General features: G+C 38.7%; 4 protein-coding genes and 5 pseudogenes across 4 annotated transcripts in view; 4 read left to right on the top strand and 5 right to left on the bottom strand.

The window, feature by feature from the left end:
• Nucleotides 1-7,485: 7,485 nt before the first annotated feature.
• On the bottom strand, nt 7,486-8,654 carry LOC149097573 (uncharacterized; annotated as a pseudogene).
• Nucleotides 8,655-8,810: 156 nt separating this feature from the next.
• LOC149097572 (uncharacterized) lies at nt 8,811-10,182 on the top strand (annotated as a pseudogene).
• A 23,988-nt stretch (nt 10,183-34,170) lies between these two features.
• On the top strand, nt 34,171-37,225 carry LOC149097571 (melanocyte-stimulating hormone receptor-like; annotated as a pseudogene).
• On the top strand, nt 36,418-38,514 carry LOC149097570 (melanocortin receptor 3-like; annotated as a pseudogene).
• Nucleotides 38,515-44,878: 6,364 nt separating this feature from the next.
• LOC149097569 (octopamine receptor beta-1R-like) lies at nt 44,879-47,829 on the top strand. Its single transcript, XM_089279027.1, has one exon. It carries the CDS (start codon nt 45,114-45,116, stop codon nt 46,023-46,025), a length of 912 nt encoding a protein of 303 aa, XP_089135153.1. The 5' UTR covers nt 44,879-45,113; the 3' UTR covers nt 46,026-47,829.
• Nucleotides 47,830-58,194: 10,365 nt separating this feature from the next.
• LOC149097568 (beta-2 adrenergic receptor-like) lies at nt 58,195-59,354 on the bottom strand. The gene has a single exon (XM_089279037.1). The coding sequence runs from the start codon at nt 59,343-59,345 to the stop codon at nt 58,422-58,424; it is 924 nt and encodes a 307-aa protein (XP_089135163.1). The 5' UTR covers nt 59,346-59,354; the 3' UTR covers nt 58,195-58,421.
• Nucleotides 59,355-60,023: 669 nt separating this feature from the next.
• LOC149097567 (uncharacterized) lies at nt 60,024-60,866 on the bottom strand. The gene has a single exon (XM_089280408.1). It carries the CDS (start codon nt 60,864-60,866, stop codon nt 60,024-60,026), a length of 843 nt encoding a protein of 280 aa, XP_089136534.1.
• Nucleotides 60,867-65,336: 4,470 nt separating this feature from the next.
• LOC149097566 (melanocortin receptor 4-like) lies at nt 65,337-66,281 on the bottom strand (annotated as a pseudogene).
• A 5,175-nt stretch (nt 66,282-71,456) lies between these two features.
• LOC110067700 (octopamine receptor beta-1R-like) overlaps nt 71,457-72,089 on the bottom strand; it is a 2,581-nt gene continuing 1,948 nt past the window's right edge. Inside the window, exon 1 of the mRNA XM_020775062.2 lies at nt 71,457-72,089. This exon is cut by the window's right edge and continues 1,948 nt beyond it. The gene's annotated coding sequence lies outside the window, so the exon portion shown is untranslated.

Here is a 72,089-nt window from a genome sequence, read left to right as displayed (position 1 = left end):
TCCACTGACATTTTCATGAATCAACTATTTGCTATGATCCAGACCTTAATGTGCTTGAACTCTAATTAACAATTACATTATGAGCTCGAGATTTCTACGAGTTGATAGTTGATGAGGCCGTAGGCCGAATCAAATATCGCCTCTTAGTCAAATCTACTAGCGTTCTATCACGAATGCCGTTCTCTGATTGGCTACGCTTCTCACTAGCTACGTTGTGATCGATAGATAATGAGTGGCGTAGTAGTGTGCTCTTGTTAACAAATTGACGGCCACTTCTTTCGAAGTGTCTGCGAGGAGGATTTCGATAAGAGATTTTTTGAAATCTCGAGCTCGTAATCTAATTGTTAAATAGAAATCGAGGGCGAGTAATCTAATTATTTTAGTAGATTTCTAACTGAAATTTCTTTCAAGTAACGGTTCTAATTATTTCTGGTCTTAGTGTTAAACTTCACGCTTTAGGGAATTCGTGCGGACTGAATTAATTGTCAGTTTGACATTTGCAGTTGAGTACGCGCGCTTATCAGTTTCTTTCAAACATTTCGACCTTTTTTAATTCAAGAAACCGCACGTAAATGCCCTCCTTTTAGTCTTCTCAGGAATTTTGTTTATCCATTTGTTTCTGAATGCTCTTTGAAAACTTCGTAGAATCGAGGAAACGTTGCAATGTTGTCGACGACACCAAGCTACTGCACACTAATGCATGATAGTGTGTAGTGGCTCAGCCAATCAGATTACAGCATTTTCATTAGTATAGTAGTAGAATTCTACTAAAGAATCTTAGGGTATGACTTGAACCAGAGTATTGGACTAATTTGTGACCCTTCTCTAGACCGTAATTTATAGGCCTGGTTCATGCCTTAATTTTCGTGAGTAAAAATTGTCCCCACCCCCTTCAAACAAAGTGTAACGTTATACACGTTTATATGGAAACGTTTCATTGCATCTCACTAATTAGCAAGTGTACAAACGCATTTTCCGGATTCTGATGTAATGCCTCTGATCCTGAACTGCATCCCTTTCAATTTCTTACGAATTATTTAAATACTTAGCCACCTACTAATAGCAAAAACGAAGTTACTGTCATATAGTTGTATACTGTTATATATACTGTTTCATATACATAATGGTGAACAGAGCGTTGTCAGGAAAAGAGTTAAACTAATTAGTAGATTTTTTTTTTTTATTAGAATACACGTGATAATAAACCTTGCATTTGGCTTGACTGATTTTTTTCTGACTGATCATGGCCTGCAGTGGGCCAGCTAAAACCACTAACCCAACATGAGTTATTCGTGAGCAAGAGTTATGTTTCTCTTGTCTCAAAACTTTTGACACAGAGGCAATCTCGTTCCCAAAGTCTTCGTTCCCCTCGACCAGCGGTCGGAAAACGAGAGCTCTGGAAGCAACCATTTTGAAATAACCGAATTCTGCCCATCCTTTTTTACTGCGCAGTCTGCATCTATGGCGCAGGCCTGAAATGGTTGCTCCCAGAGCTCTCATTTTCCGATCGCTGGTCAAGGGGATGACCAAGACTCTGGGAACGAAATTGACACAGAGGCTAAATACCTATCATTGTTACTTATTTCGCCAGGTCCTATTTACTCGAAAGTGGAATCGAGTAGGTGAATTTCGCGAGTCTGAAAAATTATCCATTTGTTATAAAAAAAAGTCGTCAGTGTTAATAGCTAACTACAATCCCGGCCAAAAGTAGTTGGGACACTTGAGCTGTATCACGTATCCCCCTTCCCCCCGAATCAATGTTGGAAAATATCGCGTTTTCTCCAACGAAAAAGGGAAAAATCACCTGACTATCAACATTGAAAGTGGGGGGAGGGGAGAACTTGCTTCGTGTCCCAAGTCTTTTGTCTGGGATTGTCTGAAAGAAGAATTTAAAGAATGTCACACCACTCGCTCTAACAAAGCTTGGAGAAGAGGGGAGTTGTAACGTCTCGCGGGTACAGCTAACGAGCGCTACTAAAAAGAAACAACATACAATGACAAGTTTTACCTGGTCGGGCACTAAGAAACGTAAAGTCATCTTTCTAAATGACCTTCTACGGTAGGCGATTGGTAAGTCCGTGGCATGACCTTCTGTTGCCTCTTGAGGGGCAAACGGCCCACTTGCTTGCCCGTAAAATGCAACTTTGCACAAGATGTTGTGTTTAAAAAGGATGTTTCTATTTCCTGCACTGAAAAATACGACCTTGTCTACGTCTTTAGAGAGGTGGTTGATTGGCGCGAAACAGAAATGATGCAAATTCGGTTGAAACAGTAGCTGCCGGGCAAGTGGATATTTTCGCCTTGTTCTCGCCGTTTCGCGGAGTTAATCTGTGGACAGCAATAAAGCGTTGCTGCTACCTAAACGCGGTTAAATTATGCATGTCTTTCTTCGTTTTCCCCTCTAATACCGGAACGCGTATAAAGCGAGGTGTGTTTTCGGCTTCAGAAGTGCCACCGGGTTAACCGCCGCGATTAACCCTTACGGTTAACCATTCTGGTAACACTTTTTGGTTCCAAACTGCTACGTGTCATTCGAATCATACCTTTTTCCGCTTTATAGGAATTACAAAAAACCATTTAACATTGTCTGGGATCAAGAACTAGCAACAGAGAGCTTTCCGAGAAGGTTTATATGGTTAACCGTTCAATTGAAATAAAAAGGGTAGTTACGTAGTTAACTTATTATCTGCGGCAAACGGTTAACCATATTTCAAGTGTCAAACTCGACTATTTTGCCACCAAATTGCTTCCATCCTGCATTTCAAATAATGTGAAGTGAGAAATTTTTTAACCTTCTGCCAATTGGGAAGAACAGGGAAGGTTAGGTTGCAAAACGCTGACTTTCAAATGGTTAACCGTTGTGGTTAACCGTTGTGGTTATTCGTGCGCGTTCATAAAACACATGGAACCCGGAAGCTGTCGTGTCGCGTGTAATGGTGATATATATGATTACTCTACACCGATAAGCATTTCATTGGGTTTAAGTCAATTTATTTAACACTATTCCGTTAAACAACACAAAGATCTGCTACTTTGCGAATTGATAATCCTGGAAAATGTCTTAAGTAATAGACACGAACTCTAACCTTCCCTTAAATGCCATTTTGCTTGAAGCAAGTCCCAAATTTCGTTTTGCTACAGGCGGTTACGGGTTATATTCCACGAATATCTGCACCGAACCTTAATCTAGATTAACGTAAAAAAGTTCTGTCCAATTTCCAGAAACAAAGTGTACGTCATTCAGCCGAAATCAAATTCTAAAATATCGTGACGCCATGACGATCGCTGGCGTTACCTTTATTGGAAAATTCCTCGGATATCTCTTTCAGACAATCCCGGCCAAAAGTAGTTGGGACACTTGAGCTGTATCACGTATCCCCCTTCCCCCCGAATCAATGTTGGAAAATATCGCGTTTTCTCCAACAAAAAAGGGAAAAATCACCTGACTATCAACATTGAAAGTGGGGGGAGGGGAGAACTTGCTTCGTGTCCCAAGTCTTTTGTCTGGGATTGTCTGAAAGAAGAATTTAAAGAATGTCACACCACTCGCTCTAACAAAGCTTGGAGAAGAGGGGAGTTGTAACGTCTCGCGGGTACAGCTAACGAGCGCTACTAAAAAGAAACAACATACAATGACAAGTTTTACCTGGTCGGGCACTAAGAAACGTAAAGTCATCTTTCTAAATGACCTTCTACGGTAGGCGATTGGTAAGTCCGTGGCATGACCTTCTGTTGCCTCTTGAGGGGCAAACGGCCCACTTGCTTGCCCGTAAAATGCAACTTTGCACAAGATGTTGTGTTTAAAAAGGATGTTTCTATTTCCTGCACTGAAAAATACGACCTTGTCTACGTCTTTAGAGAGGTGGTTGATTGGCGCGAAACAGAAATGATGCAAATTCGGTTGAAACAGTAGCTGCCGGGCAAGTGGGTATTTTCGCCTTGTTCTCGCCGTTTCGCGGAGTTAATCTGTGGACAGCAATAAAGCGTTGCTGCTACCTAAACGCGGTTAAATTATGCATGTCTTTCTTCGTTTTCCCCTCTAATACCGGAACGCGTATAAAGCGAGGTGTGTTTTCGGCTTCAGAAGTGCCACCGGGTTAACCGCCGCGATTAACCCTTACGGTTAACCATTCTGGTAACACTTTTTGGTTCCAAACTGCTACGTGTCATTCGAATCATACCTTTTTCCGCTTTATAGGAATTACAAAAAACCATTTAACATTGTCTGGGATCAAGAACTAGCAACAGAGAGCTTTCCGAGAAGGTTTATATGGTTAACCGTTCAATTGAAATAAAAAGGGTAGTTACGTAGTTAACTTATTATCTGCGGCAAACGGTTAACCATATTTCAAGTGTCAAACTCGACTATTTTGCCACCAAATTGCTTCCATCCTGCATTTCAAATAATGTGAAGTGAGAAATTTTTTAACCTTCTGCCAATTGGGAAGAACAGGGAAGGTTAGGTTGCAAAACGCTGACTTTCAAATGGTTAACCGTTGTGGTTAACCGTTGTGGTTATTCGTGCGCGTTCATAAAACACATGGAACCCGGAAGCTGTCGTGTCGCGTGTAATGGTGATATATATGATTACTCTACACCGATAAGCATTTCATTGGGTTTAAGTCAATTTATTTAACACTATTCCGTTAAACAACACAAAGATCTGCTACTTTGCGAATTGATAATCCTGGAAAATGTCTTAAGTAATAGACACGAACTCTAACCTTCCCTTAAATGCCATTTTGCTTGAAGCAAGTCCCAAAATTCGTTTTGCTACAGGCGGTTACGGGTTATATTCCACGAATATCTGCACCGAACCTTAATCTAGATTAACGTAAAAAAGTTCTGTCCAATTTCCAGAAACAAAGTGTACGTCATTCAGCCGAAATCAAATTCTAAAATATCGTGACGCCATGACGATCGCTGGCGTTACCTTTATTGGAAAATTCCTCGGATATCTCTTTCAGACAATCCCGGCCAAAAGTAGTTGGGACACTTGAGCTGTATCACGTATCCCCCTTCCCCCCGAATCAATGTTGGAAAATATCGCGTTTTCTCCAACAAAAAAGGGAAAAATCACCTGACTATCAACATTGAAAGTGGGGGGAGGGGAGAACTTGCTTCGTGTCCCAAGTCTTTTGTCTGGGATTGTCTGAAAGAAGAATTTAAAGAATGTCACACCACTCGCTCTAACAAAGCTTGGAGAAGAGGGGAGTTGTAACGTCTCGCGGGTACAGCTAACGAGCGCTACTAAAAAGAAACAACATACAATGACAAGTTTTACCTGGTCGGGCACTAAGAAACGTAAAGTCATCTTTCTAAATGACCTTCTACGGTAGGCGATTGGTAAGTCCGTGGCATGACCTTCTGTTGCCTCTTGAGGGGCAAACGGCCCACTTGCTTGCCCGTAAAATGCAACTTTGCACAAGATGTTGTGTTTAAAAAGGATGTTTCTATTTCCTGCACTGAAAAATACGACCTTGTCTACGTCTTTAGAGAGGTGGTTGATTGGCGCGAAACAGAAATGATGCAAATTCGGTTGAAACAGTAGCTGCCGGGCAAGTGGGTATTTTCGCCTTGTTCTCGCCGTTTCGCGGAGTTAATCTGTGGACAGCAATAAAGCGTTGCTGCTACCTAAACGCGGTTAAATTATGCATGTCTTTCTTCGTTTTCCCCTCTAATACCGGAACGCGTATAAAGCGAGGTGTGTTTTCGGCTTCAGAAGTGCCACCGGGTTAACCGCCGCGATTAACCCTTACGGTTAACCATTCTGGTAACACTTTTTGGTTCCAAACTGCTACGTGTCATTCGAATCATACCTTTTTCCGCTTTATAGGAATTACAAAAAACCATTTAACATTGTCTGGGATCAAGAACTAGCAACAGAGAGCTTTCCGAGAAGGTTTATATGGTTAACCGTTCAATTGAAATAAAAAGGGTAGTTACGTAGTTAACTTATTATCTGCGGCAAACGGTTAACCATATTTCAAGTGTCAAACTCGACTATTTTGCCACCAAATTGCTTCCATCCTGCATTTCAAATAATGTGAAGTGAGAAATTTTTTAACCTTCTGCCAATTGGGAAGAACAGGGAAGGTTAGGTTGCAAAACGCTGACTTTCAAATGGTTAACCGTTGTGGTTAACCGTTGTGGTTATTCGTGCGCGTTCATAAAACACATGGAACCCGGAAGCTGTCGTGTCGCGTGTAATGGTGATATATATGATTACTCTACACCGATAAGCATTTCATTGGGTTTAAGTCAATTTATTTAACACTATTCCGTTAAACAACACAAAGATCTGCTACTTTGCGAATTGATAATCCTGGAAAATGTCTTAAGTAATAGACACGAACTCTAACCTTCCCTTAAATGCCATTTTGCTTGAAGCAAGTCCCAAATTTCGTTTTGCTACAGGCGGTTACGGGTTATATTCCACGAATATCTGCACCGAACCTTAATCTAGATTAACGTAAAAAAGTTCTGTCCAATTTCCAGAAACAAAGTGTACGTCATTCAGCCGAAATCAAATTCTAAAATATCGTGACGCCATGACGATCGCTGGCGTTACCTTTATTGGAAAATTCCTCGGATATCTCTTTCAGACAATCCCGGCCAAAAGTAGTTGGGACACTTGAGCTGTATCACGTATCCCCCTTCCCCCCGAATCAATGTTGGAAAATATCGCGTTTTCTCCAACAAAAAAGGGAAAAATCACCTGACTATCAACATTGAAAGTGGGGGGAGGGGAGAACTTGCTTCGTGTCCCAAGTCTTTTGTCTGGGATTGTAGATATTTTTGAAAATTTCAACAAATGGCAATCCGTATTAGCAAACGGGTACTCAGAATCGTAGGCAATCGCGAAAACCGCTCAAATTTAACCCAGCGAAAGGAAGAAACAGCACTGAAGGTGTCAACATTATAGATAAATAATAAATCCTTCTAAAAAAAATGGAATTCAATTGGAAATCATCTTCAATAACCAATAACCAAAAACGCAATTTTTTACCCGCCATTACCGTGAAAGCTTTTGTCACTTTAACTGAAGCCAGAGGACTTCACATTTGTGATATGCAATCCAATTGTGTTTGGTTTTGCTGGTAGTGTGTTAAAAGTTGAATTTAAAACTCACAATTTGGAATGATACTACTTTTCTTTGGATCTGAATTTCTAAGTTAGCACCCTACGGACATTATATGACCAAGAAAATTACTTCATTGTGATTGGCTAAGAGCTGGCTAATTTGTCGTTAATTCTTAATTTGCACTGCAGTACAAATCAACGCGCGGGCGTTCGCAATTTTCTCAGTCATATAATAAATAAGTAATTGTATGAGAGCTTGAGCAATTAAGGACTTACACTACTCCTGATATTGGAAAATTCTTTCAAATCGCACTCGCCTAAAGGCTTGTGCAATTTTGAGAGAATTTTCAAATATAAGGAGTAGTGTAAATCGTATGAATGCACTCGCATTCATACGATTACCTATACTAACACTAACTTCATTCTACTGGGGTAAATGTTTAAGTCGTCATCGTCCTCAATGTCTTGATCAGAGCTTGCTGGTAATGAGGCGTAGAAACGTTTTGCAGTTTCAGATAAATATTTCTGAGCTAGCTTTATACAGTCTTGCTTAACATCATCGCGAATGGGTTTCTTTTCTAGTCTCACTGGAACCAAATGTTCAGCCGCATTCAATTCCACTCCTTGCTTTTTCTTCAGAAACGAGACAATTCTCGGCTTTTCTTTCGTATCCATTGTAAACCTTATAAATGGGGTTTCCGGGTGCCAGCTTAGTTGTAAGTTCTCCTCCTGATCGGTTATTTCTCCAGAACCAAAATTGATAAACGCGATCTTCCTTACTTCGAATTTCTCGCGTTCAATGTCCTCGCTTCTAGCAACGTACTTCATTCTTAGAAAGCTTTTATAGTTCATAATCCAATCCAAATTCACCCAGTAACTTTTAACGTTATTTAAGCGGCTGTTTCGTAGTGTCGTTTCCCACTCCTGTGGAGTTTCAATTTTTTCTTTGGTGTTAAAGAATTGCTGAATACTGCCAAACCGCCTGTCACAAATTGAAAATGAGTGTCCCTCCAGTAGGAATTTAAGGTCCACTCTTAGAAACTCTCCCTTTCTAACAATATGGTCTAGGTAAAAAAAAATAAGTAGGATTCTTTAAACTGAGCCGGTGAGTTATCTGCCCACAGTATAAGGTGATGGAATTTACCGTATTTTTCCTGAAGGCTTTTCAGAAGATAGTTCAGCAGAGATATTACCTCGTTTGGACCGCTTCTTCCAATAGATTCATCATAGAAGAAACAATGAATGATGTCCTCGTTGGCACAATAGATCCCGAAAAGGTTAGTCCGTAGCTTCCTCGCGTAAAAGCCATCCTGAGAAGAAACTTTTGGTGTCCGTAAGCACTTATGGTAATCCATTTGGAGAGTTAACACCCTCGGTAACATATTTCAGGTAGGATTTATTATTTATCTTGTTGACTTGTTCAGTTGGCCTTGCACACGACAATTCGCGTGCTACGCAAAACGCATAACTGAAAGAGCCCGCACGCGACGTTGCGCACGTAATAACTTCGAGCATAAACTTTAGTGGCTTTTGTCGACGGTAAGTCCGTTCGGTCGGATATAGAGATTAGCTCAACCATATACCCGACTTGTGTGCTTAGAGGACAAAGAGCAAAGCTATTTAGCAACGCTGGTTACGCCGCAAAATTGCAGAAAAATGCTTTTAAATCTTACTTTCATGTACTTTTGCATCAGACCAAATAAAGGAAGAGAGCAAAAAAATTTTCTTTTTGATTTCTTTGGAGCAACTTTGAGAAACATTTATAGAAATTGCGGGAAACTTTTTGGGAAATCTTGAGCAACTTGTGAAAAGCCCTAGCTACGCTATACAAAACGCATAACTGTAAGAGCGCGCGCGCGACAGTGCGCGCGTAATAACTTCGGGCGTAAACGTAACTTCAGTAGCTTTTGTCGAGGTAAAGTCCGTTCGGTCGGGTATAGAGATTAGCTCAATCATATACCTGACTTGTGTGTTTAGACAGACCTTAGAGTGCCTATAGATTGATTTTTAACATGTTGCGTCCTACTCATCAAGTAAATGCAGAGCGCAGAGGCACAGACGATATTGATTTCCACCTACTTGTGTACAAATTTGATGCGGCAAAACCATGGCAACATTTTAAGGAAGGTCATCCCGTTGCAAGTTCAGTGGAAAGAGGGAGAAGAAAATTGAACTCTAACAAGTTAAAAAGGGTCTACCTGCCAAAGAAAAAAGCGTGAACAAGACGTAAAAATGGAGCTTTTAAAGACTTGTACCAGTTGGAATTCACATGCTGCGACAGTGGTTGTCTCTTAAAAGGCTTATACAATATTAGAAGCATTGCACGACAGCAAAGAAACTTGCTATACCAGAAATGTTATAATGAACAGAACTACCTTTTGTCAAAGCTCATGGAATTGAAACTGACATTCAGTGGCGTACGGAAAATTTCGTATCATGTACCATCGCTCGGAAAAGTTTGCAAGACTGCGTTCCGGAAAGTATACGGCATTTCTAAGAGCAAAATTGAAGTTTTGCTTAAAAAGATCGACCAAGACGGGTTGTTCATAGAACCAGACAAAAGGGGACAGAAGACTCCTCGGAAACTTCTACCCGAAGCGAGAGATGCTGTCATGGACGTCATATTATCTTACGAGGCTACAGAATCACACTATCGGAGAGCAAGAAGTGGGGGCAAGAAATATTTTGATTCTAACATTTTGATGCGCCAAATGTGGTCTGAATTCGTGAACACCCTAATTTAACGACAACCAGCCTAAAAAACAAAAATAGTGGACCTGTAATTAGTTTTTCAACTTTTAGAAATATATTTAACAAGGAACTGAAAGACGTTCTAAGTTTTAGAAAGTTTAGGGTTGATACTTGTCAAGAGTGTGACAAATGTAAGAACAGGCTTGACAACCTACGATCGTTGAACAATCGATCTAACAAGCAAGACGACGAAATTCGTGACCTGATAACTCGTCGGAGCCTACACCTTCGAGAAAGCGAGGTCAGATTTGCGTCCTTGAGATATGATGTCACAGTTCTAGCTGAAAAAGTGTATTGAATGTAGTGAGATAGCTCGGATGAGGAGTTTATCGGAGTTCACAAAATAAACAGGAACAAAAAAAATGTAGATTGTTGTATTGTTAAGCTTTTTCCCAAAAATAACCAGAAACTGAAAATGTTTGAAATTTATTACAAAACCGATCGGATCTCGGTGAAAAATGGGTAAGGGCTCTTTTTGACTGGATATGTCGTATACGAGCACACTGACAAGACTCAACATCTGAAGAAGTTGTCAGATGTGATACTGTCAAACAAACCGCAACTCTTTAAACAATGTGTGGCCATAAATTTACTTTGACTTTTATGCAGAATGCCCGAGGGGTAATGGGCCGGACGTCCATAAATTACTTACAAGTAATTAGTCAACAAGAATTGCAAGCTTGGTTAAGAGGGGATTTATTACGCAACTGAAAATGTTCAGAAAAATGCCACGATCACAAACTGGGGAGACATTGCAAACTTCAAACGCGCAATTCTGACCGGAAGCCGACTAGTCGCATACTCGCGCCTGATGTTAAACAAAACAGAAGGGAAAGAGAGTTGGAAACAAAATAAAAGGAGTGTCTCGTGTGATCAAAGCAAGTTCTTTCAGAAACGCCATTAACACTAACAAAAATCTTTAACAGTAATCGTGCGGGATCATCCCGGACACTGCCCGGTCCAATACTTAAAGAATATTGTGCCAGCAATGAAGCAATCTGATTGGCTGATTTGACTTCCTAGCCCTCTAAATTAACTTGGGGGTGAAATATAAACTAGCTATGTAACGCCTTCTCTTGGTATACATTGGAATATCCCACTTGTATTCACTTGGCATACATACCAAGAAAATACAAGTGACAATAGAGAAAGCGCTGCATAAGCGTTGCGTGGGAAAGGATACCCCTCATTGCCTCCCCGTTTACACCTGGTATGTAGGATAGGAATGAATGAATGGATGCTTTATTTAACGTGGATATACGCTTAGCTTGAGAGCTAGTTTTCAGGTGTTCCACCTAATAACTAATGAGAACCTAACAACTAAACAACGATAATATCACAATTCATCAGGTGAAAATCACAAATTAAATACTGATTAAAACTATTCAAAACTATTATTACAATATTACTGCCGCAGTCAAAATACTATTAAAACTAATGTCACAAATTTACTAATCCCCGAAATTTAGCGATCTAATTCTGTTCACTATTTCATTGGTGCCCACTTTAATTCTAATGTCATTTGATAGTTCATTCCATTTCTTGGCTCCAAAATATCTCAATGACTTGAGTCCATATATGGTAGTGTTAACTTTAGGTAAAGATAAAACATATTCTTGGCGCCGGAGATTGTACTTAAATGAGCGTAAATTAATAAGGTTCCTAATTGCCCGTGGTGCTTTGTTCGATATGCTATTATGTATTGTCAATAACATGTCTTGAATTCTTCGAGATTCCATGGAGAGTAGTCTTATCCTGTCCAAGAGATGCTGATAGGATGCATGTTTATCATTATAGACATATCTCAACGCCCTTTCGTTGACTTTTTCGATTTTTGTAGTGTTTCTTTTCCCGCAATGGTGCCAAACTTGGTGGCAGTAATAAAAATTAGGTAGTATGAACGAACGATATAACGATTCCTTGGTTTTAAGTGGTAAAATGTTTTTCAGTCTATTAAGGGCGTTTATTTGAGCACTCACTTAAGTAAGGCAAATACTCGATACAAGATCGTCAGATTTTAGCTTACTGTCAAGTACAACCCCCAAGAGGTTAGTCATTTCTGTGGTCCTAATATCAATATTCCCGATTTAAGGAGTAGCTGTTCTTCCGTTCTATATATATACATGGCTTATCGTTATAAGAATATTAAAAATACCAGTACAGCAGAAAAATAATGTTTTCAGTGACACGGCAGCAAAAGCAACAAAAAAGAAATACCACAATGTACAGAAAACAAAAATTAATTTTTATACCAAAAACATTCCAAAGCAAACAAAGTATGGTATTATTATCCAAAAAAACTCTGCAAACACATCCATGTCTACAATAAGGAAAAGAATAGAAGCAATGTCAATAATAACGACTAATAAATGGCTTATAGCACTAGCTAGCACAACGAAAAGGCCAAAAATACTCCAATACTTCTCATAAACACTACTATTAATCTACACTTAGCCAAGTCTTGCCATTATCTTAAATATTCCTCTTTTTTAGTGAAAGGTCATATTTTACCATGCGAAACAGCCTCTCGGTAATCGATCAAGAGCTTATTACAAGCAATTTCTGCTCTAGCCACTGATACATTGACGATAATTATCTCTTGCGAAAATTCACCAACTCTTTTCAGTGTGAAAGTCATGCCTCTGCAACCTATCATCATTCTGGGTTTGCCTCTTTCTTCACTAAAAGGTCATATTTTGCCCTGCAAAACAGCATCTCGGTAATCGATCGAGAGCTTATTACCAGCTGTTTCTGCTCTATCTTGTCAAAATTCACCGATTCTTTTCAGTGCAAAAGTCATGCCTCTGCAACCTATCATCAGTCTGGTTTTTCCTCTTTTTTCATTAAAAGGTCATATTTTAGCATGCGAAACAGCCTCTCGGTAATCGATCAAGAGCTTATTACAAGCAATTTCTGCTCTAGCCACTGATACATAGACGATATATACCTGATGTTTTGAAAACCAGGTCCGAACAGCCCAATAACAGCTGGTGCCTAATAGAGTCATGTAAGCAGTGCTTACCAAGTTCCGCACTCCACACTTCATCTAGTGCAAAAAGGAAATGACACTAGAATCTCTGGGCCACCTGTGGATGAATTCAGGCTTAACTGTCATCATATCAGATAAAAGCTCTTTGCAAGCATAACTTAATGACAGCAAACTAAAGTGCCTTGAAATCTCCCCCTCCCCCCGGGGGTCAGGTACCTCTCCGCACATATCAGTCCCTCCCCCTCACGACAATAATGGGACCTTCCGCCAAGGCAATAAACCCACTCAGCTTTGGGAAATTCCGTGCACTTTAAGGATTGTGTCACGTCGGACAGCTAAGTACATACCCAGCCGTCAGACTGACTTGAGACTATGGACACAAGTTCAAACCGACCCCACCCCCCTGGATTAAGGGCCAGGGACCCCAAAGAGGTATCCACAATTAGCGACACTCCTGTAGATGTCTCCAGACTTTCCGGTAACGGAGCCTCCCCTGGAAAATAATGTGTTACGCTAAGTAGTACGCTCGCGGAGTAAAATTAGGTATGCGTTTTTCAAAACTTCAAGGAAAAGTGCAATTTTAATGGCTCTATGTTTCCAGGTCATGCATTTTCTGTAAAACAACATGTCCTTTTGCACTCAGATTAAGTCACTGTCTAAGCCCATGTAGGGTTGACCCGCCCGTGGGCTTGGAGAGGTAAGATCAGTACATTATAGCAACCCCGTTGTGCTTACAAAATTTACCTTTGGCTTCAACTTTATAACAAACCAGTTTGATTTTGACAGTGTGGCATGTTTATGATCTACAGCCCCTACCTTCATCTAGAAAAACCAAACTCAAATTGAAAATGAAAACAAGAAAATTCAAGACTATTAATCAAGTCAAACTAGTTTGAAAAGTTTACCAACAAAAATAACTTCACAGCACAATTAACAGACCCCTTTTTCAAAACTGCAGGTAGATATATATATATATATATATATATATATATATATATATAGGCAATTGTGGAAAACGAGGACGGACAACTTCGAGCGAAAAAAAATATATATACAGTAAAAAATCTAAGAAATCTAAAAAAAGGTTTAAAAATTTAATAAAAATAAACGTTTCGGTCAAAGACCTTCATCAGTTGCAGTGCAAGTGAATAATAAATTACAATAACCTTAAATAAGTTTATAGTATAAAAAATGACATCATATTACAAAGATGATTACATAACAGGGCGTGGTAACACATGAAAACGAAAAAATTAACCAATGATAAACAATCGGTGATTACTAAGCGAGATACTATGACAATGCGGTACAAAACTCAAAAGACACAAACCAAATAAGAATAAATAATCGAATATAATACAAATAAGATTAATATCAAAAAAGTAACGCGATTCGTCGAGTCAGCCGAAAGTGTGAAGGGACCCGCGTGTAAAATATTCAATGTTCAAAAAAGGCGGTCCCAAAATCCCCAAACAAAGCCCTTGAAACTATGCCGCGGCAAGGCACAACAGGCGCCCTAAACAGGGCCCTTAAACAACAATAATGTAATAAATTCCCCGATGGGGGCCCCTGAGAAAACCTAGCGCTAACAAAGCTAACAAGATCCAAGGTCAGGGCCTTTGAACACCTGAACTAAGATAACCGCCAAATTTGCAAGTTATTTTTGCGCTAATTGTAGTTTATTCTTTTTTTCGAGTGGAATTCCTGACGTTTGTTCAAGCCAAAAGGTGCCAGAGAGAACAACTGTGCACTCCAATATGCCTCTTTAGTGATTAAAAGCTTTTCGATGTTACTTGTATTGTTTGCATTTATCTGCACTTGATCAATACACTGGAAAGAAAAGTCGTTTAAGTCGTGCGGTGTTCTGTTGAAATGCACCGCTACCTCACAAGTCTTTTTCTTGGTCAGCATAGCAGACTTGTGGTTGCGAAATCTAACTCTAAAATCTGTTGTTGTAGAGCCAATGTATTGTAAGTTACATTTCTTACACGAAGCCAAATAAATGATATTTTTTGAATCACAGGAAAGTTTCAATCGTATCTTATAGCTCTTGCCTGTTTGAAAACTTTGGAAAGAATTTGATTCAATAAAGTAGTTGCGACAGAGATCACATCTTGTTCTTTTGCATTTAAAGCAACCCTTAACCTCAACAACCTCTTCAATCTTAGTGTTAGAGCCATAACGAGATGGCGCTAACAACTCCTTAAGGTTTTTAGATCTTCGAAAAGAGGCTATGATGGAATTTGGCGGAAAAAATTCTTTTAATTTGGGGTTGGATTCCAAAGTACCTAGGTGTTTTCTGATGATGCGACCAACATCAGGTAAATTTGGATTAAATGTTGTTACAAATGAAAACAATTTCTTCTCAGCTTTGGCACGAGTTCTAAGTAAGTCAGTTCTAGATGTAGTTAAGGCTTTAGAAAATTGATCTTCCACTAGTTTTGTGGGATAACCCTGATTGACTAGATAACCCTTGTATTCAGTTGTTCTCTCGGCAAGAAATACTTGTTCAGAGCAGTTTCTCTGTAACCTAGTTGCTATGCCATAAGGGATAGCCTTAAAAACGTGTTTGGGGTGAGCACTTGATGGTGGAAGATACAAGTGGCTATCAGTTGGCTTTGAATAAACGTCTGTCTGGATGAAACCCCCGATGAGATGTAAAGTTAAATCTAGCACGTGAAGCTCGCGTTCAGAAAAAACTAATTCAAATTTAATGGTAGGATATAGGGAATTTATAAAGTCAGTAAACTCATGCAGTGCAGGAAGGCCTTGTTGCCAGAGATCAAAAACATCGTCACGGTATCGCCACCATAAAGTCGGCTTTATGGGGCCAGAAAATTTAGCTTGATAATCTATTTCCCCCATGGCAAGATCCGCGTAACTACAGGCGTTCTTTGGGCCCATGGCTGTGCCATGAATTTGTAGGAAAAAGTTTTCCTTAAAAACCGAGTGATTGCTCTTCCTTTTCTGACCCATTTGTTGCACCAACTTTCAACTACAGCCAAATGCCTATATGTAGGATCTTCCTGTAAGGATTTATAATGGAGCTGGTTATGAAGCTGGTTATGATTATCAAGCTAAATTTTCTGGCCCCATAAAGCCGACTTTATGGTGGCGATACCGTGACGATGTTTTTGATCTCTGGCAACAAGGCCTTCCTGCACTGCATGAGTTTACTGACTTTATAAATTCCCTATATCCTACCATTAAATTTGAATTAGTTTTTTCTGAACGCGAGCTTCACGTGCTAGATTTAACTTTACATCTCATCGGGGGTTTCATCCAGACAGACGTTTATTCAAAGCCAACTGATAGCCACTTGTATCTTCCACCATCAAGTGCTCACCCCAAACACGTTTTTAAGGCTATCCCTTATGGCATAGCAACTAGGTTACAGAGAAACTGCTCTGAACAAGTATTTCTTGCCGAGAGAACAACTGAATACAAGGGTTATCTAGTCAATCAGGGTTATCCCACAAAACTAGTGGAAGATCAATTTTCTAAAGCCTTAACTACATCTAGAACTGACTTACTTAGAACTCGTGCCAAAGCTGAGAAGAAATTGTTTTCATTTGTAACAACATTTAATCCAAATTTACCTGATGTTGGTTGCATCATCAGAAAACACCTAGGTACTTTGGAATCCAACCCCAAATTAAAAGAATTTTTTCCGCCAAATTCCATCATAGCCTCTTTTCGAAGATCTAAAAACCTTAAGGAGTTGTTAGCGCCATCTCGTTATGGCTCTAACACTAAGATTGAAGAGGTTGTTGAGGTTAAGGGTTGCTTTAAATGCAAAAGAACAAGATGTGATCTCTGTCGCAACTACTTTGTTGAATCAAATTCTTTCCAAAGTTTTCAAACAGGCAAGAGCTATAAGATACGATTGAAACTTTCCTGTGATTCAAAAAATATCATTTATTTGGCTTCGTGTAAGAAATGTAACTTACAATACATTGGCTCTACAACAACAGATTTTAGAGTTAGATTTCGCAACCACAAGTCTGCTATGCTGACCAAGAAAAAGACTTGTGAGGTAGCGGTGCATTTCAACAGAACACCGCACGACTTAAACGACTTTTCTTTCCAGTGTATTGATCAAGTGCAGATAAATGCAAACAATACAAGTAACATCGAAAAGCTTTTAATCACTAAAGAGGCATATTGGAGTGCACAGTTGTTCTCTCTGGCACCTTTTGGCTTGAACAAACGTCAGGAATTCCACTCGAAAAAAAGAATAAACTACAATTAGCGCAAAAATAACTTGCAAATTTGGCGGTTATCTTAGTTCAGGTGTTCAAAGGCCCTGACCTTGGATCTTGTTAGCTTTGTTAGCGCTAGGTTTTCTCAGGGGCCCCCATCGGGGAATTTATTACATTATTGTTGTTTAAGGGCCCTGTTTAGGGCGCCTGTTGTGCCTTGCCGCGGCATAGTTTCAAGGGCTTTGTTTGGGGATTTTGGGACCGCCTTTTTTGAACATTGAATATTTTACACGCGGGTCCCTTCACACTTTCGGCTGACTCGACGAATCGCGTTACTTTTTTGATATTAATCTTATTTGTATTATATTCGATTATTTATTCTTATTTGGTTTGTGTCTTTTGAGTTTTGTACCGCATTGTCATAGTATCTCGCTTAGTAATCACCGATTGTTTATCATTGGTTAATTTTTTCGTTTTCATGTGTTACCACGCCCTGTTATGTAATCATCTTTGTAATATGATGTCATTTTTTATACTATAAACTTATTTAAGGTTATTGTAATTTATTATTCACTTGCACTGCAACTGATGAAGGTCTTTGACCGAAACGTTTATTTTTATTAAATTTTTAAACCTTTTTTTAGATTTCTTAGATTTTTTACTGTATATATATTTTTTTTCGCTCGAAGTTGTCCGTCCTCGTTTTCCACAATTGCCTACAAATTTCATTACTCGAGGTTTGGACTACGAATCCTTTTGGATCCTTCTGGCGCGTGGCATCCCTGTTGGCTCGAAGCATCTTAACTTTATATATATATATATATATATATATATATATATATATATATATATATATATATATATATAAATGTGTTTTATAAGAACATTTTAAGAATAAACACGAGACAGAGATTTTGAAAAGAATATAATTTTGTTTGTTGAAAATTTGTAAATACAATATAATCCATCTACAGCTCACAGGTCCACACTTCTTACTACAAAGTTAAATAGATTCTGTCCACAGCGGCTCTTCTTATTGGATGGTATTTTATATTTATGGAAACATAAAATATATTTTGTAACGTTTCGCTAATTACACTGGAGTATGTTCACTATGTATGGTTCGTGTTAACTGTAGAAGTATTTTAGGCCTGAATCCCTAAGGGGCTAGTAGGAATTTGTAAGTTATGCAAGAGCCACTCGAAGGCATCTCTTTCAACTTTGCTTTTTAATTTTTCTGTTTATTCACTGCTGTATTTTCTTTATGATGATGTAACGCTCGCTGTATCCTGCATCAATAAACGAGATGCCCGCCCCTGATGCTGTGTTTGTGTTTATTAAGATTAGTTACAAAATATTTTATAATCGTTTCAGGGTGATTAGAGTATAAGAAAACTGTTTGTTTAGATAACCTACGAACAGGTATCGTCGGAATAAAAGGAATAAAAGAACGACATACGGATTTCAGTTGTGGGTATAAACTTTGGAGCCTGATAATAAAGCCTAATATCACACACATAACTTCCTGCAGAAATGTTATTGGCATCGAACATACGGCTACTAGTGCTGTTTTTTGTTGTTTTTTGGCTAGTTTTGCCCTTAAGAGAAAGGAAGAATTTTATACGGTTTATTTAAAAAAATGTAAATCTATACATGTGTGTAGTAAGAGGTCTGGACCTTTGGGCTGTGAGTAGAATGTCTGTACTGTATGTAGTACGAAGTGTGGACCTGTGGACGTGTAGGCCTGGGGACACATGGGCTGTGGACAAAATGTCTATAATATATTTCGTAGGAGGTGTACTGCGCTTGTAATTTACACATTCCAAAAATAATTTGTGTTAATTATGTAATTAGACAGAATTAATTTATTTCCAGCGTGATGACGTATCCTGTGCTCTACAGAAACAACCCATTAATTCCTCAAAATATGGGTTTTTCATCGCCTTGAACGTTTTGAATCCTTACTGTGCTTTTCCCGAAAGATATTTCTCGTGAGCTCTTGGATTATGTGAAGCACGCCTAGAATAAAGTCGTGTACGTTTTCGAACACTTCTATGACTTGACTATAACTCTATTGAATAATTATTGACTGATAAGGTTTAAAAGCCGTTTACTTAATGCGTCATTAAAGTTCGTCGAAATTTTTATAATAAAGCGGTCGTTGTAATTGAAACAAAATATTCATTTGGGGATTTTTTAATTCCCTGTCTTTATTTAAACCAGATGTCATACATTTCATCTGAAAAGTGAGCTTTTTTTTGCCCGACACATCTAAGGAACAGGAAATCGTTCATCATATCCTTTTGCAAATTATAATATCAATATAATGATATTAAAATATATATTTTTATTAAAGAGTAGCAGGGCATACATAATTAATATATCTCGCAGTATGTCAAGACAGCGCTTCGAACGTGTGTCATCTTACAGCAGTACATTGCAGGTTTAAAGATGAGTTCAATAGTATCAGCGTTGCAAAATTTGTTAATTATAAAACTTTTTCAGTCACAGAGCCGTTTTTGAATTATAGGCACTTAAAGCTAAAATTGAGGGTGTTTTAACAGGCCGTATTATTGCTATGGTAACCTATTACGCCATTAAGGTTACCACATATTGTTCAACAATGATTGGTCGATGACGTGATACCTATATTGCAGCATCTCTTGATAAAGAGTGGTAATACTGAAACGTGAAAGTATAATTGATAGTAAGGGCTTCAAACTGTTAACAGCCACCTTAAATTTCATCCTAATTATCATAAAGCCATCATCACAAGAGAAAATGCCTGTCAAAACCTGATATCGGACATTTCATGAGAAAAATTAGCTTTGTTCAATAAACGTTTAGCCTGACACAAAAAGAAACAGGAAATCGTTGATGTATTGGCTGTTTTCGCTCTTCTCATCACATGTAACCCTAAATTTCCGTCGATTTCGGTTTGAAATGTATTTTTGCCGATGAGTGTGCCTTCATCCACCTGCATACCTTCATCATAAATGTTACCAATCTTTAATTTTTTCGTTTATAAATTGGAATATGGTGAGTCAGGTTCCAACTGCCGAATGAGTCAAAATGGTTTTGTTAAATCAATATCTTCTCCTTCATTTCAAGCCAATCCATCAAATTATAGGTGGCGATGTGGGCTTAGTGCGCAAGCGCAATAAATTTCTAAAAAAAAAAAGAACACCAAAAGAGGAAGGCCAACGTTGTCCCATACAATAGGCCATGAAAACCTGTTCAATTGAAAGTTTATTACCGTTATGACTCGATTTCACGCCGTCCTTCTATTAAGCGCCCTTTCTCAAATAAGCGCTCCCCTCGATCGCGAGTGCCGTTTCATAAGAAGTGCCCATATTCCATTAAGTGCCCCTTCCAATAAGCGCCGCCATGGCGGCGAAATCGACATTCGATTACACGAATGCATCAAGAAGTCTGCTTTGTCATGTGAATTATCAAAGCCCCTGTTGTTACAGCTATTCATCGTCGTCATCATCATCATCCTCATTTTATTTAGTAATGCAGGTTACAAAAATGACAAAGATGTAATACAGTTGTATACGAAGGCGGATAAACACGACTCTTCAAAATTGTCTTATTACGTTCGTTGTTCGATAAACGAAACGGAACGTGAGTGAATTTATTCCTCGTTGTCTAGATCACCTGCTTGTGGCATCCAGTGTTATAATTTGCACTAGTAAAATCGTGCTTTAATAAATGTTAAATGATGGACTTACAATTGAGTTCTTTTTCATGAACAAAAGCATTACGCGCTGGATCACGTAGTGGGTTTGTCTTTCAAAAATTCTCTGATACTCCCGGGTCCCCAATTCCATTCAATGTTGTGTAGGTGTTGTGGTCTGTGCAGTCTAGGAAATAGAAAAATCAACATTGTTTTGGTGGGGGGGAGGGGGGAAATATTTCCAAGACGCACAAAATTCGAATTTTATTGTATTAGTGTCTCAACACTTTCGTAATAATCAATAATAATAATAATAATAATAACAATAATAATAATCATTATAATCATTATAATCATAATCATCATCATCATCATCATCAATCTTTATTTGTACTCACTCTTGCTAAAGAAAAAAATTACAATTTCAGTGAAAATATTAAAAGTAAAAATTTGAGTACTAGCTGCGTGGAATAACCATAGGGGCTAGCGAAGCCAGGCAGCTTCCGGACCGCTAATCACTGAAGCTTTCCTTAGTCGTGACTTGGAATATAATGTGTCTCATCTTCCAGCAGTAAATAACAGGGTTTAACGTTGAATTGAGGAATATAAAGGTCATTGAGAAATAGTAAAAAACGTTTACACCGGTAGTTAAGTCAGAGCCGGATTACAACGACAGCAAAGCAACAGAACTCCGGAAGATAACAAAGCAGAAACACTAGATACACGTAAAATACACCGACTGCTAATTTTCTCAGCCTAACAGCATTTGCTGTTTGGTCATTCTGTGCCACTTGCTGTACTTGCAGAGCTTGAATTTGATTTCTATGACGCCGTACAATACAATAAATCTTGAAATAAAGCATCGCTGAGAATAAGAGGTAAACCACCCCAAAAATGTCAGACACTATGTAAGTAGTCTTTGGGGAGATACTCAGATAAATGCTAGACAAGATATTTTATTTTTGGGAATTTCAAATTCCTTGTCTCTGCTCACAGCAGGTGTCTCGCGTTTTATTTGAAAATTAACTTGGTTTAAAAAATGTTGCCTCGCACATCCTCATTTGAAAATTAAATAAATGCGTCTTTGCAGGAGAAAATCACCTGCAAACCATTGACATGAACGTTGACGGACTTTTCGCATTATAAATTATAATTATATTACATGATATGATATATTATATGATATATTATATTACATATATAATATAATTATATCATATTATATATGTCATAACATTGTCACAGCCACTTTGACGATATTGTGCCGCAATTTGTCATCAATAAGAGGACAGACGCAAAAAAAACTGAAGTCCGTTTGTTAATTAGAAATTGAAAATCCGCGAATCTGATTTGTTCTGCAACCGTTTGCAATCGTTTGCCTGGCACATCTTCATTTGAAAATTAAGTAAATGCGTCTTTGCAGAAGAAAATCACCTGCAAACCATTGGCATGAACGTTGACGGACTTTTCATATTATAGCGGAGCTCCGGCGGCCCGAGGGGCCGCTAAGCGGAGCCCCATACTCATACAGGAAAGAAAAGGAAACCCATACACCGAATGCAAATATGGCGGATCACTCGGTCAGCGCCCGGGACGAGTTGCATGAAAGCGAGGCTAGTGAGGCTTTGATGTTTTGTTTTGACAATGCTTCCCAGAAAAGTCTTGCTTTGTCGTCGATCTGGTCTGTTTTATTTAGCTGTGGCTACGAGCTGCTGTGTTTCTGAACGCCACGAGAAGGGATATAAATTTTCCACCGTTCGCCTCTTAAGCTTAGGGAAAATAGTGGATCAATGCAATTCGTTGAGACGAAGGAAAGGAGTTCACGATGGCCGCAGGAACTAAAGTTTGTTCGCTACATTTCACATTAGAAGATCTCAGAAAAATCGTTTAAATGACGAGCTTATGTGGTGTCTGGTGGTGTTCCAACACGATTTACATGGCCAGTACCTTCGCCAAAGTAAAGAAAAGCTCCTCTTGAAAAACATCCTTTGTCTCAAAGGAAGAAGTTGACTTCGCGTACACTCGCACGGAATCGCACGAAACAAATACTACGGTGTAATAACCAAGCGAATGAACTTCAACTGCCCCCATCGTTGTATCCAGTGAATGCTTTGAGCCAAATGAAAACGACTTGGAGCTAAATGCGGTCGCTTACACATTTTCTAAGATCTTCCAGCCTGAACGAACAAACTCCAACAGTTCCTTCGGTGATAGTAAACTACTTACCTTCGTTTGTTTTCCCTGAGAGGCGACCGCGGAAACGAAAAAAAAAAAACACTTTCTCTGCTGTGGAAGATTTCAATTCCTTCTGGTGGCATTCAGGAACACAACAACTTATAGGGAGGGCGAAACAAAAACAGACCAGATCGACGACGATGCAAGACTTTTCTGTCACAACAAAACATCAAAGCCTCGCTAGCCTCGCTTGCGTGCGACTCGTCCCGGGCGCCAACCGAGCGGTCCGCCATATTTGCATTCGGTGTATGAGTTGATTTTCTCATGGTTATCATGGCTAGCGGTATTGCCCGTGGGCGCGTACGCACGACGGTGACCACGACGACGACGGAGTCGCGCAACATGGCGGTCATACTCCAAATACTGACAGAGACATGTCTTGATTTACCGTGTACTTTTTTGATATTGGACATCCATGTTATGATCAATTGACGCCTGTCAAAACAAGGTATCCGCTGACCAGTATCACGTGACCATTTCGCGGGCTCGAGGCTACAGGTAATCGAGGTCACGTGTTTTTTGAAGTTGACCGCTGAGTAAGTGCTGGTTTTTGAATGGATCGCGGACTCATGTCAGCCTAACTTGTGGAAAACAGGGCGGGATTGTTCGGAAGCCGGGTAACGCTAGCCCAGGATTAAAAGTTAACCGAATTATAACTTTTTCTTCTATGCAAATGTTTCTTGCTGCTTTGTTTTATGTATATGGTGATTATTAAAACTCAAACCAGAAGGCCAAACAATATACAGAAAACCTCACCGCAAAGTTACATGAAATCAAAATTCTACCATTTCCTGGGTGAGCTTAATCGGGCTCTGAACAACCCGGCCCAGGAGCTACGCTTTTAGGCTGGCCTAAATCTATATATTAGATTATAATTATACTATTAAATTATTAATAATATACATGAAAAAATTACTCGATTGTGATTGGCTGAGAGCAGTGCAATTCAAGTGTAACACCAGTGCAAATTACACATCGTAATTCTGGATTATGATTGGCTGAAAGACAGAAGGAAATTTTCTAAGCCAATGATATCACGTAAAATGATGATGAAAATTTTGTGCAGAAACTTTGAAAAAAGTTTTCTCGAATTAGAAAAAAATGGCTTCAAGAAAGATCTTACGGCACTTCTTCCACGCGAATTTTTTCATGTTTATATTATTAATAAGTAATGATACGATTTTTCCCGTTCAATTTGGAATTAATTTGCACTTAAATGATTAAGCTTTTATATATTCATACATTTTCTTTTCAAAATGGGTTGACTAGCACGTATGGCTCGTCAGTTCCCTTCTAGTCTTCCTCACTGCCTTGTTATGTACTAAGATTTTTTTTATTAATGTGGTTGTTACAATTATTATTATTGTTATTATTTTGTAATATCGTTTATGATTTTTTTTCTTTGTTATATAATCGCAGTGAAAATTGAATAAATGTTGTGAGTTTTTCAACTGAAAAGTTGAAATTGCACTCGCCGAAGCGGCTCGTGCAGTTTCAGCTTTTCCGTTGAAAAACTCACTCGTGCAAATTAATTCCAAATTGAACTCGAAACCGTATGATTACCTATACAAATTATAAATTAAAACACGACGAGTAAGAAATGGCTTTTTTTAAATCCTTGAGTTCACAGGAGTTTGCTGAAGGTGACGCTATAAATTTCTGAGACAGTAAAACCAACATTCTCCTATCACAGCCATACAACGTTTTACATGTTCAATGCAATGTTTATCGTGTGGCTCTAAAACAATGTTTATTGTGTGGCTCTTTTAGAACATTATTGGCCAGCTAATTCATGATACATCTACATTTAACTCAAATCTTATTCTAGCTTTCGTGGTTAGCAGGATTTCCAGAGTTAGTGCACGGCAAAGTTAAACAACATATGTGTTCATTATCATATTTTTCGAGCCAGTTTCCAAGAAAAATGTTCCCAGTCAAAACAGCCAACAGACTCAAATTCGAATGTGACGCCTTTACTCAGCTGTGACTTGAAAGGACATTTCGCAGTATGTCCATGACAGCATGTCGAATGTGTCTCATCTTCCAGTAATAAATAACAGGATTTAAAGATGAATTTAGAAATAACAAGGTGATTGAACACATGGAAAAAACCTTTACACCAGCACTTAAGTTGCAGATTGCCACAACAGGAAAACTACAGATCTGTGGAATATTGTATTGGTATCCGGAGACGAGCGCACTAACCATGAGGCCACCGTGCCTCCCAGTTACTTGAATGCATTTGCTAAATTGGTATTGTCAATTGTTATATTGTTCTTATCTTAACGTCTATTAAACCCAAAGGTGCAATATATACACTGGAAAAGTTGAAAATTTACAGAGTATGTAAATAACATGTAATTAACATGTAAATAATCAAGAGACTGTAAAGAATAATTTACATGATTTTTCCCCTTTTACATGTTTTGGTGGTTTCATGTAAAAAACATGGAAATATTTCAAGTGAAACATGTAAATGATGAAGAAAACACTGTAAATGTTTCAAAGCCAAGAGCTAAGATCATGTAAATAACAAGTAAACTGTTCCTGCAAATGCTGTAAATAGCCTGTAAATTTCTTGTGATTCAACCTGGAAACCCATAAATAACACGTAAATTTAACACAGGGAGGCTGCCAAAATACTGTAAATAGCATGTAAATAAAAAAGGTGAGGCTGTAAACAACATATAAATAGAAAAAGGGAGGCTGTAAATAACATGGAAAACGAAAACAGGAGCCTGTAAATAACGTGTAAATAAAAAAGGGAGCCTGTAAAATAACATGTAAATCGGAAAAGGGAGCCTGTAAATAACGTGTAAATTGAAAAAGGGAGCCTGTAAATAACATGGATATCAAAAAAGAGAGCCTATAAAGAACATGTAAATCGAAAAAGGGAGCCTGTAAATAACATGTAAATCGAAAAAGGGAGCCTGTAAATAACCTGTAAATCGAAAAAGGGAGCCTGTAAATAACATGGAAATCAGAAAATGGAGCCTGTAAATAACATGGAAATCGGAAAGGGGAGCCTGTAAATAACATGTAAATCGAAAAATGGAGCCTGTAAATAACCTGTAAATCGAAAGAGAGCCTGTAAATAAGCATGGAAATCGAGAAAGGGAGCCTGTAAATAACATGGAAATCGAAAAAGGGAGCCTGTAAATAACATGTAAATTGAAAAAGAGAGCCTGTTAATAATCATGGAAATCGAGAAAGGGAGCCTGTAAATAACATGGAAATCGGAGAAGAGAGCCTGTAAATAACATGCAAATCGGGAAAGGGAGCCTGTAAAAAACATGTAAATTGGAAAGAGGAGCCTGTAAATAACCTGTAAATTGAAAAAGGCAGGCTGCAAATATCCTGGAAATTGAAAAAGGGAGCCTGCAAATAACTTGTCAATTGAAAAAGGGAGCCTGTAAATAACATGTAAATCGAAAAAGGGAGCCTTGTAAATAACCTGGAAATTGAAAAAGGAAGCCTGTAAATAACATGGAAATCGAAAAAGGGAGGCAGAAACCCTGTATGATAAATAACTTGTAAATAATAACTTGAAGAAAAATGCATAGAATGTACTGTTTTATTGTAATCAAATCTGTTGACCTTAATTATAATAGTAGAAAATATGCAAATTTGTACAGAATCAGAAATTTATTGCAATCAGTACAAACTCAGTAAAATTCAAATGGTTTGTATATGCCATGAATAAGGTTTACAATGTATACATTGCAACAAATAAAACATGTTTTCTTTTCTTTCTATCCATAACAAGACGACTTAAATGTAATTTTGTGCATGGCCAAAATATTTCAAAATACCATGACTGAGCTCCTTTAACCGAATTCAAGCACTTTTCAAGAAGACTACTAAAATTCAAGACCTTTTCAAGATTGTGCGAAACCATGTCATATTCAGCTCTATTTAATTCATAAATAATAAAATGATGAACTATACTGTTGGCAGCTACAACTAGTAAAAATTTTGCAATTTAGGTGTATTACTAAATTAAAATTGTTTGCAAATAGATACCTGTCTTAAATTTATACTAAATTCACAAAGTCAAATGTAACAATGATAATACCTTTGTCATAAAATGAATGAATAAACTGTTTTTTCTTACTAAGTAGTTAATGTAGGATTAAATTAGCTTTAATAGTTATTATGAAAAATGTGGGAGGCACGATGGCCTTGTAGTTACATGTAGTGCACTCAACTCCTGATCACGCGGTCCGGGTTCAAGCCCTAGGCGGGTACATTCTGTTGTGTTGTCAGGCAACACACTTTACTCTCAGTGCCTCTCCACCCAGGTGCATAAGTGGGTATCAGCGAATTTAATGGTGGGGTAACCCTGCAATGGACTGGCATCTCATCCAGGGGGAGTAGAAATAGTCCTACTCGCTTCCTGCTACAGAAAGCTCCAGCCTGTTGGGCCACGTGGCTCGTATGCGGACTTTACCTTTACTGCATTATGAAAATTACTGCATTGTAAGTGTCAAGTATTGATCAACTCTTTTCGTAGAGTGAATTGTTCTTTTGAAATAACAGAAAATGGGAAGAAAAAACCACAAGATAGAGATTGACATTTTAAATTCATCATAAAAACATTCATACCAAAGGAATACTACATTGCATAACATAAAGCAAGGCTTCTGACATCTTTTAGGCTATGTTTACAAAGTCACAGTTTCCTTCTTTTTCCAAAACTGTATGGAATCCAAACAGTACTAACATTTTGCATCCCTGACAAAACATTCACTGTAAACAATATTCAGACTGGTGAAGATCCAAAATTTTACTTTTTTTTGTGATAAAACACTGTACTTAAAAAACAAAAAAACAAAACAAAAAACAATTCGTAGTTCCCATAACACAACATGAGTTAATAAATTATTGTTCTGGTACTACACATATGTAAACATAGCCTTTTCTTTTTACGATGAAATCTTATAGCTGCTGTATTGAACAATAAGTATCAACCTAGCAATCTAAAATATTTAAACTTAATGCTAATTCACTAACACAGATAGGTGATACTTGAAAGCATTAAAAATGTTTAAAGTGGTTGAATTTATGCCAGAAAGCTTCCAGAGCATATCAAAGTGTTGAAGGTCACCATGTTAGACTGTAATGCACCAGGGGCCCATTTCTCAAAGGTCCCAAAAAGTTTTTGCACCCAGAAAGCCATACCAAAATCTGAAATCTTATGCGTACAGAGCTGTTTTATTTGCTTATTCTCAATATGAACAGAGGTTTCCTTCACACAAGAAGTTCCAGGCATATACAGCTCTTAGTTTTAGACACAGCTCAATTAAAGATGGCTTTGTGGGCCCGAAAAGTTTCCGGGGCCTTCAAGAAATGGGCCTTGGACCCCTTATAGAGTCATAAGTACTGTAGACTTCTCAGTTGCTGCTTTTTTCCTGATCAAGCATCAATGCCAAGGAGTATGCATGTATTGACCACTCTCAATTTTACTTCATCCGACAAGTAACATAAAACATTTCGTTAAATAACATAAGTTACGTCTCTGTAAATGTATGAAACAGCAAATTCTGTGTATGATATCAATCAGCGAATTTTACACTGGAGTTATTATTTTGTTTCTTATCATTCCAATTTATACTGTAGCCTTTGAAATCGGACTGTAGCCGGTCATGTTGACCGGCCAAAGAAATTTTAGCTCAGTCACATCTCGTTTCTGACTGGTCAAGATATTTACGAAAAAATCAAGTACACATAATGTTAGACTAATTAAACCCACAAATATAATTTGTTTGTTCCAGTCACTGCTAGACCGTTTAAAAATTGGCTTAATATTTTTCTGAACGGATTTAACCCCAGTCGCTCGAATGGCATTCCTATCGATCTTGAACGCATGACAAACAGCAAGCGAGTGGTCTTTAGCCATTCGAACAGATATGTGTTGGTGTATGTTTTCGTGAGAGGTCATAATAAAAAAGAGATTAAAACTCTCAGATTTACAGTTGGGGATTTCATTGTTTATTCAAGAATGAACAACATGACCGTCTCAACATGACATGACTGGTCAACATGACCGGTGAGTGAGGTTTTTGGCCGGTCAAGTCACCATTCTGGCCAGACATTGCCCGTTGACCGGCCATTATTTTGAGCCCTGAATATTCATCGATCAAACACAGCTTACATCTACATCTGTAGCTGCTGTGAGACAAAAACTTTACACCTCTGATTGGAAGGCACTGAATGTCAGAGGATGTAGAAGAACTAAACTCAAAATCTATGGCAGTAAATATTCAACGTTCACTATCTTCTACACTGTAATATTCATGCACAATAAATCAAACTCCTAAGAAACAATGTTTAAATAATAAGTCAAGTTATTTGCAGGCACAATTTGATTGTTTCTTACATGCACTTATGCTCTATTGGTGGACAAAGGTACAGATGATGTTATAAACATTTGTTTTTGTTTCTTTGTTATGTATTACAAAGCAGATAGATTCCATGTTGTCGTGCATCTGTTCAGTAATAGATCACAGAAGACAACAAAATGTAGTAAGAACATCAGTGACACACTTGGCTAAAAAATTCACAGATTCTGTGGCACACTCTGGCAATGGCTTATGTGAATATTTCTTGTTTTTACCACATTTTGATGTTATCTGTGATCTACTCAAGGCAGGAAAAAACCCACGCCTGATTTCCTCAGCCAAGTAAATTTTGCTCTTGGGCAAGTGAAAATAGAAGTTCAGTGGCCCGGTGGGCAGATGGAATTACAATGTAGCCTCAGTAGTCTTGTGAGTCTGACTAAAAATGCCAGCTTGATAAATGATAATCTCCAGTCATTCCATTTCAAAACTTAAGACCTAAAGATTAGTTAATTATTAGGCTGAAAGCAAGAATTAGTTAGGAATCTGAGCATACCTTGCTCGCATTTGTCCTCTGATTTCCTTACTGGCCACCACATTGGCAACTAATATTTAAGTATGGGCAAGTGAAAACTAAAATTGACTGGCCCACTGGGCAAGTGACTTACAATTTTTTTTCCTGCCCTGCTACTACTGAACAGATGCATGACACATGAAACCTACATGTATTTAGTAAGAGCCCAATTTCGTACAAGTAAAATGTACAGCTGTAACAGGGCTCTAAAATGCTGTCTGGTCATCCCAGGGTAAGGCAATTGATTGAAATCGATCCATAAATTGATATAAATCAATAAATTGAAATTAATGTAAGTGTTATCAGTGTCATCAATCAATTGAAAGAAATTCATACTCACATGCTAGAGAAGTATCAAGTTATCAATTTGATTTTACCAGATTTATCAGTCATTAGAGAATCAATTGAAAGTTGGTCTCTCTTTGTTAGTTCACATAAACTGTAGAAAAACTGTGTCCCTCAACACAATGCTTGATTGTAACTTTTTTAATGTAGATTTCAAAGGCACTACCAAAGACCCCCAAAACATAGTCGCGATACATGTATGCCAGCAAAATATTCTGTTTACAAGATATAATGTTATGTTTTTCTGCAATTGTATTCACAATTTCATATTTCACTTTATATCTTTTGTTCATTTCTTTCTTATTAAATGTTGCTTAAACGATAAGCTAGTATCAGCAAAATCGATAATGCTTATTGAAAATTTGATCACAATCGATTACTCATGATGAATCCTTTTATTGATTTCTGATATCATTGACTAATCTCTATTGATTGTTATCGAATAATCGATTGACTATACTGTGTCATCCAAGACAAGTAGATTTTCCTGCCTGGGCAAGTTACTCCTCTTTTTTTTTCAAGTCCTGTGTAGTTTTCATGACAGTTTGAGGTACATGTATACCTCTTTATAAAGTATCTTAGTTTGTTTGTTTGCTTTTTTTTTTTTTGTGAAGGGAAATTCCACAACATTTAACTTACTATCAGTACCAGTGAGTGCAATGTCCATGTACATGTACAGTTATGTATACCAACATATTGTAACTTGCATGTAGGTACAACTGTAGACACCTGAGTAACTTCAGAATATTTGCACTAGCATAAGAGAAATTTCTCTGCTGAAAATGGCACATTACATTTTAGCTTACTAGCATTCACATCAGAGGGCAACATAACCTTACAAGAGCATTCATCAGAAGGAATCATAAGGTGCATATAAGCCAATAACAAATGTCGCATGCTCTTCCTCTTTTATCGAGAACAGATAATAACAGATCATAAAGCTCTTTATACACGGCAAGTAAACATCACCAAAGTCGATTACACAAGCAATGTAACTTCTCGTTGATAATGACACAGTCACAACCAAAGGCAAAACGAAATGCATCTTGACGTTACTTTGTTGTTGTTGCCTGTAATCGCTATCTTCAGCTTCTGGGTAACGGAAAACTTTGCCTTGAAACCGTGCACGGTGACGAAGCGAAGGTAGAGTGGATTTTGGCCCGCTAAAACAGAGCTCGAGTTCGATACAAGTTCCAAAGAACTGCCCAACATGGCGGGAGAACCGAGATAACCTGGTACCTAACATGAAGACCGCTGATTCCTGCTTGTTGGAGATCGGGCACTCACAAGGCTGCTATATTTAACGCTCTAAATCGATGATATTTCGTTCATTCTCAACGGTTCAGGGGCACAATTGTGACCTCGAACTTTCTTGATATGAGAAATTTAATGTCTGTTGTTTCCGGATTGTTAAAAAATGTCATTTTGGGTACCGAAAAAAAGTCAGCTATCATTTTCGGAAAGGCGATAAGACCTAACGTTTTCGGGAAATGGACAAAAAAGCCCTAATAAGTTCGAGAATACTCAAGTTCCTCTAGAATAACCGAACAAATAAATCTTTTTTAGCGCAACCTAAAATTAACCTACAGAGCTTTGAAAGTACTCCAGATAGCCTAAAACAGCGTTCAAAAGTATTCGAGAGAAAACGGTCGTTGGGTGCCCCTGTCGGTTCCCTGCCTAACCTAACTCCGCGTAAGTTCAAACTCGGTCACCAGGGCTCTTTCCGTCTTGAACTCACACAACACGTGACGCTTTCATGGACCTTCATAAATAAACACGTACGTGTCCGAGAACTACTTTTTCTCTTTTCTAGAGACGCAAGCTTGGGACGCCTGCATGTGCAGTAACAATTCTAGTTTTATTTTGTCGTTGTGGGTGCGCAGAAAGTTCACAAGAAGACAGCTTAATGCGGTGTCGATCAATGCAGCGATTTAGTTTGGTGCATACCTTCTAAACCAACATCAATTTAAAGCACACTATTACACACACTTGGACTTTAGAGAAGTTCAAATGCTTCAACGTAAAAGGCACCTTAATGGAGGCTTCACGGTAGGTTTACGGAGCTTTACGGCGGTGTTACATTTTAACTTTATGCGCCTTCAAAAGGTCCCATTTATATGTTCTCGGTTACCCGAGACAACCCTTCCTCTCCCCCCGCCCCCCTCCTTCCCCCAAGTTTACCCTGGGCGAGGTAACTTTTCACTTATTTCTTTGCAAAATCCAACCAACCGTTTACAAGAGGATCGCGAACCTCTCGCTAACTTGGAATTTACATCATTTGAACAGTCTCCGTTAGTTGAACCGTTACACCAGAGTTATATTAAATAAGCCCACTTTTCCATTACATGGTTTTTGCAGGATTTAAGCAGGCCTTCTCTGAAATTTAGATCTTTTTTCCTAAGGGTCTCTATTTTACATTAACGTGATCTTTACAGTTTTTCGAAAAGCCCCCATTATCTCATTTAAATTGTTTTCACAGCCTTTGCAAGGTCCCCCTTTTTAATTAACATGTTTTAACAGGCTATTTACAGCCCCCCACCGCACCCGTGCAACTTCTAGGTTTTCCATTTACATGGTTTTTACATGTTTCTTACAGGCTCCCTTTCTTTCATTTACATTGTTTTTACATGTTTCTTACAGGCCCCCTTTTTTTCATTTACATGGTTTTTACATGTTTCTTACAGGCCCCCTTTTTTTCATTTACATGGTTTTTACATGTTTCTTACAGGCCCCCTTTTTTCATTTACATGGTTTTTACATGCTTCTTACAGACCCCCTTTTTTCATTTACATGATTTTTACAGGGTTACAAACATAACATTTCCAGACTTTTTAGAGCATTCGGTTGAATTATTTACACGTTTCTCACATGGTTTAGCAAAGCAATTTACATGTTTTTTACAAAGGGAGATACTGTAAAAGTGCGTAAAATATTTTACAGGTTTTTACCTGTTCTTCAAATGATCATTGTCGACAAAGACAATGTAAATCACTATTTACAGAACATTTACATGCTGTACTAAAAGCTGTAAATTTCCTGTAATTTTATTTTACAAAACCCTAACATGTAAATTGTAATTTACAAAGAATGTAAATCAAGATTTACATACTGTAAATTAAAATTGACATGTGCATGGAAATTTTCAACTTTTCCAGTGATATTAGTCCGTCTCCGCAATCTTAGGGAGGATTCTGAAGCGGAAGTTGAATGCCTCGCTGCAAGCGTCTTAGCAAACAATTTTATCAAAGAACGTTTCCATTGGTGGATATTAAAGGACTGAGTCTTGTAAGCAGGTGATACGCGTAACGACCTTCGTTTATGTCTAATGGTGACACTCAGTCGCTGTAAAATACATCACTAACATGTCGAGTGGTCCAAGGAGCACACGATCTAACGAATTACATAAATTGGACCGTTAAGATGATTTAATCGGTGATGAATCTATTTAGTTGAACTGCTATTTCAAAACTGAGCACACAAAAAAAACCTGGTGTTGTTCCGTTTTGTCTCTCTAACATGTAAATTTACTAAACGTGTAGCAAAGTGTTTGGAAATGCAATTGCATATATACATGCATTTAACTTTGTTGTGTGCTTTTACTGAGTGATAATCAGTCCGTAACCGCAGACCAAACTATTTGCTCAGTTGACAGTAGGAACCTGTCGCATTTTATTCTCGTTTACAAAAAAAAGAAAAACAAATTTAAGAGTCCGGTTTGCAGGTGATGTTTCTTCAATAAAAATTCATTTGCACACACAAGTCGATTGAATTTTATTCCTACGAGATGAAAAGAGTAAATACGGAAACGTGTCAACGATATCCCGCTCCTTATATGTGTCAGGAAAAGTTTGTTAAATTGAACTTATTTTTAGATGAACTGTGAGACATGTGTTTTAGACAAAGAGAGGAAACTTGAAACTTCCTAAAATGAATATTTGGTGTTTTTATGAACTCTGATAAGGTTTCAAGTTTGCTGCTTCTCACTTCTCTCGTGCGTCAGATAATCCGTGAACTTACAGAGATGATTTAATACAAGAAAAGCACCGCAGGAACCGATGAGGATATAAAGGATTATGAAAAATCCAGTTTGTGAGGAATTGGTGATATTCCAGCCCGCGAGTAGGGACAATGAAAACTTACGATCGTGGTACACTGTTAACTGTGTCTTGAACGCTATACTAACTATTACCGCCATCATCTTGAACGGCGTCACAATCCAGGCGCTAAATAACACTTCATTGTTACCAAAGCCTCTGAAAGTATTGCTTCTGAATCTTGCTGTCTCCGATCTTGGTGTTGGTTTACTTCTCGAACCTTTCTACTTTGGGCTACTCGTCAAGTGGTTACAGCGAGCCGATTCAACTGATGTGACATGCGTCTCGTTTCTATCTACCTTATATCTATTCTCTGCAGCTTCCTTGTCGGGAGTGATGGCTTTAAGCACTGACAGATTCCTTGCTATTCATCTCCACCTCAGATACCAGGAACTTGTGACTCACAAGCGAGTTGTTGCTGTGGTGATCTCAATATGGGTGTTCAGTGCATTTCTTTCGTTATTTCACTTGTGGGTCTCCCGGAATATTTTTTACATGTTGGTTGCCATTATTGGAGTAGTTTACCTCGTTTTCTCAGCGATGTTTTATTCCAAGATTTATTTTGCCGTGCGACGCCACAGATATCAAGTTCAAGCCCAGCAAGTGGCACAGAATGACCAGCTAGCAAATGCTGCTAGGTTGAGAAAATCTGCAGTCGCTGTATTTTACGTCTATCTAGTGTTTTTGCTTTGTTATCTTCCGAAGATTTGTAGTTTAGCTGTCGTTGTAATCTCTGACTTTAGTCCCGGTGTAACAGTTTTTTCCAGTGCTGCGACGACCTTGTTATTTCTCAATTCGTCCTTAAACCCTGTTATTTACTGCTGGAGGATGAGACACATTCGAAGAGCTGTCTTGGACGTTGTGCGAAATATATTTCCAGGTCACAACTAAAGAAAGATTTAGTGAATAACGGTAGAGAAACTAGGGGTAGTCGGTTAATTTTGTGGTATACCAGTATAGATAGATAAGACCACTGCGCAATCAAGCGCGTTCTGGCTTTGTTTACAAAACAGAGCTAAACCGCCCAGTCCTGTAACATTAATCAACGTAAAATGAAAATATCGCCGTATATGAATGACCCGGCTTTTAAAGTTTTAAAGTTTGTACGTTGCAGATCAAATAAGCTTAGCACGTTAACCTTTTAAATTCATCTTTGAACTCTATTAATTAACAGTGGAAGATGAGCTACAGTCGGCACACTATCATGGACAGCCTGCAAAATATATCTCCAAAGAAGCACTGGATAAGGAGAGTGAATGCATGAGACCAGGGTCCTGTTGTTCAAAGTGCAGATAACGCTATCTGATGCCGGGGTAATTGTTGCCCCCCCAAAAATATACGCTGTTCCCCCTTTGAACAACTGGGGCCGGATGAATAACATGATTCGATAACTTTTTAATAGAGTTCCTTGAGGCATTTGTTAAATTGATTCTGTCACTTGTTATAATTTTCTTATTTTAACGCCTGGTAAACCAACTACTACTATATAATAGTCAGTCACCGCAATCTTAGAGAGGATTCTGAAGCGGAAGTTGAATATTTTGCTGCAAGGGTCTTAGCAAGACTGTTGAAAGAGAACGTTTTTATTGGTGCAAATTAAAAGATCAGTTGGTACGGACTATTGAAAGAAGGTAGTCTGTATTACGAGGAATAAATTCACTCAATGTCAATTCGTGCTAGTTTTTTGCAGATTAGCTTGGAATTATCGACCCGCAGACGATTTAAAACAATTTTGACGTGTCGCGTTCAACCATCTTCGTGTCGATGGAAGTCAGTACCCGTTAATACAGATCATAAATTTGTCGTAATATGGACCGTTAAGACGTAACAATTGTGAATTTATTTAGCAAAGATGCTTTTTTCAGAAAATGACTTAAAAGAAAACCTGGTACTGTTCTGTTTTGACTTGCCAACATTTAAATTTATTTTTGATTGCATATATACATGAATATAACTTTCATGTGGGTTTTTACTGATAATCAGTCTGTTTACTATTCGTGTATGACATCAGTAGCCATATAAGGTTAAGAGAACAGGCAAAATATAGGACCGCAGTGCACTGAAGAATCCCGGTTTGACTGGTTTAGAGCCCGGGGGAGTACTCCCTTATTTCGGCTATACGGGGACATGCCGCTGGACAGGATGGTTTTTTGGCCTCGCTGTCCTGAACAGGGTATACAATTTTACTCGCCTCTGTCCTAAACAGGGTCTGAACCTGTCCTTAACAGGGTATGGTATTAGGAGCCGAGAGGCGTTAACCGGCCATTACAAGGTCATTATCAGTCAACATCAGATCATTTTCTGGAAAAGAATGCTATTGTTGTCGGTTAATTTTTTTTTCCCACTTATCAGTATTATAACTAGCGCGCATTGACAGAATAGGTCGTACCGGTAGGTCTAGTTACTTCGTGTCTCTTTGTCCTACACAGGGTAGGGTGGGACGAGAGTTTGGACAATAAGTATTATAAGATAGCGCACTAGTCTGATCTAATTCCTATATTGAGCCATCATGAACGAAATCTCTATGTACGCAAGGCCGTGTGTATATAAGATGACGTGTGCAGTTTCAATTTAGCTGCAAAATTTCCGTCGAGTTTAGTGCAAGTTCCTTTTGTTTAAGTTTCGTCAATGTGAAGATATTCTGAACGGTCCAAACTACTTCGAGCCTTTGACTTTTGCCAAGCTAAGATGTTTATTTAAACTTGAGTAGGATGACTTTGTTTGTCTACATTTTCATTGAGTATTTTGACTTTGTCTGCCTAGATTTTCATTATAATCAATGCAAGGAAGCGAATTTTTCACTGGCAATTTTAGAAACCAGGTTAAGCGTTTTCGTTCAACCGTTGGTCAACTTATTGTGGCGTGTTAGGATCCTAATGACCTTTGTTTCCCTCACCGTGCATTGTAAGAACTTTGTAGTCAATCAAAAATAAAACATGTTTTAGCGCCGAAGTTGTTGTCGCCATGTTATAAAAGAATTAGTTCATGCTTTTAGCTGTGCGTATATCGAGTTATGGATGCGCTTGGGAAGGTTCGAGAGCACTCAAGAAGCTAGAGTTGCTCTCGGATGCCTCGAGCAACTCTAACGCTTCTTTCGTGCCCTCCAAAGTTCCCGCGTGTATCCATGACTCAATATACGCACACTAAGCTTGAATCAGTTCTTTAATATTATTATATGGCTCGTGAATTTGGAACGAAATTTTCCAATGAATGCTTATTCAATAAAGTTAAAAACGTTCGAGAGTACAGTTTTAATTTTAGCGTGCGTCAGATAATCCACGAGCACACAAGAAATATATAACAAAGAAAGCACCGTAGGGATTGAAAACATTCAAGTTCATGGAAAACCTACTTCGTGAGGAATTTCTGCTATACCAGCCCATGAGTACATTGTTAACTGTGTCTTGAACGTTTCCTTAACTATTAGCGCCATCATCTTGAACAGCGTCACAGTCCAGGCACTCAGAGAAACTTCATCGTTGCCAAAGCCTCTGAAAACATTGCTTCTGAGTCTTGCTGTCTCTGACCTTGGTGTTGACTTACTTGTCGAACCTTTCTACATTGACCTACTCATAAAGTTGTTCCAGCGAGACAATTTCTCTGAAGCTGCATGCCTTCCGTATCTGGTTATTTGTTGTTTATTTGGTGCAGCTTCATTTTTGGGAGTCATGGCTTTAAGCACTGACAGATTCTTTGCTGTGTACCTTCATCTGAGATACCAGGAACTTATGATTCACAAGCGGGCTGTTACTGTAGTGATCTCAATATGGGTGTTCAGTGCATTTGTTTCACTGCTTTTGTCTACGCGAATATTGCTAACGTGGTGATTGGCGTTATTGGGGCAGTTTGCCTGCTAATCACATCCACGCTTTATTTTAAGATTTATAAAGGTGTGCGGCCCCCAGAAATTAAATTCAAGCGCTACAAGTACAGCAACTAGCACAGAATGGCCACAAAGCAAATGCTACTAGGCAGAGAAAATCTGCGGTCGGTGTGTTTTACGTCTATCTGGTGTTTTGGCTTTGTTATCTTCCCCATTTTTGTAGTTTTGCTGCCGTTTTTAGCTTAGATTTAAGCAGCGGTGTAAAAACCTTTTACTTTTTTTCAACCACCTTGGTATTACTCAATTCATCGTTAACCTCTGTTATTCACTGCTGGGAGATGAGACACATTCGAAACGCTGTCCTGGACATACTGCGACATGTATTGTCAAGTGACAACTAAGAACAAATTTAAGGTGGCTCTGAACCCACACTGCAGAATGTTTTTAAACTTTGCAAAAAGTTTCATCTCATCATGCTTATCACAATTCGATAATAAAAAATGGGGGTCACCGAGCTCGTTTTTGAGTTATAAGCGCCTAAAGCTAAAATTAAGGGTCTTTATAGCAGGTCATATTGTTGCTATGGTAATGTGTTATATAAAATAGATAACTGCAACTTGTTTACCAATGATTGGGCATTTGTGTGATACCATTATTGCAGCATCACTTGTTAAACAGTGGTAGTATTCATCCTTCAAAGTATAGCTGTTAGAAAAAAGCTGGAAACTGTTGCCAGTCTCTAAAGATAATCGTGACCTTGACGGTGTTTGGATATCTGATCTTAATTAGCACATATTTTTACGATTTTATTTCTCTTTTTTCTCGTTAGTTTTAATTTCGATTGAGAATATATATCACACCTTTCAAGGTTCCTATAATTAATGTGAGAACTCTGATACAGCATCCTCTCGCTTTCATAGTGGTGCCCTTTAAGGGGCTTTTACTTAATGTGCCATCCGCTATTCTTCCTTAAATCAAACAGTCCAGTTTTCCGTTGCAGCTCTTCGAAACGGAAAAGCTGTTGGTAAGGTCGCCGATGGTTTCCAGACCGTGGTTGTTCTTTAAGTGCTTGCCGATTGCAATACGTTGAAATAAGTGTCGGCTGGTGTAGCCGACATATTCTGCATCACACAGATCATATTGATAATTATACACAACGCATTGTTGGCTAATTATAGGTAGTTTGGGCTCACACATCTTTAGGTCTTCACATATTTTGCGACTCTTGAACGCCAGGTTGAAGAGTGTGATCAATTTTGCTGCTCAGATCTGACAATTGCCTTTTCAATGCGTCAGCTGACTTTTGACCTTTAAAAGGCAAAACCACTCAATGAACCGCATTTTCGTTAGTGAATAATCGAGCTTGCACTCCAGGGTTTTCAGTCCCCACTGAGGTGACAAAGTAAGAGATAGCGACGGTGAAATTGATGAAGTTGTCAGGGTACTTGAGGTTAGTAAGCGTCATCTTGAGATGATCACATTCAGAGTTGAAAGACTTCCATGTGGACGACAGGTGAAACGCACGATATAACATGGTCTTGAGTAGCGATCGCTTGTACTTTTTATCGACGTGGCTTTGGTGGTGAAAAGTTAAAACTCTTTTATATATATATATATATATATATATATATATATATATATATATATATATATATATATATATATATTTGTTTTATAAAAATAATTTAAGAATAAACACGAGACTGAGATTTTGAAAAGAATATAATTTTGTTTGTTGAAAATTTGTAAATATGATATAATTACATTTTTTTAAGTAAACCGTATAAAATTCTTCTTTTCTCTTAAGGGCAAAACTAGCCAAAAAACAACAAAAAACAGCACTAGCCGTATGTTCGATGCTAATAAAATTTCTGCAAGAAGTTATCAGTGTGATATCAGACTTTATTGTCAAGCTCCAAAATTTACACCCAGAAATGAAATCTGTATGTCGTTCTTTTATTCCTTTTATTCCGAAGATACCTGCACGTAGGTTATCTTAATAAACAATTTTCTTTATGTTTCCATAAATATAAAATACCATCCAATAAGAAGAACCGCTGTGGACAGAATCTATTTAACTATTGAATAATTTTTGACTGATAAGGTTTAAAAGCCGTTAAGTTAATGCGTCATTAAAGTTCGTCGAAATTTTTATAATAACGCGGTCATTGTAATTGAGACAAAATATCTATTTCGGGATTTTTTAATTCTCTGTCTTTGTTTAAACCAGATGTCTTACATGTCATCTGAAAAGTGAACTTTTTCTTGCCCTACACATCTAAGGAGAAGGAAATCGTTGATCATATCCTTTTGCAAATTATAATATCAATATAATGATATTAAAATATATATTTTTATTAAAGAGTAGCAGGGCATACATAATATATCTCGCAGTATGTCTGTGACAGCGCTTCGAATGTGTCATCTTACAGCGGTACATTGTAGGTTTAAAGATGAGTTCAATAGTATAGGGGTTGCAAAATTTGTTAATTATAAAACTTTTTCAGTCACAGAGCCGTTTTTGAATTATAGGCACTTAAAGCTAAAATTGAGGGTGTTTTAACAGGCCGTATTATTGTTATGGTAACCTATTACGCCATTAAGGTTACCACATATTGTTCAACAATGATTGGTCGATGACGTGATACCTATATTGCAGCATCTCTTGATAAAGAGTGGTAATACTGAAACGTGAAAGTATAATTGCTAGTAAGGGCTTCAAACTGTTAACAGCCACCTTAAATTTCATCCTAATTATCATAAAGCCGTCATCACAAGAGAAAATGCCTGTCAAAACCTGATATCGGACATTTCACGAGAAAAATTAGCTTTGTTCATTAAACGTTAAGCCTGACACAAAAAGAAACAGGAAATCGTTGATATATTGGCTGTTTTTGCTCTTCTCATCACATGTAACCCTAAATTTCCGTCGATTTCGGTTTGAAATGTATTTTTGCCGATGAGTGTGCCTTCATCCATCTGCAAACCTTCATCATAAATGTCACCAATCTTTAATTTTTTCGTTTATAAATTGGAATATGGTGAGTCAGGTTCCAACTGCCGAATGAGTCAAAATGGTTTTGTTAAATCAATATCTTCTCCTTCATTTCAAGCCAATCCATCAAATTATAGGTGGCGATGTGGGCTTAGTGCGCAAGCGCAATAAATTTCTAAAAAAAAAGAACACCAAAAGAGGAAGGCCAACGTTGTCCCATACAATAGGCCATGAAAACCTGTTCAATGGAAAGTTTATGAATCGATTTCACGCCGTCCTTCTATTAAGCGTCCTTTCTCAAATAAGCGCTCCCCTCGATCGCGAGTGCCGTTTCATAAGAAGTGCCCATATTCCATTAAGCGCCCCTTCCAATAAGCGCCGCCATGGCGGCGAAATCGACATTCGATTACACGAATGCATCAAGAAGTCTGCTTTGTCATCTGAATTATCAAAGCCCCTGTTGTTACAGCTATTTATCGTCATCATCATCATCGTCATCGTCATCATCATCATCATCGTCATCGTCATCGTCATCGTCATCATCATCATCATCATCGTCATCGTCATCGTCATCATCATCATCATCGTCGTCATCATCATCATCGTCATTTTATTTAGTAGTGCAGGTTACAAAAATGCCAAAAATGTAATACAGTTGTATACGAAGGCGGATGAACACAACTCTTCAAAATTGTCTTATTACGTTCGTTGTTCGATAAATGAAACGGAACGTGAGTGAATTTATTCCTCGTTGTCTAGATCACCTGCTTGTGGCAGCCAGTCTTATAATTTGCACTAGTAAAATCGTGCTTTAATAAATGTTAAATGATGGACTTACAATTGAGTTCTTTTTCATGAACAAAAGCATTACGCGCTGGATCACGTAGTGGGTTTGTCTTTCAAAAATTCTCTGATACCCCCGGGTCCCCAATTCCATTCAATGTTGTGTAGGTGCTGTGGTCTGTGCAGTCTAAGAAATAGAAAAATCCAACCTCGTTCCCAGGGTCTCTCATCTTACCGCCCCCTGGAGAAAATCACCTGCAAACCATTGACATGAACGTTGACGGACTTTTTCACATTATAAATTATAATTATATTATTAAATTATAAATTATGAATTAAAACACGACGAGTAAGAAATGGCTTTTTTTATTTAAATCCTTGAGTTCACAGGAGTTTGCTGAAGGCGACGCTATAAATTTCTAAAACAGCAAAACCAACATTCTCCTATCACAGCCATGCAACTTTTTACATGTTCAATGCAATGTTTATCGTGTGGCTCTAAAACAATGTTTATTGTGTGGCTCTTTTAGGACATCACTGGCGAGCTAATTCATGATACATCTACATTTAACTCAAATCTTATTCTAGCTTTCGTAACTAGCAGAATTTCGAACGTTAGTACACGGCAAAGTTAAACAACATATGTGTTCATTATCATGTTTTTCAAGCCAGTTTCCAAGAAAAACATTCCCCAGTCAAAACGGCCAACAGACTCAAATTCGAATGTGACGCCTTTACTCAGCTGTGACTTGGAAGGACATTTCGCAGTATGTCCATGACAGCATGTCGAATGTGTCTCATCTTCCAGCAATAAATAACATAAATGACAAAAACTTTCACACCAGTACTAAATTCAGAGATTGCCATAACGGCAAAACTACAAAAGTTCGGCAAATATCATTTTTAAAGATGTAAGTATATGCAAACTGTTCTGACTGCAGATTTTCGTAGCCTGGCAGCTTTTGCTATTTCGCCATGTGCTTGCAAGGCATGAATCTGATTTCTGTGCCGCCGTACGGTTAAAAAGGATGAAGCGAGAGAATAAATCGTCATCATAAGATTTATTCCCCTTGTAATCCCTCTCGAGTTATTTTTAGATCTTCCTTCGGTTTCGAACATCCCAGAAGGACCTAGAAATAATCAATCCTGCTGCTCGTGCGGACAGCGTAATCGGCTTTACACTCGTTTCCATCCTCCACAAAAACATCCACACTACACGGGTGGTAACATTCGTGAAAGACCTGGGTACAATGTCTAAAAATAAGTTGAGTATGTGGGTTAACTCTTTTCCCCTCATCCTCTCTTGCCCGACGCAGAAAATAAAAATATACAAAACAGGGACAGTTGTTTGCTTGACATTTTAAAGAAATGCTTTACCTTTGAAACACCTCTTGTGTCCCTTAAGGCTGAAAGACTTACCTTGGAAATCCAGCTGTGGTAAGGTCATCTGAAAACAAATCCAACATGAAGTTTAAAGTTTCGCGTCTATAATCTGGGTATTTTCAAAACATGGAGACTCAACTCTGTCCTTCTTAAGATCCTTTGATCATCTTTAAAAGATCCTTACATCTTAGGATCCTTGACACCGGTCTTCGGTTTTGACGGGTCGTTATAACCACTCTTTATCACTTGATGCTACAATCAAGGTATCAAAAAACTGCTCAATCATTGATGAACACGTTGTTATCATTTTCGTGATACAATAGGTTACCATAGCAACAGTATTACCCGCTAAAAACGCCCTTGGTTGCAGCTTTAAGGACTTATAATTCAAAACGGCACGGTGAATTTTTTTTTATATTTAATATCAAATTTTAATAAGCATGATAAGACGCAACTTTTGGCAACGTTTTAAAACAAAATCTGTACATAGGGTTCAGAGCCACCTTAAATTCTCAAAACTTTAATGTGGCTGGTATGAAAACCTTTTTAATTCATCTTTGAACTACCGGGCTTGGAACCCAGTTATACAACGCTGGAAGATAAGACACATACTGCGAATATATCTCCAAATTAAAACTGAATGAGTCGAGTAGATGCACGGGACCAGAGTGTAGTTGTTCAAAGTACAGTTAACGCTATCTGATGGATAAGTGTTGCCAAACCAAACTACGCTATCCACCCTTTGAATAACTGGGGCCAGATATATATAAATTGCAAGTTTTCTTGAACCTTTTAACAGAGTTGCTTGAATGCATTTGCTAAATTGGTATTGTTAGTTGTTATATTTTTCTTATTTTAACCTCTATTAAACCCAACAGTGCCATATATTAGTCGGTCTCCGCAATCTTAAGGAGGATTCTGAAGCGGAAGTTGAACTCTTTGCTGCAAGCTTCTTAGCAAGCTATTTTATTAAAGAACGTTTCCATTGGTGCATAGTAAAGGACTGAGTATTGTAAGCAGGTGATACGCGTAACGACCTTCGTTTATGTCTAATGATGACAGTCAGTCGCTGCAAAATACATCATCAGCATGTGGAGTGGTCCAACGAGCACTCGATCCAGCGAAAAACATAAAATGGACCGTTAAGATGACTTAATCATGAATCGACTTAGTTAAACTGCTATTTTAAAACTGAGCACACACAAAAAAACCTGGTGTTGTTCCGTTTTGTCTCGCTAACATGTAAATTTATTAAACGTCTAGGAAAGTGTTTAAAAATGCAACTGCATATATATATATATATATATATATATATATATATATATATATATATATATACACATGCACTTAACTTTGTTGTGTGCTTTTACTAATAATCAGTCCGTAACCGCAGACCAGACTATTTGCTCAGTTGACAGCAGGAACCTGTCGTATCTTATTCATATTTACTAAAAAAACAAACTTAAGATTCCGGGTTGCAGGTGATGCTTCTTCGATAAAAATTGAATGTATTCCTACGAGATGAAAAAAGTAAAAACGGAAACGTGTTAACCATTTCCCGCTCCTTAAATTTGTCAGGAAAAATTTTTCAAATTAACTTATTTTTCTATTTTTCAGATGAATTGTGAGACCTGTTTTTTTTGACAAAGAGAGGAAATTTGAAACTTCCCAAAATGAATATTTGGTGTTATAATGACGGCTTTATGAGAATTTTGATGAACTTTGATAAGGTTTCAAGTTCGCAGCTTCTCAGATCTCTTGTGCATCAGATAATTCGTGAACTCAAACAGATTATTTAAAGCAAGAAAAGCAGCGTAGGAACTGAGGATATAAAGGATTATGAAAAATCCGTTTTGTGAGAAATTGGTGATATTCCAGCCCGCGAGTAGAGAGAATGAAAACTTACGTTCATGGTACACCGTTAACTGTATCTTGAACGCTTTCCTAACTATTAGCGCCATCATCTTGAACAGCGTCACAATCCAGGCACTACGAAAGACCTCATCGTTACCAACGCCTCTAAAACCATTGCTTCTGAATCTTGCTGTCTCCGATCTTGGTGTTGGTTTACTTGTCGAACCTTTCTACTTTGGGCTACTCGTCAAGTGGTTACAGCGAGACGATTCAACTGATGCGACATGCACCTCGTTTCTCTCTTCCTCATATTTATTTTCTTTAGCTTCCTTTTCGGGAGTCATGGCACTAAGCGTGGACAGATTCCTTGCTGTGCACCTCCATCTCAGATACCAGGAACTTGTGACTCACAAGCGAGTTGTTGTTGTGGTGATCTCAATATGGGTGTTCAGTGCATTTCTTTCGTTATTTTACTTGTGGGTCTCCCGGAATATTTTTTACGCGTTGATTGCCATTATTGGAGTAGTTTACCTCGTTTTCTCAGCGATGCTTCATTTCAAGATTTATTTTGCCGTGCGGCGCCACAGAATTCAAGTTCACGCCCTACAAGTGGCACAGAATGACCAGCTAGCAAATGCTGCTAGGTTGAGAAAATCTGCAGTCGGTGTGTTTTACGTCTATCTAGTGTTCTTGCTTTGTTATCTTCCGAAGATCTGTAGTTTTGCTGTCGTTGTAGTCTCTGACTTTAGTCCCGGTGTAAAAGTTTTAGTCAGTTTTTCGACGACCTTGTTATTTCTCAATTCGTCATTAAACCCTGTTATTTACTGCTGGAAGATGAGACACATTCGACGCGCTGTCTTGGACATTGTGCGAAATATATTTCCAAGTCACAACTAAAGAAAGATTTAGTGAATAACGGTAGAGACGCTATGGGTAGTCGGTTAATTTTGTGGTATACCAGTATAGATAGATAAGACCACTGCGCAATCAAGTGCGTTCTGGCTTTGTTTACAAAACAGAGCTAAACCGTCCAGTCCTGTAACATTTATCAACGTAAAATGAAAATATCGCCGTATATGAATGACCGAAAACCTCTCGTACCCTGCTTTTAAAGTTTGTACGTTGCAGATCAAATAAGCCTAGCACGTGTCATGGAATGCTCAAATACATCCCATAGGAACAGCATGTTTAGAATCATATTTATTCCGTAACAATAGTTTTGGTGTAGGTGTCATGGAATGCTTAATTACATCCCATGGGAACGGCTTGTTTGGAATCGTGTTTATTCGTGGCACTCGATTATGTGATTTGTATTCTTTCATTGTGTAACCAGTTCTGTTCGGTGCTTTTGTGGTTGGTCCTTGACCAATAGTTTTCTTTTCCTTTCTTTGATTGTAACACCTTGCGTTTACATATTTAGGGTTTTTGGGGTGATACGTGTTGAGAGGTTTTTCTGTTTGTAGAAGAAGCAGGTTGAAGTGTAGTTACGAGCGAGGCTAGAAAGTGGCAGGAACACGTCGGGAAGCACATTTTCATTACTGAGAAGCCATCATTAAACCATTCCTAAATTCACGACAAAGAGCCATTTGCCGGGGAACGTGAGTGCTAAATAGCTGGTCGAAGCAATCGAAGGACAAGCGTAAAGTTCTGTCGAAGTCGGCCGTTGTAAACCGGACTGCTGGAGTAAATCGGAGAAGTCAAGTTGAAATATACCGGACTGAGTTAAGACGTAATCGGAAGAAGTAAGTTGAAAGGTGGGAGTTATAAACGGGAGTTTGAATTGGTTCGTTGTGTGTGTCATGTGTTGGTGGAACGTTGTTGGGGTCAAGTTCATGGACAAGGACTTCAGACGCAAGGTGAACTGAACTGAACTGAACTACGGAAACGCCTATTTTTTTTTAAAGGAATGTTCTTGTAAATAGATTAAGTGTACTGAAGTATTTAGCTTGTTTATTATATTCTTGTAAATAAATTAAGGTTGATTATTTAGCTTATTGTATTATTGTTAGTTACCCTATTTAAAGTACAATGTTATTTTAGTGTAATTGTTATAATAAATGCTTGTAGACTTAAGTAGTTGTTGCGTGTTTTCTCGGGTTCGTTTATGCTTAGTTTTTTTTGTTAGAGAGAGCCCACCTTTGTGGCGCGGTTTCGTCACAGCACGTTAACCTTTTAAATTCATCTTTGAACTCTATTATTTAACAGTGGAAGATGAGCTACAGTCGGCACACTATCATGGACAGCCTGCAATATATATCTCCAAAGAAGCACTAGATAAGGAGAGTGAATGCATGAGACCAGGGTCCTGTTGTTCAAAGTGCGCATAACGCTATCTGATGCCGGGGTAATTGTTGCCAAAAAAAAAAATAGACGCTATTCTCCCTTTGAACAACTGGAGCCAGATGAATAACATGATTCGATAACTTTTAAATAGAGTTCCTTTAGACATTTGTTAAATTGATTCTGTCACTTGTTATATTTTTCTTTTTTTAACGCCTGGTAAACCAACTACTACTGTATAATAGTCAGTCACCGCAATCTTAGGAAGGATTCTGAAGGGGAAGTTGAATATTTTGCTGCAAGGGTCTTAGCAAGACTGTTGAAAGAGAACGTTTTTATTGGTGCAAATTAAAAGATCAGCTGTACGGACTATTGAAAGAAGGTAGTCTGTATTACGAGGAATAAATTCACTCAATGTCAATTCGTGCTAGTTTTTTGCAGATTAGCTTGGAATTATCGACCCGCAGACGATTTAAAACAATTTTGACGTGTCGCGTTCAACCATCTTCGTGTCGTTGGAAGTCAGTAGCCGTCAATACAGATCATAAATTTGTCGTAATATGGACCGTTAAGACGTAACAATCGTAAATTTATTTAGCAAAGATGCTTTTTTTAGAAAATGACTTTAAAGAAAACCTGGTACTGTTCTGTTTTGACTTGCCAACATTTAAATTTATTTTTGATTGCATATATACATGAATATAACTTTCATGTGCGTTTTTACTGATAATCAGTCTGTTTACTATTCGTGTATGACATCAGTGGCCATATAAGGTTAAGAGCACACACAAAATATAGGACCGCAGTGCACTGAAGAATCCCGGTTTGACTGGTTTAGAGCCCGGAGGGAGTACTCCCTTATTTCGGCTACACGTGGACGTACCGCTGGACAGGGTATGGTTTTTTGGCCTCGCTGTCCTGAACAGGGTATACAATTTTACTCGCCTCTGTCCTAAACAGGGTCTGAACCTGTACTTAACAGGGTATGGTATTAGGAGCCGAGAGACGTTAACCGGCCATTACAAGATCATTATCAATCAACATCAGATCATTTTCTGGAAAAGAATGCTATTGTTGTCGGTTAATTTTTTTTTTTCCACTTATCAGTATTATAACTAGCGCGCATTGACAGAATAGGTCGTACTGGTAGGTCTAGTTACTTCGTGTCTCTTTGTCCTACACAGGGTAGGGTTTTCGCGTATTTTTGTCCTAAACAGGGTCAGGATTTCAAACCCTAGGCGGCACCCCTATACCCAAACATGGGTCAAGTACCCCCCCCCCCCGGGGTTTAGAGCCGCTGAGCAAATGGAAATTGTGTGGCACGCGGGACGAGAGTTTGGACAAGTATTATAGCATAGCGCGCGCGCTAGTCCTATCTAATTCCTATTGAGCCATCATGAACGAAATCTCTATGTACGCACGGCCGTGCGTATATAAGATGACGTGTGCAGTTTCAATTTAGCTGCAAAATTTTCCGTTTCGTCAATGTGAAGATTATTCTGAACGATGCAAACTACTTCGGGCCTTTGACTTTTGCCAAGCTAAGATGTTTATTTAAACTTGAGTAGGTTGACTTTGTTTGTCTACATTTTCATTGAGTATTTTGACTTTGTCTGCCTAGATTTTGATTATAATTAATTCAAAGAAGCGAATTTTTCACTGGCAATTTTAGAAACCAGGTTAAGCATTTTCGTTCAACCGTTGCTCAACTTGTTGTGGCGTGTTAGGATCCTAATGACCTTTGTTTTTCCACCGTACGTTGTAAGAACTTTGTAGTCAGTCAAAAATAAAACATGTTTTAGCGCCCAAGTTGTTGTCGCCATGTCATAAAAGAATTGGTCCATGCTTTTAGCTGTGCATATATCGAGTTATGGATGCACTTGGGAAGTTTGGAGAGCACTCAAGAAGCTAGGGTTGTTCTCGGATGCCTCGAGCAACTCTAACGCTTCTTTCGTGCCCTCCAAACTTCCCGCATGCATTCATAACTCAATATACGCACACTAAGCTTGAACCAATTCTTTAATATTATTATATGGCTCGTGAATCTAGAACGAAATTTTCCAATGAATGCTTATTCAATAAAGTTAAAAACGTTCGAGAATACAGTTTTAATTTTAGCGTGCGTCAGATAATCCACGAGCGCACAAGAAATATATAACAAAGAAAGCACCGTAGGGATTGAAAACATTCAAGTTCATGGAAAACCTACTTTGTGAGGAATTTCTGCTATACCAGCCCATGAGTACATTGTTAGCTGCGTCTTGAACGCTTTCTTAACTATTAGCGCCATCATCTTGAGCAGCGTCACAGTCCAGACACTCAGAGAAACTTCATCGTTGCCAAAGCCTCTGAAAACATTGCTTCTGAGTCTTGCTGTCTCTGACCTTGGTGTTGACTTACTTGTCGAACCTTTCTACATTGACCTACTCATAAAGTTGTTCCAGCGAGACAATTTGTCTGAAGCTGCATGCCTTCCGTATCTGGTTATTTGTTGTTTATTTGGTGCAGCTTCATTTTTGGGAGTCATGGCTTTAAGCACTGACAGATTCCTTGCTGTTTACCTTCATCTGAGATACCAGGAACTTATGACTCACAAGCGGGCTGTTGCTGTGGTGATCTCAATATGGGTGTTCAGTGCATTTGTTTCACTGCTTTTCGTCTACGCGAATATTGCTAACGTGGTGATTGGCGTTATTGGGGTAATTTGCCTCCTAATCACATCCACGCTTTATTTCAAGATTTATCTTGCTGTACGGTGCCACAGAAATCAAATTCAAGCTCTAAAGGTACAGCAAGTAGCACTGAATGGCCAAATAGCAAATGAAAAAGTTGAGAAAATCTGCAGTTGGTGTATTTTACGTCTATCTGGTGTTTTGGCTTTGTTATCTTCCTCATTTTTGTAGTTTTGCTGCCGTTCTTAGCTTAGATTTAAGAAGCGGTTAAAAACTTTTTACTTTTTTTCAACTACCTTGGTATTAGTCAATTCATCGTTAAACCCCCGGCCTGTTTTGGATCTTATACAGTATCTCAAGACGCATGGAAGAAGGGATTACAATCCTGGATGCATTGAGCAGAATGTTCTGCACTACAGACAGTTCACCCCTGCTTGACCAGTTGGGTTTTATTGCATCGTTTAATGAATACTTGTCAGGCCCTCCCTCACAGAAGTACATTTTGAACCTTGCATACGGTTGGCGCGCCTGAAATTTGAATTGACCAATCAGGATTCAGTAGGCGGGAAAAACGTTACTGTCCTGACGTCAATGTAAGTTTACATGAAAGGCATTGAAATCAGGCAACTTTTCTCGCTGAAGATGGCATTAAATATTCACGAAAAGGGATTTACAATTGCCAAAACCATATCAGATTGTAAAAATTGAAAAATATGAAACATCTTGTGGCACCAAGCTTCTAATTTGGCGCCAAACATGGACCGCCGGCGTACCGCATGGCAACTCGCCCGTAGTTCGTCGAGTGTCGCCAGGCAGGATAATAGTTGTCTTATTTCGAAAAAAATATGCTGTTCCTTGACAAATTAAACCCGGAATTCTCAAGTTAACCATTAGAAGAGGCCAAAGCAACTTAAGCTTTGTCTTCATTTTTGTCAGCTTCGAAGAAAAAGGCTATTATCGTGTCGTTTCGGTAGGACAACCAAGTTTTGACTGCCGCTCGTACCGCGGGCGCAGCCGCCGTATGCAAGGATCTGCCTGCAGACAGGATCCTCCTCCTGTGCTTCCATGATCTGCTGTAATCGCGCGTATGATTCAGAAGCAATGCTTTCAGAAGCTTTGGTAACGATGAGATTTTTCTTAACGCCTGGATTGTGATACTGTTCAAGATGATGGCGCTAATACAGCTAATAGTTAGGAAAGCGTTCAAGACACCATTAACAATGTACCATGAACGTAAGTTTTCATTGTCCCTACTTGTAGGTTAGAATATCACCAATTCCTCGCTCGGGTGGGGCGGGGGGGGGGGGGTATTCCCAGAAAAATTGGGCGGGGGTGCGTGGCCAGCTTCCCAAAACCCTTACCCTATTTATGACAAAAATCTTCGATATTCCCTACCCTATTCATGACCTGACCATAAATTTAAGAGTCACTGTCTGAGAAAACGGGGCAAAATCTGAAAAAGCTGAAAGATGGGGGTCGGCCAAATTATTCCATACTAAGATCACAGATAGGTTAGGTTGACTTATGGATAAATATACTAAAGTTTACTCTTCAAGCGTTTTGGTATAGGAGACATGAGATCCAATCTCCATCACCCCCTCAGGTCCTAGTTTTTCTGGTAAATTTGACCCAAATTTGACATCCAGCAAAAACTGTAAAATTTAGCGAACGAAGTTCGTGTTTTGTATCTGATATAATTGGACATAGAACTTCTTGTAAAAAACCAGAGATATGAGAAATAAGCACAAGTCAGTCTTTCAGTTTCCCGCAGAACGCACAACTAAAACTTCTGCAATAATCGGATGCCAAAACCAAACACTCTTACCTTCCCTCTATCACAAACAGCAATAATCTTTTTGGTTCATTCAAACACCAAGATACTACATCATCTCCATTTCTCCTACCACTCGATGTCATATACAGCACGACACGACGCAAGCAATCTGCTGTTTAAGCCGCTCCTGGATTTCGCATTGGGTTTGTCCAGTGTTAAATATATGCAGTTGACTAAAGTGGTCCAAAACAAAATTCAGAACCCCTCTTCGGCCAATCTAACAGAACGAGAATTTAAAAAGAAACATGAAGTAAACAGAACGACGTCATCTTGAGTTGGATTGCTCGCAAGAGACTGGGACCTACTTATTTTTACTTTGGGTAGGGAGGGACCTGTCGCCGTCGCATTGTTGCTAGAAACGCCTGTTTTGTCGCGATAAACAGCTCAAGGTCTAAACAAATAATGATATGAACGAATCACGTTTATAATAGAGCCAGCAGAACCGCGCAATATCGTGCATAAACAGCTTCATCTGATCTTTTTCCGAGCGCGCGGCTTTTGATGTACATCTCCACCGTCAAGGAATCAGAGATGCTCTCGCCTTGATAAACTCTTACACTTCTTTCCACCCATCCAACTCCAGAGCTCTTCATAACTCGATAAAGCACGCTAAAGCATGAACAACTGAAGTTGTAGATTTAATAACAGAAATCGCAATGCCTATATAAAAAAAAAAGTTTCCGTTTAGTAACTTCGAACTGAAGAACTACCGTTATTTGATACTAGCACCACATAAGATTAGTAAAACAAATCTCTGTACAATGTATAAGCAAACTGATTACAGTTATTACTCTCCTTGACTGACTCTCCTTGGTTAATCTCTCTACTCGATACGTTCCCCTCTGAATCACTAAGGAAAGCTGAAATATCGCCATCTTTACCGTAAAATGCAATCAAATTGGATGTATGAAATAGGTAGAAACAGTGTCATGGTATTGTTCTACCCATAAATTAAACTGTGTAAAACTAAAGATAACTAACGGAAAATGTGCGCTTGATATTTAGAAGAGAGACTTTTCCGTGCAGATCCTCTTTGGGTTGGAATTTACTTTTTCCTACGGATAACTGCCTTTTCCAAAGTATGTCTGCTTTTGCTTTTGTTCTCTCGTTTACTTATTTGAAGTTTTCTAGTTCCGTTGATCTGTCAATGAACAAATGTCGGGAACCGAAATATTTACCTAGGAGTCCTCACCGAATACGTCATTTGCTTTTGATAAAAGCATTGAACTTGTCATCCCGGCTTGTCATCCCGGCTTGTCATGTACACCAGAAGGTCCTTAGGAGTACGCGCTCTTTGGTTATACATGTTGTTGATGGAACCTTGCGCAACAAATTAAACAAAAAATTAGTTGGGCTGTATTATCCCCGATTTTTGTTTTGTTTTGTTTTCTCTTGCTAATGCCAAGCACTTTTTTCCAGTAATCCGGTTTGCTATCTTTAGTTCTTTAGTGCCATAGGCAACGCCCTGTATAAAATTTACACTAGCAATAAAGTTGACGAAGTGATTTGTTTTCACTGGATCAAGGCGTGTTCGTTTTATGGGTGCGGACACCACTGGTCGTCCTGGTCCTTCTTCTGCAGCATGGCGACGGGCTTGATCGGTCTGCCATTTGCTGAGACCTGGAATCATCTCTCTGAGCTCCTTCTTTGAAAAATGTTTCGCAAACATTGATAGAATTTGCAATCGAATTTGTGGACTTTCCGCTTCGTGATACACCCCCAGCAAAATCGACAATTAGTCTGTAGTCACTTCTTCTTTGACAGCACATGCTGTGCTTTCGTTTTCTTTTTGGACAAGAGTTGTATCTAAAGAACGCCTCAGTGCTTCCAGTACTTTCTCTTCTTGATCTGGTGCAAAGGTTGTTAACACCTCAGTGAGAACTTGACCCACTTTCCGCAGGTAGTAGGCCTTTTGTGTGCTTGATATACTATCCCAATTCGAATTTAGAGTCGAAGCTATCGGACTAACTCTTCCATCTGATATATGTGCCAATAGTAAATGGTTTGAACCCAGGAGTATCAGTAGTTCGTATAGTGTGATCGTCCGGGTGAGGGTAGTTCTGAAAAGAACTGTTTTTGGTGACTGACGTTTCGACAACCTGAGCGGAAGTCATCTTGAGAGTCAAGTGAATAGTGTTTGTCAGTCGATGATGTTGTAAGTCTGGTCCGTTAAACGTGATTGGTCAGTTTAGCCATGATGGTATTGGCTAAAAGACTCGTATAAAGTTTGTAACCAGTCATTGGTCGGTTTCGATCCGTCTATTGTTTGTCAAATAGGTCGGTTTGTCTATGGTCAAATTAAGTCGGTCTGTTAGAAGTCCGTTTGTCGGTTTCGTTTCCGTCATGGATAAATCGTTTGTAAGGCGCAGGTAGCTGTTGACATCTTTTAAGAGGCGTTTGTTCTAGGTTAGTGTACCAGCTTTTCGTTGAAAATAGTTTGTACTGTAGGTTAAACAATGAGCAGAGTCCCAGTCATCAGTAACTGGAGAAAATGCAACCATTTTCGAAAAAACCTTTGCAACTACAAAGCATTTGATATCAGCTAAGCGTTGGGTCAAAATGTAGAAATTTTATGTCTTTTTTTTTTCCTCTGGCCGAGAAAAGAAAGACAGGAGGAGCAAAAACAAAAACATTTTAAGCAACTTCTTACCTTTTTCTACCCGTGGGAGGAGTGACCATTGATAGTGACCAAATTCCACGACTTGTTTACTAGGAAATAATGCGATGTAGTAAATTTTAGTCAGGTGGCTTGATATCTTACAATGTGTAAATAAACGATGTTTTGGCAGGCTGCTGTACCGGTAGCCACCCTACGCAAACCTTTGTTTGGTAAGCAAATACAGAAGGATTGGGAGCACTTTCTACCCACCCCGCCTCGTTCCGCCTTTAGAGGCCGACAAACATTGTCTCCCACCCAAACGTAACAGAGCTCTTAGAGAAAGGGGCCATGACTCCCTAAAGTAAAGACGGAACGATTCAAACGGGCTTTTGTAAATAGATGTCTTTTAAATTTATCTCTTAAAATTTTTCTTGTAATACATATGACGACGACGACGACGACAACGACGACGACTGCTGCTGCTACTACTACTACTACTTTTAATTCAAAAACACGCACCTTAAGCTCGTCCTCACATTTTTAAACACTCGTGTCTGTGCTTTGGACATACGGTAATCCTTTCCCTGTCTTCCTCTGATAGTGAATGCAATCCGGCGCGATTGAGAATAACATCAGCCTCGTTAATCCGTGTCCCGAAGCCTCGACTTCCACTGACACCCAGATTAGTTAGATAACCTGTTAAATCCTTTCTGCATGATTTTAGAGGAATAACATGAACCTCATTTGGCGCGTATGGTGTTGGACCGCACACACTGTCCACAGCTGAAAATGAGCAGCTCATTTTGCGTTGTACATCACGCTTCTGACTGCAATGTATATATTGTCGCAAAAGACTGGAGCGAAGACCATATGTCACGTCATAAATGTAAATATGGTAAGAACAAAATTGTCATAAAATACTTTTGTACAGGTATAGGCTCTAACGATATAAGATAATATAATGTTATTTTTCCGGATTTTTTTCCCTTTGTATTAAAAAGGAAAAAAAATAGTTTCTACAAGTGAATTTGCAAACAAGACTTTAAACTGGGCTACGGTATTGTTACTCAAAATTACTATTGTGTTTTTGGCTCTTGTTTGATTCGTTGCAATCTCGTCTTTGACGGTACAAGATTGCTTAACCTGAAAACTTCGCCTATTCAAAGCCCACAAAATGCAAATTAAATGCCAAAACGATTTTCCCTTAGGCCGTTTAAAATTAAGCAAGGAAAATGTTTGGTAACTCTCGTTCGTATCTTCATTTCCTAATAGTTCGTTACACATTGCCACTTACGTTATGAACCCAGACCAGCCTTGCTTCAATCAAAAAGCTTTCTTATGAAAGCAGCGTGGGACAATCACCCATCCCTCCTGTACCACCAGTCAACTAGTTCCCAGTCAGTCCCGAGTCAAAAAATTCAACATGGCGTCGTTGTGTTAATTTTCGTGTTTTCCTATTTTCTCTCCGTTAAATTCGAAAGAGAAGGGATTTGAAATTTTTTGTGGAACTAATTTGATGAACTGTATATATTCAACTTCGGACAAACCCAATGCGAAATCCAGGAGCGGCTTAAACAGCAGATTGCTTGCGTCGTGTCGTGCTGTATATGACATCGAGTGGTAGGAGAAATGGAGGTGATGTAGTATCTTGGTGTTTGAATGGCCCAAAAAGATTATTGCTGTTTGTGATAGAGGGAAGGTAAGAGTGTTTGGTTTTGGCATCCGATTATTGCAGAAGTTTTAGTTGTGCGTTCTGCGGGAAGTTGAAAATGGCTCATTTGTTGCTTATTCGCAGATACGAAATATAGGTATTCGAAAACTAAATGGTGTAGACTGACTTGTGCTTATTTCTCATATCTCTGGCTTTTTACAAGAAGTTCTATGTCCAATTATATCAGATACAAACTTCGTTCGCTAAATTTTACAGTTTTTGCTGGATGTCAAATTTGGGTCAAATTTACCAGAAAAACTAGGACCTGAGGGGGTTATGGAGATTGGATCTCATATCTCCTATACCAAAACGCTTGAAGAGCAAACCTTAGTATATTTATCCATAAGTCAACCTAACCTATCTATGATGTTAGTATGGAATAATCTGGCCGACCCCCATCTTTGACCACCTGCCTGGTTTTCTCAGACAATAACTCTTAAAACCTTATTTATGACTTGACCCTTAAATCAAAATCCTGTTTCAGACCTGCGTTACAATTAGTTCCCTAGTTCAGACCAATGTTAAATTACTGTAAACATAATTTGTGAAGGGCTTTTGTTGATTTTCTTTTCGGTAATGACGAAAAATTGGCTTCTTCTTAAAAACATACTTATCTCAAGGCTAGAGTGTGGAAACCATATCCTATTTATGACCAAAACGGCTGAAAAACCATACCCTTTGGGGCCGCACATACCTATATAGCCCATATAAGGGAGTACCCCTCCCCCCCGGGTATCTGACGCACTAAAATTGAAGAAAAAACCCAAAATCAAAGCTCATCAAAACTCTTAAAGCCGTCATCATAAGACAAATATTTATCTTGGGAAGTTTCAAAATTCCTCTCTTTGTCTAACACAGATGTTCAACAGTTTATCTGAAAAATAACTTCAATTTAATACATTTTGCCTGACACATCTAAGGAGCGGGATATCGTTAACTCGCTGCCTGATTTTGCTCTTTTCATCTCAGGCGCAGGAGTAAACTTCAATCGACTTGTGTGTGCAAATGCATTTTTGTTGAAGAAGCATCACCTGCAAACCGGACTCTTTAATTCTTTTCTTTGGTGAATAAGAATAAGAATAAGATGAGACAGGTTCCTACTGTCAACTGAGCTAATAGTCTGGTCTGCGGTTAGGTTACGGACTGATTATCAGTAAAAGCACACAACAAAGTTAAGTGCATGTATATATGCAATTGCATTTTCAAACACTTTCCTAGACGCTTAATAAAGTGAAATGTCAGTGAGACAAATGTTTTCTTTAGTGCTCAGTTTTAAATTAACATTTTAACGAAATCGATTCATTCATAAGTCATTTTAATGGTCTATTAATTCGCCGGATCGAGCGCTCCTTTAACCAGTTCGACATGCTAATGATAAATGTGTTTTAAATACAGCGACTGACTGTCATCATTAGACATAAACGAAGGTCGTTATACGTATCACCTACTTACAATACTCAGTCCTTTACTGTGCACCAATGGAAACGTTCTTTAATTAAAGAGTCTGCAGTGCTTGCAGCGAAGCGTTCAAATTCCGCTTCAGAATCCTCCCTAAGATTGTGGAGACCTACTTTTATGTGGCACTGTTGAGTTTAATAGGCGTTAAAATGAGAAACATATAACAAATGACAATAAAAAATTAACGAATGCATTCAAGAAACTCTGTCAAAATGTAAAACGTGTAGGTTAATGAGCCTCAGTTGTTAAAAGGACAGATAGCGTGGTTTGTTTTGACAACACACATTGAACAACTGCACCCTAGTCTCATGCATTCACTCTCCTTATTCAGTTCTAATTTGGAACTATATTTCGCAATATGTCCAATATAGCATGCCGAATGTGTTTCATCTTCCAGCGTTGTATAACATGGTTCAAAGATGAATTGAAAAGGCTCACCTACTTAATCTGATTTGCAATGCTTACTTAACATTGATTTTCCTGCGATAAATATTAAAGGACGGAACCACAATTTAGTTCTGTAATATGAACACTGAAGCCGCAACACCCTTTCAGATCGCGTAGTGGGCGTATCTATCTATACTATTCACAGAATGCAGTTATAAGGCCTTTTGAAAAGTACTAAGAATACAATGGCTTGTCTTAATCGTCATCCAGCCCAGCTTCTAGAGCGCTTATTACTGAAACGTCTCTTAGTCGCCCATTGCGGCTTCCCAATCGCTAATCACTGAAGCTTTCCTTAGTCGTCGTGACTTGGAAATATATTTCGCAGTATGTCCAAGACAGCCCGTCGAATGTGTCTCATCTTCCAGCAGTAAATAACAGGGTTTAACGCTGAATTGAGATATAACAAGGTCGTTGAAAAAAGGAAAAAAACTTTTACACCGGTACTTAAGTCGGAGATTGTAACGACAACAAAACCACAGTACTGTGGGAGACAACAAAGCAAAAACACTAGATAGACGTAAAATGCGCCCAATGCAGATTTTCTCAGACCAGCGCCGTTCGCTATTTGGCCATTCTGTGCTACCTGTTGTACTTGCAGGGCTTGAATTTGATTTTTATGGCGCCACACGGCCTCATAAATCTTGTAGTAAAGCACCGCTGAGACTAGGAAGCAAGTTACCCCAGAAATGGCAACCGCATTGTAAAAAATATTCGTGGAGACCCACAAGTAAAATAACGAACACCATGCACTGGACACCCATATTGAGATTACCACAGCAACAGCACGCTTGTGAGTCACAAGTTCCTGGTATCTGAGATGGAGATGCACAGCTAAGAATCTGTCCCAGCTTAAAGCCACGACTCCGAGAAATGACGCTGCAGAAAAAAAGGTTACGATCACAAAGAACGTGGTGCATGTAGCATCAGTTGAGTTGTCTCGCTGTAACCACTTGACGAGTAGGCCAATGTAGAAAGGTTCGACAAGTAAACCAACACCAAGATCAGAGACAGCAAGACTTACAAGTAATGTTTTAAGAGGTTGTGGCAATGATGAAGTTTTTCTCAGCGCCTGGATTGTGACGCTGTTGAAGATGATGACGATAATGGTAAGGAAAGCGTCGAAGACACTATAACCAATGTACCATAATCTTAAGTTTTCATCTTTCGTACTCGTGGGCTGGTATAGCAGCAACTCCTCACAAACTGGATTTTTCATAACCTTGTATGTTTGCAATCCTTGCGGTGTTTCTCTAACGTTAAATAATCTTTGCGAGCTCCTGGATTATCTGACGTACTTTAAAAGTGACAAATTCAATAAAATGTTATTGTACGCGCCTACTACTTGACCATTACTCTACTGAATGAGTATTCGCTGCAAAATTTCGTTTCAAATTTTGCACTCAAAACACGTGTACTTAATACGTCATTAAAGTTCATCAAAATCCTCACAAAGCCGTCATTATAAGACAAAATATTTATTTGGGGAAGTTTCGAATTCCCGCTCTTTGTCTAAAACAGATTTCTCACAGTTCATGTAATAAATCAGTCCAATTTAATGAGTTTTGCCTGACACATCTAAGGAGCGGGGTATTGTTAACACGCTGCCTGGTTTTTCGCTGTTTTGTTCTCTCTCAGGCGTGAAATTATGTTTTTCTTAGCACCTGCCGGGATTGTGGCGCTGTTGAAGATGATGGCGCTAATAGCTAAGAAAGCGTTGAACACTTTGTTAAAAATATACTGTGAATATAAGTTTTCTGGTGATCTTGCCTACGCGTGGGCTGGTGTAACAGCAAGTACAAAACTTCGAAACAAAAACTGAGTAAACAGCAAAAGAAGCGCACTGTATACCCATACTCAGTTACAACCTCCTGAAATCTGAGGTGAAGAGGAATTTTCAAGAATCTGTCCACGAATCTGACGCTGCAGAAAAGAGGCCCATGATCATTATTATTATTTTTTTATTTAAGGCCATCTTCGCTCCTAAATCGGAGCATAGGGCGTCAACCATGGATCTCCACCTAACTCTATTACTGGCAGTTCGCTTTGCCTCTATCCACGTGAACTTATTCTTGGCGAGCTCAGCTATCACACTTCGCCTCCAGGATTGCTTTGGTCGACCTCTTCTTCTAGACCCCTGATGGTTCCACTCGAGAGCGCAACGGGTGATATTATTCTCAGGCTTCAGTAGCGTATGCTCGATCCATTTCCATTTTCTCGTCATAATGCTTTCTTCTATACGTATTTGTTGTGTCCTTTCCCATAGTTCTTCATTTGAAATGACCTCTGGCCAGCGGATGTTCAGGATCTTCCTTAAACACTTGTTGATAAAGGTTTGCAATTTCTTGGTCAGTAGTTTCGTCGATCTCCATGTTTCCGAACCATACAGAAGGGCAGACTTCACGTTTGTATTGAAAATCCTGAGCTTCTTTTGCAATCTGATACATTTTTCCTTCCACACAGGCATAAGCATTGAGAGTGTCGATTGCGCTTTCCTGATCCTGGCTGTTATGTCCTCATCAGTTCCGCCAGTTTCACTAATGATGCTTCCCAAATACGTGAACTCAGACACTCTTTCAACACCTTCCCCATGGAGTTCCAACGATTCTTGTTGCCTCACGCTCATTCGCATCTCCTTTGTTTTCTGGATGTTGATTTTGAGTCCAACCTGCCCACCAGTCTCTTGTAATCTTTCTCCCTTCTCTTTCATATCAACTAGTCGCTTCTGTGAATTGACCATAACTCTACTGCATAAGATTTTAAAGAAAAATGTTTTAAAAAATTCTGTCCAAATTTTAACTCAAAAGCCGTTTACTTATAAATACCTCATTGATGTTGGCTGAAATTTACATGATAAAGCGGTCTTGGTAATATGAGAAAAAAAATTATTTTAGGAACTCTCAAATTCCCTGTCTTTGTATGAACCAGATGTCTTACATTTCATGGGAAAAATTAGCTCTTTTTTTCCCGACACATCTTAAAAGCAGTAAATCATCGATTATATTGTATGATTTGACCATAACTCTATTGAATAAGTATTGACTGTAAATGCTTAAAAGCCGGTTACTTACTTACTTATTCCTCTTCGTTCGTAATGGAACATAGGTCCTCAACTAGAGCGCGTCACCTAACCCTATTTTGTGCAGTGCCCTTTGCCTTATTCCACGCGAGATGTTTCCTCTCCAACTCTGCCATTCTCGTACGTCGCCAGGTGTGCTGGGGTCTCCCTCTCAGTTTCGCTTCCCCTGTGGGTTCCACTCCAGTGCCGTCTTGACTACATGTCCATCTGGTCTCCTCAACGTGTGGCCGATCCAGTCCCAAGCCCTGTTTGTCTCCAAAGCTCCTTGTTGCTGAGTTTTCTAGGCCACCAAATCTGCAAGATGTTCCTCAGGCTCTTATTGATGAACACTTGCAACTTCTGCTCCAATCCCTCAGTCAGCCTCCAAGTTTCAGAACCATACAAGAGCACCGCCTCCACATTTGACCCAAAGACTCTCAACTTGGTCTTGCTTGTTAGTGCTGTGGATCGCCATATTGGTCTCAGCGTCGCAAATGCCTGTCTTCCCTTTCCAATTCGTGCCTGAATGTCCTCTTCAGTGCCTCCCTTCTTCAATCCGCCCCCCTGAAACCGACACACCATCGCCACGTTTGGTACCAATACGCATCAACTTTGTCTTGGTGGCATTGATCTTCAGGCCTACCTTCGCACCTTGAACCTCCAAGGCCCGTGTCTTATCCCTCACATCCTGTATTCTGTGCGACAGTAGGCCAGATCATCGGCAAAGTCAAAGTCTTCTAAGGATGTCGTAAAGGTCCACTAAATACCTCTCTTCCTGTCAAAGGCTGTCCTTGTCACCCATTCCAGGGCGACCAGAAACAGCAGGGGAGATAGCAGGCAGCCTTGTCTTACCCCAGTCCTCATATTCGATGGTTGGGTCCTCTGTCCATTGTGTACCACTTGTGCGGAAAAACCTTCATAGAGAGCTCTGACGATGATAACCACCTTGTCAGGCATCCCGTAGTGCCGCAACAACCTCCACAAAACCTCTCTGCTGATACTATCGAAGGCCTTTTCGAAATCTAAAAAGTTGATATACAAGGAGGACTGCCGCTCGATGCTCTGATCCACAATAATCCGCAGTGTTGCTATTTGATCCGTTCAGCCTTGACCAGCTCGGAAGCCCGCCTGTTCCTCTCTCAATTTTTCATCCAGCGCGATCTTGACGCGCTCCAGGATCACTCTGCAAAACACCTTACTTGCCATGTTCAGCAACATGATGCCCCGCCAGTTTTTACAGTAGCTCAGATCACCTTTCTTGGGCGGCTTGATTATCAGACCCTTCTTCCACTCCTCTGGTATCTTTTCCTCACTCCATATCCTGTTGCAGAGGTCCAAAAGAACCTCCTCTGACGTGTCCCCTCCCGCCTTAATTGTTCGTCGAAAGTTCGTCGAAATTTTCATAATAAAGAGGTCATTGTAATGAAAACAAAATATTTAATGATATTAATAAGAATAAGAATGAGAATAAGAATAAGAATAAGAACAAGAACAAGAATAATAACTACTTTATTTATACTGCAAAAAATAGATCAGCTGAATTTATTTGGGGAGTTTTTAATTCCCTGTCTTTGTTTAAACCAGATGTCATATTTCATCTGAAAAATGAGCCTTTTTTGCCCGACACATCTAAGGAGCAGGAAATCGTTGATTATATCTTTTTGTAAATTAGAATATCAATATAATGATATTAAAATATGTATTTTTATTTGACAGAAGTCATTAGCAGGGCATCCATAATTAACATATTTTGTAATACGTCTATGACAGCGCTTCGAATGTGTCTCATCTTACAGCAGTAAATTGCAGGTTCAAAGATGAGTTCAATAGTATCAGGGTATCAAAATAATAAAAAAAAACAAAAACAAAACAAAAAAAAAATCAGGGTTGCAGAGGAAATGTCAATTATCAACATTTGATTATTAAAAAAAGTTTTCACAGAACCATTTTGGATTATAGGCACTTAAAGCAAAAACTGAGGGTGTTTTAAATAGGTCGTATTATTACTATGGTAACCTATTACGCCACTAAGGTTACCACATATTGTTCAACAATGATTGGTCGTTGAAGTGATACCTATATTGCAGCATCTCTTGATAAAGAGTGGTAGTGTAGAAACTTCACAGTACGACTCCTAGAAAGGGCTTGAAACTGTTAACAGCCACCTTAAATTTCATCATAATTATCATAGACCCGTCATCACAAGACAAAATGCCTGTCAAAACATGATATCGGACATTTCATGTGAAAATTTAGCTTTGGTTAAAACTGAGGGTGTTTTTAACAGGTCGTATTATTGCTATGGTAACCTATTACTTTTAAACATTGAGCCTGACACATGAAAGAAGCAGGAAATCGTTGATATATTGGCTGTTTTTGCTGTTTTCATCACATGTAACCCTAAATTTCAATCGATTTCGGTTGGAAATGCATTTTGCAGATGAGTAAACCTTCATCCACCTACAAACCTTCATCATAAATGTTACTATTTCTTAATTTTTTCCCTATAAATGTTACGATTTCTTATTTTTTTTTCGTTTATAAAGTGGAATGCGATGAGTCAGGTTCCAACTGTCAACTAAGTTAAAATGGTTTTGTTAAATGAACAACTAAATTTCTTTCCTATAAATGTTACCATTTCTTAATTTTTTTCCTTTATAAATTGGAATACGATGAGTCAGGTTTCAACTGTCAACTGAGTCAAAATGGTTTTGTTAAATCAACAACTTTTCCTTCATTTCAAGCTAATCAAACAAATTCTGGAGTTCACAGGTGTCTGTAGGTGGCGATGTGGATTCTCTGAAAAAAAGGGACACTAAGAGAAGAAGACCAACATTGTCCTATACAAGAAGCCATACAAACTTGTTCAATGGAAAGTTTATTACTGTAATGATTCTATTTCACGCCCTCCTTCTATTAAGCGTCCTTTCTCAAATAAGCGCTCTTCTCGATCGCGAGTGCCGTTTCATAAGAAGCACCCATATTCCATTAAGCATCCCTTCGAATAAGTGCCGCAATGGCGGCGAAATCGACGTTCAAGACAATGACAGAATAAACTGATTACACGAATGCATCAGAAAGTTTGCGTTGTCATCTGAACGTTATATTAAACATTATGACTATCAAAGCCCATATTATTATCGCTTTTCATCATCATCATCATCATCATCATCATCATCATTATCATTCAGGTTACAAAGTTAGTTGGCAGCCAGGGAGGCTGATGGGGACCTACAATTAACTAATAAAATGTAATACAGCTGTATACGAAGACGGTTGAATACGACTCGTCAAAATTGTACTTTAAAATCGTCTGCAGGTCGATAATTCCAAGCTAACCTCCAAAAATAAACCAGAACTAGGAACGATTGACTTCACGTTCTTTGTCCGATAAATGAAAGGGAACGTGAGTGAATTTTTTCCTCGTTATCCAGATCACCTGCTTGCAGCAGTCAGTTCTGTAATTTGCACTAGTAAAATCGTTCTTTAATAAATATTAAATGATGGACTTGCAGTTAACTTCTTTTTCATGAGCAATAGTATTACATCCTGGGTGACGTAGTGGGTTTGTCTTTCAAAAAGTACCGTCTTAACGGTCATCTAACCCATAATGGGCGACAAAAGTAGTTGAGACATTTTTAGGAAATGACACTTTTCGACATTTAAGCACTTATTCCATTTTATATGCATCTAGCGTTAATTCCCTTATACCTACGGGCCCGCAATTCAATGTTGCGTAGGTGCGGTGGTCTGTGCAGTTTAAGAAATAGGAAAATCAACATTGTTTGGGGGGGAGGGGAAATGTTTCCAAGACGCTGGAAAATCAACTTTTACTGCCAAGTGTCTCAACACTTTTGACTCCCATTGCAGCTTCTCAACCGCCAACAAATCACTGGAGCTTTCCTTAGCAAAAATAACATTATTTTTTACGTTGTTTTTGGAACCATTTGTCTCCAATCCCGAGTCGATTGCTGCACCTTCTTCAGCTTTGACTTGGGATTAAAAGATACGTTACCATCACCAACCTCTTAGAAACATGCACGGCAAACTTTAACAGCATCTGTGGTTATGCCTTTTTCAAGCCAGTTTCGAAGGAAAATATTTCCCAGTCGAAACAGGCAACATACTCAGATTCGAATGTGACGCCTTTACTCAGCTGTGACTTGGAAGGACATTTCGCAGTATGTCCAAGACAGCCTGTCGAATGTGTCTCATCTTCCAGCAGTAAATAACAGGGTTTAACGTTGAATTGAGGAATATAAAGGTCATTGAGAAATGGTAAAAAACTTTTACACCGGTACTTAAGTCGGAGATTACAACGACAACAAAACAACAGAACTCCGGAAGATAACAAAGCAGAAACACTAGATATACGTAAAATACACCGACTGCAGATTTCCTCAGCCTAGCAGCGTTCGCTATTTGGCCATTCTGTGCCACTTGTTGTACTTGCAGGGCTTGAATTTGATTTCTGTGGCGTCGTACAGCAAAATAGATCTTGAAATAAAGCATCGCTGAGAATAAGAAGTAAACTACCCCCAAAATGGCAGACACTATGTAAGTAGTCTTCGGGGAGATACTCAGGTAAATTAACGAAGACAGTGCACTGTACACCCATATTGAGATTGCCACAGCAACAACTCGCTTGTGAGTCACAAGTTCCTGGTATCTGAGATGAAGATGCAGAGCCAAGAATCTGTCACCGCTTAAAGCCATGACGCCCGAAAAGGAAGCTGTGGCAAATAATAGCCCAATCACGAGGAACGTGGTGTATGTAGCCTCAGTTGAATCGTCTTGCTGTAACCAATTGACCAGTAGCCCAAGTTAGAAAGGTTGGACAAGTAAACCAACACCAAGATCAGAGACAGCAACACTCAGAAACAATGTTTTTAGAGGCTTTGGTAACGATGAAGTTTTTCTTAGCGCCTGGATTGTGACGCTGTTGAAGATGATGGCGGTAATAGTTAGGAAAGCGTTCAAGACACCGTTAACAATGTACGACCAATATAAAATTTCATCTTCCTCACTCTTGGGCTGGTATACCATTAATTCCTCAAAATATGGATTTTTCATCGCCTTGAATGTTGTGAATCCTGACAGTGGTTTACCCATGCTAGATATTTCTCGTGAACACTTGGATTACCCGACGTACGCTTAAAATAACTAATTGTGTTCTCGAACACTCCTATGACTTGACCATAACTCTATTGAAAAAGCATAGACTGAAAGTGTTTCAATGTTTCAAAAGGCATTTACTTAATACGTCATTGAAGTTCGCCGAAATTTTCAGAAAAAGCGGTCATTGTAATTAAGGCAAATTTTTTTGGTAAGTTTCAATTTCCCTGTCTTTTTTTAAACCAGATATCCGCTTACGTTTCATCTTATGACCCGTCCACACGTATCCGGATATTTTTAAATCCGCAACTTTTTCTTTCCGGATGCGGCTTCCGTCCACACGCACCCGGCGAATTCGGCGGCGAATCCGGATATTTTTGCTACGTGTGGACGGGGAAATTTTTGAATCCGGAAAGAAAAAGTTGCGGATTCAAAAATATCCGGACGCCTGTGGACGGGGCCTAAAGGTCTTTTTTTTTAAGAAGCAGTAAATTAGAATACGAATATTATGATATTAAAATAAATGCCCTAAACTGCCGCTTATTATAAGCCCTGGGCTTATACAACTTTGTAAGAGGTTTTGAATGGGCTTCTAAATGGAGGGGCTTACATCCGAGGAAGCTTTTAATTATGAGCGGAGCAAAAAAAGGAAAACACGTTTTAAATTGAGCCACAGCAGAGGTGATCGTAATACGATTTTCATATATTGGTTTTTAATAAGCCCTTAAAACATTAAAATAAGTCAAATTCATTTCATTTTAAATAAGAGGGGGTGACTTATATCCTGGGGGGAGGGGGGGCTTATAATCTTTTAACGTGGTATTTTGTTTAACGCTAGATGGGCCTATAACCAGAGGGTCTTATAAGCGGGAGGGCTTATAAACGGCAGTTTAGGGTTGTATATCGGTGCTTGATTCAGAGAATGCTACGACATCAAAACAACAAAACTTCCGTGAACAACGAAGCGAGAAAGAACAAGTATATGTAAGGCAACAGATTTTCTTAACCTCTCACTTTTTGTTATATATATAAAAAATACATTTTACAAGAAAATAGAGACTGAAACCTGCGAAATTTTAAAAAGTTGTATATGTAATAGGACTACATGCTGTCCAATTTGGAAGTAGTTGGATGAAAAAAATTCTGAGGACAACCAAAATTGGACGAGGCCGTAGGCCGAGTCCAATTTGGCAGTCCGAGGAATTTTTTGAATCCAATTATTTCAAATTGGACAAGCATGTAGTCCTATTACCTATTAATTATATAGGATCCAAAAACAGATGAACAAGGCAAATATTTTATCCTCTAAAGTACAGTATTTCTCACTTCGCTTTGCTCAGCGCGTCACAGGTCAAACACTTTAACACAGGTTTTTTGCTTCTTTGAGTGTTCTTGTTCTGATTATTCTCCCTCATCTCGAGTAAATCAGTAGCATCTATCTCTCGAAACCTAGCCGAAGACTCCATTTGAAAGTGTAGACGTCAAAGAGGTGGAGAGAAAAGTCGGGAATTCCGCCATTAACATAAGAAAACTTAGCGAGCTACAATCGCTCGGTGACGTTTGATGGCGGTGATAATAGCTGCAACCTGATTGGCCAATACTCAGTTATTTTATTTATCTTGACATTTCCTTGGTTGATGGAAAGTATCCAGATTTTTCTCAAATTGGACAGTTTGTTCAAAGCTAAACTAAACGTTCGAGCAAAAACTATCCAATTTATTTCAAATTTGGACAGTTTGCAAAAATTAATAAAAATAGGTCTTTTGGCAATATTGGATTTCGATGGAGCTATATAATTAGAAGCCGGAATAAGCACGAGGCTAAGAATCTGAAACCGAATAAAATTTTGTGCGTTGAAAATTTGTAAAGACAATATAAAATAATTGTATAAAATTGTTCCTTTCTCTAAGAAACAAAACTATGCAAAAAAAAAAAGAAAAAAAAAAAAGAAAAGAAAAAAAAACAACAACAACAACAAAAGCAGCACTGGTCGCCTTATGTTCGATGCTAATAATATTTTTTCAAGGCGTAATGTGTATCATTTCAGGATATATCGCGTACAGTCGGCGTACAGTCTGGCACTAAGATTACTTCAAGACCCTTCAACGCCATTAAAGTCATTGTAGGGCAAATAATCTGGCGTTTTGTCGGCATAATCCAACTTTTATCCCGTTAACTCTTTGTTCGGGGAATAAACAATAATGTAAGAATATTCACGAGAATATTCAATCTGGACCGGAAAAAATTATAACCTTACAATAAAGGAAGTGTATTTGGCCAATTTGCGGCACGTCTTGTACTTGGGGGGAATGAATTTAATTTCTGTGTCTTTAATTTTAAAGAAAAAAACTCCTGAAGCTGCAAGACAAACTACCCCAATAATGATCAAAGCCAGGTATTAAATAATCTTTGTCGGAACAAACTGGGGAAACAACGAAATAAGCGCACTGTATGCACATACTGAGATCAACAAAGTAGCAACTCGCTTGTGAGTCACAGCTTCCTGGTGTCTGAGGTGACAATGAATGACCAAGAATCTGTCAGTCTACACTCAGAGCTAATATATATAGATTTAGCCAAGCATAGAAAATGTTAGCAGTCGACGAAGCTGCTGTCCCTGCTATCACGAAGAAAACTTCAAAAGGGTCTTCCAGTATTTACAAATACAGTTTTGTCATTTATATCGGCGAAGACTGACAGAAACCTATTTGTTTACAATAGGCATCTTACAACAACTTCGGCAAAGCAACTCAAGTTTTATTGTTTAGAGATTCGTGAAATTAAAACAATGAAATTTATAAAATGTCTCACAGCATGGTTTGAAATTAGGAATACTTTATTCTCGTATTACTCTCGCCAAAGCAACTTTTCAGATTCTATAGAAAACGCGACGAAAGTTTCTACACGTAGAAACTTCCATAGTCGTTTACCGCAATTAACCAATTCATGTCAGGGTTAATCTTCAGGGCAGAAACTTCCGGCAAAACTTGTGAAGACTGTACTGAATTAATAGATAACTGATAGATCAACGACTCAACCACTTTTTCAGCGCTTTTTACCGTTCTGTAATTTCCTTAAAAACATGAAACACGTTTGATTTTTCTTGTTGATCACCTGATGAATCACGTGACTCCCCTCCCCCTCACCCAGAGTCTGTACGGACAAACGCTTGCTAGCTCACTAGCCGCTCGTATACGGTGACGTCATAAGCAAATTTGATGGTTTACCAAAATCCTTACCCATTGTGCTCCACTAGGCGGCCGTCGATAAAACCAGGAACATGGAACATTCCGGAACATCCCGGAACATTCCGGAACATCGAATAATTATCATAATTATGCGAAAAATATGTAAAATGAAATTTAAAAAAATTAAATCAAACAAAAATAAACTGGTATCAGCTCGGAACATAGAAACAAAACAAAAACATAAAAAAGGAAAAAAGGAAGAAAAATGAAATTCACTGCAATGAGTGAAGGCTAGCAACCAAGAAGAATAATCCATTCCTTCCAGTCGTTCGCCGTCAGCTTAATCACGTGACTGTCCTTTATTCCCAGATTTCGTTCTTCAAAGAAAACTAAGGTGGTGGCGTTCGAACTCCTTAATCAGACCTAAAAGTATGGGGGCACGAGTGTGATTTCCTCATTCAATTCATTACCTCAATAAAAAGATATGCTTAAACAAGATTTCTCGTGAAGAAGTAGTTTCTCTATGAGATAGAAATACAAACTCTTCGGCATCGAGTTTCTTGTCTAAACTAGTTCGGACTGCTCGACCTCTGATGACAGTGTAAACAAATACAAACACAAAATGTAAAAACATTTGGCGACGCGCGCGCTGTCTTGCGGGGTCGCTGGTCAAAACCTTATTGTCTCTAGAAATATTTGTTACAAGTGTTGGCGATCTGAAATCGAATTCTAAGTGTCGCCAACAGTTCAAATGCATCTCCTGGAAAATGTTTGTCCAGTACAAGTTAATACTTTATTAATTCAAAATACTTTTACCGCAGGCTATAATCCATTCATCGCTAGTTCAACTTCACGTGCAGATCGTTATCTGACATTCGATCAAACTTAGTTTTCTATCGAGCCATTCGAACACCACCAAAGTAAACCAGACGTGCGAAAACCGCGCGTGAACGCGCTGCTCTCTAAATCTTTGATTACCACTGGTTTATTAATAATAACTTGCTTGTTACTCGGGATTCCAGAAACGCCGAGTCTGCATTTAGTGGGTCATAGTGCCAGGCGTTCCTAGCGGAGCGGCGCGAAAACCGGGGATGATAAATAGCAACATGAAGATGGAATGGGGACAAAAGTATGAATACTGACTTAACAAGCAACTGTATGATGCTCAGACAAACACCTCAGATGTTGAAGAAATCGGGGATCAAAAAGGAGACGCAATGAATTACCTGGCATTCATCGTCAGAATCGTCCATGTTTGTGTTGAAAAACAGAGTGTTGAAAAGCGACGTAACGAAATTGGCGGGAAGAGGAGGAGCCTGCACTCATTGTGGTCAGTTGAATGAATACCGAACGCTCCCTACCCCTCTGCTACCGACTCCCTTATCCCCAATAATATCTTTTCATATTTCAAGCTGATACCAGTTTATTTTTCTTTGATTTAATTTTTTAAAATTTTATTTTGCATATTTTTCGCATAATTATGATAATTATTCGATGTTCCGGGATGTTCCGGAATGTTCCGGAATGTTCCATGTTCCTGGTTTTATCGACGGCCCCACAAGGCTGCTTTGTGCGTTGGAGCTCCGCTATTTCACCAAAAAAAAAAAAAAAGCACACGCTGCAGAATACAGGCCCATGATCAAATAAAACGTGGTGCACGTAGCATCAGGAGAATTATCTCGCTTAGCCACTTCAGTAGCCCAAAGTAGAAAGGTTCGACCAGTAAAGCAACACCAAGATCAGAGAAAGCTAACAAGTTTATGCAGGCTTGGGAAAGGATGACGTCGTTCTTAGTGCCTGGGTTGAGATGCCGCTCAAGATGATTGTAGTATTGGCTGCGCATTGTGAGTCCACAACATTTTGACCACTGTGATGACGCATATTGTTGTCGATAAGAGTAGAGACAACGCTAAGCCACATTCGATTTGTTAATTCGAACTTGCAATAAAGGATCACGCACGATCCTTACTTCACACTGACGCCGTGCAGTTACCGTTTATTACAATTTTCATAAACTCGTTAATACTAGACAAGATATTTTATTTTGGGAGTTTCAAATTCCTCGTGCCTAGATTTGTTTACACCAGGTGACTCACACTTCATTTGAAAATTAACTTGGTTTAACAAATTTTGCCTCACACATCTTGATTTGAAAATTGTGTTAAATGCATTTTTGCACAAGAAAATCACCTGCCAGCCATTGGCATGAATGTTGATGGACTTTTAACATTATTCTTTTGTAAATTAAAATACAACGAGTTAGAAAGGGCTTTTTTTAATCAAATCCTTGAGTTCACAGAAGTTTCTGGGCTCCGGCAGTTTCGCAAGCGCTATAAATTTCTAAGACAGCAAAACCAACATTCTCCTATCACAGCGATGCAACATGTTTAATGCAATGTTTATCATGCGACTCTCAAACAATGTTAATAATGTGGTTCTTTTAGAACATTACTAGAGAGCTAATTCATGATACATCTACATTTGTCAATAAAGTTGACAGATCCTTGTGATAATACATTGTTCGTGGCTAGTCTTACGCAGTGCTTTTGTTTCGTCCGGCCAAGGGACCCTTCAGAGACCCCTCTGCTTGCTCGCTGGGCAT

This window comes from Orbicella faveolata, unplaced genomic scaffold (assembly GCF_042242905.1).
Source record: "Orbicella faveolata isolate gen_17 unplaced genomic scaffold, um_ofav_v1 contig_47, whole genome shotgun sequence".
Classification (NCBI taxonomy): Eukaryota; Metazoa; Cnidaria; class Anthozoa; order Scleractinia; family Merulinidae; genus Orbicella; species Orbicella faveolata.
The sequence above is the reverse complement of the archived record's forward strand: the minus strand, read 5'-3'. Positions and strand labels throughout refer to the sequence as shown.

Excerpts from the sequence above, each read along its gene's own strand:
- LOC149097569 (XM_089279027.1), top strand. The coding sequence starts at position 45,114 with ATGAAAAATCCGTTTTGTGAGAAATTGGTGATATTCCAGCCCGCGAGT.
- LOC149097568 (XM_089279037.1), bottom strand. The coding sequence starts at position 59,345 with ATGAAAAATCCAGTTTGTGAGGAGTTGCTGCTATACCAGCCCACGAGT.
- LOC149097567 (XM_089280408.1), bottom strand. The coding sequence starts at position 60,866 with ATGGTCAATTCACAGAAGCGACTAGTTGATATGAAAGAGAAGGGAGAA.